This window comes from Saccostrea echinata, unplaced genomic scaffold (genome assembly GCF_033153115.1).
Source record: "Saccostrea echinata isolate AGI-Se365-2 ecotype Australia unplaced genomic scaffold, CSIRO_AGI_Sech_v1 ptg000046l, whole genome shotgun sequence".
Taxonomy (NCBI): Eukaryota; Metazoa; Mollusca; class Bivalvia; order Ostreida; family Ostreidae; genus Saccostrea; species Saccostrea echinata.
The window spans coordinates 1,561,299-1,633,387 of NW_026889795.1; the positions used below are offsets into that span (position 1 = coordinate 1,561,299).

Below are 72,089 nucleotides of genomic sequence, written 5' to 3' on the forward strand. Positions count from 1 at the left end.
AACAGAAGCAACCGAAAAAGACCCAAAAATAGGCGTTAAGTGCAGTCATCCTTTAATAAGTGCATTTTCATTTCATTGCCAATTTTGTGTCGCCATGAAGTCTTTCAAAGTTAATTCCGCCTGATGGACACAATATCGAAGCGGAAAAAAATTGTATGAGTATAGGAACGAAAAAGGCAATTTCAACTGAGGAGGGGGGGGGGCATACATGTACATGTATCTATCAAGTAGATCATTAAAAAAAATCAATGAAAGTCAACAGCTGCTATCATAGTTTGTCTTTGTGCGTGCCGGGGATTGGGGGGGGGGGGGGGGGTAAACTAGTCTGGCATTTTTAAGCATATACTGATAAGTGTCTGGAAACGAATTATGTACTCAGTTTGAAGGGTCTCTGAAAAATGGCTACACAGTTTTAATGATCCTGATGATATCAACGTCTTTTGTATTTTAGTATTTTAGATTAGGGGAGGGGGGTGGGTAACTGTTATGCCATGTAATGGTATATGTAAACGACAGAATGAATCAATGAAATATCATGATATTAAGAGAGGGAGAGAGAGAGAGAGAGCGATAAATGTCTTGTAACAAATATGCACAAATTAACAATATTATCAAAACAAATACAAATTGATTTAGTTTCTTTTTTCTATTTTTTTAATGTTCCCATGAAATAATAGGGGTTAACAGCAACTTAATATATATTCTATTAGAAAAATTATTATACGCTATTCCCAGTTAAATGAATGGGGCTGCTTTAAAACAAATAACGATGAAAATTTTATTAGATAGTTCAGACGTTGGGATCGAGATGCCCCTCATACCTCGATACAGTCCCTGAAACGTTCTACTTTCCCACTTGAACGGTGAGCGAACGCTGAACGAATGCAGAGCGAACGGTGAGCGAACGATGTGTGAACGCTGAACGCAACTTGGTGAACGGTAGGTGAACGCTGAACGGTGAGCGAACGCAGAACGCGAACGGAGCGCGAACGCGAGCTCAAACTGAACGCTGAACGCAAGATGAACGATTTATTCGGAATGCCTCTGATCTTTTCCATGCATTGTATCTATTCTATTGTATTCTAATGTCAGGCGGAAAATAAATATTCAAAAATTTTCCTAAGAAAGTTGAAACATGCACATTTAGTAAAACTTTTAAGTTTCTTACAATATTTTCTGCACATATACATGATTTTTAAATTCAGTTGTTTAATCACACGATTTTTATCGCTGTAAAACATTGTCATTGTTACCGAATGATTTAGTTTAAAAGATAAAATTATTCTAGTTGTAAAATAGATATGCTTATTCTTTTTTGATATATAAAACCATTACAAATAATGATTTTCGAAGAGTACATTACTGACTTATAGTATGAATTACAACTGTTGTAGCAAACATACATGTATTTCCGTGCCAAGGTAATTCCGTGTAAAATAATGACAAAAAAATAAATTTTTAGTCTGTGGACGTATTGCATGTATACACTCGAATTTAAAAAAATTAATGCAATGATATATTTATGTGTCTTTTCATTTTTTAATGATGATTTATTCAACAGACTTCTACATGTATCTATAAACAAATCCCCGTGATTACTCGGACAAGGTGATATACAAAGAAGCATTCCTATTATTTGTTATAGATTAAAATTTCAGAACTTGGTATTTAAGTAATACGTGTCATAGTTTTGATTGAACGGACAAATGAGAGAGAGAGAGAGAGAGAGAGAGAGAGAGAGAGAGAGAGAGAGAGAGTTTCTTTTCAGCCCCCCTTTCCACAAATGCATGTATGTACCTGTATAAACAAAAATTCTTAATTTTTATCTTAATATATCAGGCAGTGAAAGTAACCTTTTTATTTATCAGTAAATTCACTTTGTTTGACAGTCATAATCGGTTTTTATTTTCCTGCTTCAAGTTCACACGAAGTCCACGTGCTTGTCCATTCGACACTGTGCGGGAGTGAAAGTTTCGTCCCACCAAAGGCGAAGTGCTACACTGTACATAGTATTTCCAAGGAGTTATACATGTTTTATCATTTCTAGATCTGATTCCAATTTTTCCAGTAAATAAATGAATGAAATATATTGGGCATTAACACTTCGAATGAATTTGAAACATACTCCCTTGCCAATTTAAAATACCACCGTCGGCGCTTGTATATTTTGAACTACTATTGTTTACAATCTAATTAAAATTAGATGTTCCGAATCCGCTACCAATTAAAATTAGATGTTCCGAATCCGCTACCGCTTCTCAAACATCGATGTTTGAGAAGCGGTAGCGGATTCGGAACATCTAATTTTAATTAGATTGTATTGTTTAATGACTTTTTTAGATGCATGTTTGTTCCGAGACTGAAATTTTTGTGCTACAAAACGCGTTAACTTCTTTTTAAATATTGACTTAAAATATATTTGAAATGCTGACTAATTGACCGATCTACGTGGAAAAAAAGGGGGGGGGGGTCTTTATCATATTGAATGGCAAACATATAAAGTTATTGTGAAGAAAGGAATTTTTTCTCTCTAAAAGTAGAATTTATGTATGAATCGTAGTATATTACATTTAAATAAATATTTTTTAACCACATGTACACTATCAATTTAATTTGCTCCAAAGATATTTAATTAACTGGATATCCGCAGTACTAATTATAATTCTCAGAACTAGTTCTAATAATGTATTTCTATAATAATTGGGGAAAAAAACGTGTTAGTAATAAATACTTTCTAATTTTCCTGCAGTTGCTAAATTAATTGACATGGATTATTATCTCTCCATTAATTACGACTTGTCGTCTTTAACATAACAGCAAAATGTTGCAGTGCTTGAAGTACCTCTATATTGTCCGTATTTAAATTTGATTTTTCAGCATCGTTCTGCATAGGTACATACTTATAACAACATTTATTTTCCAGAGTAATTTAAATAATAACCTAACAGCTAAGTTAGAATAATAATAATAAAACATATTGTAGATAATTTATTCCAATAAAATAATGATCCTTTAAACACGATATGTGAATTCTTAAATTTCAAATCCCGTAAATCCTTACTTACAAAAAAGATAAGTCCTTTCACTTCGTAGTTCCGAATGACAGTGAAGACTGAACGATAAGTGAACGCTGAACGCAAGGTGAACGCTTTGTGAACGAACGGAGAGCGAACGGTGAACGCTTTGTGAACGGTGAACGCGAGCGCACGGTGAACGCAGAACGCAAAATTGTGAACGGAGAGCGAACGGTGAACGCACGCTGAACGAACGGTGAACGCACGCTGAACGAACGGTGAGAGAACGGAAAAATGGGAAAGTAGAACGTTTCAGGGACTGTACGTATACGGATTAGTCTCGATCATCCAGACGCTTGTCTTTATAACACAAACTTCGCGATAGAGTCGAAGCGTCTTGATGATCAAGACTATATACGGATACGTATACTTATACGGATACGTGAAAAAGAACGATCTCTAATAGAACATTCCAAGGAAAAGGCGCGAAGATTTACTCGTGATATTTGGCACGAAGTGATCCTAAAAGATAAATGGACTGATTCAATAGTATAGAAACGCAGAAAAAATGTTACACGGACAGTTCCGTAAAGGGAATTGCATGAATAAAGAGTCGCATGCAAAAAAAAAAAAAAAAAAAAAAAAAAAAAAAAAAAAAATTAAGGGAAGTAAATACATCAATATTCTGCATCAGTAATATGATTATTTCTTCTGTTAACTGTTGTGTTAAAACTAAGATAGGAAATTCCGATATAAGTCAGCCTGCACAAAATTTAGCTGGCTAGCTGTCAACCTTTAGTTTCGCATCATGGAAGAATTGATCCTTAACCTGCATGACGCTCGTGGCGTCAGCCAATAATAGACCCACAGGAACCCAGGACTCAGAGGGGAGGAGTGCACGAGGGCGTGGTCCCAATATTCCAATATATACATTATATTTTACGATTAAAAAAAAGCTATTTTACAGTTGTGTCCCTCAATAATATTGTGATGACCTTAACCTATACCGGTACATTGTATATACCTGGCATGCATTTTCGTTAACTACGTCATCGTTTTCACTCGTTCTTTGGCTTCTACGTATAGCTAAAGCTATGGTGGTCGATCACCAACGACATTTTCATTAAATTGTTTTCCATTTTTCTGATAAAATCTGGTTTTTAGATTTTAACTTTTGAGAATCAGTACCTGAATGCAAAGTAATTTTCTAAGTCCTCACAAAGTAATGGGTCATGTATCACTTTAAAGCAGAGATGCTTTCCCTATGGACCCTGAAGTTACATATGAAAGACACGGGGAAAAAACTAATTCTATGTTTTATTAAAAATGTAAAATTTGTGTAAGATTCAATTATTTTCTTCATAAATAAAAATAAATAGGTAGATAAACAAATAGAAGAATAAAGTATTTCCGTTTGATTTGTTCAAATAGCCATTTGATTTGCACCTTAAAGTAATCTTCAGTGACATGCTTGTATTTAAACTATGTGTGCGATTGCAGTGAAGTGACCTTCAAGTAAACTTAAAATTAGGGATGTCAATCTCACTTGGATTGCCTAGTCGAATAATCAGGGGCTTCAATTAGTCGAGCTACAGTCGGGTATTCGTTAAGATAATTTTTCTCATGTCAGTCGATTTTATGCAATTTTGTTCAAACAAAATGTTTAATCATGAAAATAATTTATTTTAAACATCATCAGAAATATCAAAGTACATAGACATTTACGTTCCCCATTGCATGATAATTCAGAGAAAAATAAATAATAATTTGATTTAAAATATCAGTGGAGGGTCTAAGCTTTATCACCGATAGATCATCTGAAGAAAAAAAATTCTCAATTAATTCATTATTCTGGATTTAGAATGTGTACTAAATAGCACGATTTTAGCGAGTAACCGAGTTCCAAAGAACAAGGTACGGTTTCAATACAAATCTTGCCCTATGTTTTTCTTAAAAATAAAAGTGATGTAAAAAATCAAAACTCATGCTTTTTGAATTATTGAAATTCCATGCAGAAAGATCATACAAATCTTTTTTCTCACATGACCTTCCAAATGCTAATTGTGACGTCATAAACTTGTGCATTTTCCCGTATTTTCTCAAAAAGTTGCAGAAGACATCAATTTTCAATGAAATTTTCTTTCAGATAATATTGTCCACAGGCATCGCCCACAAAGATTTTGAGATATGTGATTTTTCAAAGAATTTTACAAAACATATCTAAAAATTAACGTGGGCGACGGCTGTGGACACTATTTTCTTAAGGATAATAACCCTTGAAATGTGTCATTTTGAGGCTTTTTCTGTTTAAAATAGAGAAATGCATCAAATTAATGACGTCATATATCCAGAATGGTATTCCATCATGCTATATTTTTTCCTAATTTATTACAGTCATATACTCAACTAATATATAAGCCAGTTTCCAAACTTTTTGAAAACATTAAATTTTTAGGGCACAATAAAGCTAAAACCATACCTTCTTCTTTAATCGATACTTGGTATGAACAAGCGATAGTCGAGTACTGGAATATTCGATTACATCACTACCTAATACATGTATAAATCAGTCAAATTATTATGACAATCGTTTCTCTTTTCTTAAAGCAATATGAGCTGCAACTTCGATATCAGAAATATTTGTTGCAAAATTGTAATTAACTATTTCAATGACAGAAAAGAAGAACGTTTATAAACTTCTGTTGTTCATATTTGCGATGGAAAAACTATTTATAAGCTTTCATTGAAGCAAAATTACATTATTGTCGCCCTGAACAATATTGATTTCTTATATAATACTATATTTTATTGTACAGAACCCTTTGTTCTGAAAACAATTGATACTTTATTTCTGTCTAATTGACCAAAAAGGTAACAAGAAGTATGTACTAATTTCTAAAATAATGAATTAATGTTATAGTTTGTTGAATAATTTTTGCAATGTATGTCTTGTTGATTGGGGGCATCATGAATATACTCTCTGTCGCAACTGTAACCACATTTCTATGACTGACATGCAGCTTAGAAAAAGAAAAAAGAGTACCTTTTTGGTTTGAAATTGGCCATTTATTCTTTACAACTTTTTGGAGCAATTTAGATATTTCTTTCATTACAAAAGTCGAGGTCATGGTATAATTTCATTCATGAGCTCAAAATGCTAAAGTTTGAACCCGTTCCAATAAAGATTTCAGAACACAAAAATCATCATAAACATAAAGCTAGCATTTTACAACACATATCTATTATTTTAAACAGACGGTCATTGAGCCACATTAAAAGGATAAGGTCCATAATTAATCTAGGCGCATTAAAGGCAAGATATCTGCGATTTTATGTTTGAATGACGCCTTTATCCGTATAACTTTATGGGTTTTTTATTATTAATTTTTATAATTATTTTTATAAATATCATCATTTGAACAAGATATCCGCGATTTTATGTTTGCATAACGTCTTTATTCACGTAATTTTGGTTTTTGATTTTTTTAAATTATTATTTTTATCATCATTTGGCAATATAGTGATATGTGCTTGATTTAAATAAATTTATAAACAATGTTTTAATACTTTTCTTATATTAAAAAAAATTTTAAAAAATTCACTTAGATCTATCTACATTTCAATTTTCCATTAAATTGCAAAATTTCTCATATCTGGATGAATGTAACAATTTGTCTGTTTGCAGAGATTCAAAAGTTAGCAAGTTATACTTGCACAATAATTGTGGTGGCTACATAATCATGACCTTGATAACTTTATATTACGAAAAAGAAACAAAGCGTAGAATATTTCCGTGATAGTTCGACACAAACAACGCTAGACCAATCCACTACAAGAAGGACAAGGAAATGTATCGCCATTGCATATAAAGCACAAACAATCTAGTCTAGAAAAACTAGTCTATTCAAAATGAGGAAAAAAACCAAGGCAAAGCAGGTATGCTGTCCCAAAAAGTCGAGGACACGACAGCTAGCAAACTTAATTTATTCTCTAGGAATAAACCGTAGATGCTATAACAAAATATAAACAATACAATGTAGCACATGCAAAAACGTATCATAGGTCAGAGAGTACATTACCGATAAATAATTAATTCATTCATGACCAAAATATTTAAATGCATAAATTAAATAAATCATAGATATTGAAAGAAATGCACTATTTATCACTTATATAATGGTGAAAATGAAATAACAAAAATAATACACTGTGGGGTCTGTAAAACACCATCGATAAAATTCATAACATGAAAAGCTCGTGGAGCGGAAGAGGTATATTGAACATAAACACCAAAACCAAATACCTAAAAATTTTCCGGAACGGAACACTCCCTGCCTAATATTGGTATTATTATAACAATATTACTACATAATCATATTAAATTTAACAAACACATTTCGATTCATACATTACAGTACAAAATATAAGAAAATATGGTGCAGTGACCAGGATCCTACACATAAGGTTCATTGCACTACACAAAATAATTTTCAAGGTCAAAATTAGAATAAAATTTAACAGTTAATAACTCACTTCAAACTGGCAGTTTAACTGACATAAAACTGTTAATCTATGAGTCGAATAAGTTCACTTATTGGTCTTGTATATGTACACGGTTTTCCATTAATCATAACACGCACAGAAGCCTTCCGCACGAGTCCATCTGCACTGGGGAAAACTTCTTCCACAAGTCCAATAGACCACTGACATCTTGCAGACTCACGATCCTTGATGACTACTACATCTCCAACCTTCATGTTTGTTCTTTCAGATGTCCACTTGCGACGGGATTGTAAGTTCTGAAGGTAATAGGTTTTCCACTGTTGCCAGAATAAGTCAGATAAGACTTGTACTTGCTTCCACTGTTCTTTGTATATATCACGTATGTCAACATCCATACACATAGAATAGTGACCGGATATCTTCTGATTCAAAAGCATTGCTGGACTCAACACAAATGGTACCTCAGGATCGTTAGATATAGTAGTAATTGGTCTTGAATTAATTATGGCTGTCACTTCGGCCATCAATGTACTAAGTACCTCGTGAGTGACATTTTTTCCTTTAGGTCCTAAGAGTAGTGTATCCAATACTCGACGTGTTAATCCAATCATTCTCTCCCACACTCCTCCCATGTGGGAAGAGTGGGGAGCATTGAATGTCCACACAATCTTCGACTTATCAAGGAAGTTTTTCACTGGTCCTTTTGTTACGTCAATCCCAAGATCTTCTGTAGCTCCGATAAAGTTAGTACCTCTGTCTGATCGAAATAAAGACACATTCCCACGAAGTGCGATAAATCTACGTAACGCATTGATGAAAGATGAGCTGGACATTGACTCCACTAACTCAATATGAATTGCTCTAGTTGTCAAACATGTAAACATAATGGCCCACCGTTTACTTTCAGCTTGTCCTCCACGTGTTTTACGTGTGACGATGGTCCAGGGTCCGAACGTATCTACTCCAACTGCACTGAATGGAGGTCCTGGAGTAATTCTGTCTGGTGGTAAATCTGCCATCCTCTGACTTTCAAATTTCCCTCGTAATCTTCTGCATATAATACACTTATGAATCACAGACGAAATTAATTTCTTTGCACCAATAATCCAGTAGGCTTTGTTTCTAATCGCACCCTCGGTGATGTGTCTGCCCTGATGAGCTGACTTCTCATGAAAATGCTGTACAATTAATTTCGCCACATGAGATTTCTTAGGAATAATGATTGGATTCTTCAGTTCCTCAGGAAGTACGCTAAGATTCAATCTCCCACCAACCTTCATAATCCCATCATCACTCAGGTAAGGACACAATTTAAGCACAGAACTGTCTCGTTGTAGAGGTTTCTTATGCTGTAAACAATAAATATCATCCAAGAAAAAGGTTTTCTGAGTTTCTTTGATGATGACTGATTCACTGTCTCGTCTGATTGTAACAGGATCTGACACAATTTGTTTTTTCTTTCTAATGAAAGTCTTGAGCACTGCAAGTGCACAAACTAAAGAGTCCCAGCTGGAAAAATTTTCAAAGTTCTTGGTTAGGTTAAAGTCCTTAACCACTGTCCTTTCCGCACTGACACGAATTTCTTTGTCGTGTTCCAGGTTAATGAGAGGAAAGGATTCGTTGACAGTTTCTGTATTGAAATGGAGGAATTCTGGTCCTCTCAACCACTCCTGGTACAAATTTTGAGCTGAGTTTAATCCTCTTGTTCCTAGATCTGCTGGGTTCTCTGCAGATTTCACATAATTCCACTGAGAGGGATTTGATGTTCGTAGAATACGCTCAACACGATTGGCCACATAATTGTAGAAACGTCTAGTTTGGTTGTTGATGTAGCCAAGTACAATCATACTGTCAGAATAAAACTTTGTGGTTATAAATTTGATACTCAGATGTATATTGACAATTTCTGCTACATCTACTGCTAGTAAGGCTGCACAAAGTTCAAGTCGTGGCATGGTATGTCCATGAAGGGGCGCTAATTTTACTTTGCCGAAGACAAAAGATACTTCTATTCCCATCTCAGTTGAAATTCTCATGTAGGAAACTGCCGAGGCAGCCTGTTCCGAAGCATCACAAAACACATGAAGTTCAACCATTTCACTCTGGCTCAAAGATTTGGTAAAATACATGCGAGGAACGGTCACTTGCTGTAGTGATGTAAAAGAATCTTTCCATGATTCCCAACGACAAACATATGAGGGGTCAATCTCATCATCCCAGTCATACAGTGCTGTAATTTCACGAAGAATAATCTTTCCTTGGATCACAAGGGGTCCAGTGAAACCCAAAGGATCATAAATGCTGTGAAGCATGGACAAGTAACCACGTCTTGTGTTAGGTTTCTTGGCAAAATCCACATGAAACACAAAACTATCTGTAGATAAATCCCATGACAAACCTAAGCTCTGATGTATAGGTAACGAATCCTTTTCTAAATCTAGCAGTTTTATTTCTTTGCTTAGGTCATCCTTGGAGAAAGCCGACATCACATTTTTATGGTTTGATGCAATTTTGTGTAACTTAATATTGCCATTGTTCTTAAGTACAGTCTGAGTTCTTTTCAACAAATCGACTGCTTGTGAAGCAGTTGGTAAAGACGTCAATGCATCGTCTACATAGAAATCATTTTTCACAAATTCTACAATGTCTTCATCAGAATTTCTGGTGCTCTTGAGTAAGCCAAATATTGCTACAGATGGCGATGGAGAGTTCCCAAACACGTGGGCACACATGCGATACTCTATGAGTTCCTTGTTAGGATCATTATCCCTATACCACAGAAATCGCAAGTAGTCCCTGTGGTCGTCGTTAACAAGAAATGAGTAGAACATCTGTTCAATATCTGCTGATACTGCCACAGCGTCTTTCCTGAATCGAAGGAGAACACCCACTAAATTGTTTGTCAAATTAGGTCCTGTGAGGAGAACACTGTTAAGAGACACTCCTTGGAATGCAGCAGAAGAGTCAAAGACTCCACGTATCTGATCCTTTTTCTTGGGGTGGTATACTCCGAACAATGGAAGATACCACACCTCTTGTCCATCCTTTAAGTCTGGCGCAATCTCTGCTGCACTGCTACGTATTACTTTGTCCATAGATGGCATAGGTTGGGGTGGGTATGTCGGCTGCATAGGATATCTAGGATAAGCTGCCAGTATGGGTTGTGGTGGATTTATAGCTGGTCGCACTTGTTGTGGATTACATGTATAAGGTTGTTGTAAAGTTTCTGGAACACATGTTGTTGACACGGAAGGCAGAGTATTATCTGACTGTGGAACAAACTTTTCTGCTTGAGGATTAAGAGGTAAGTTCTTTATGAAAGTTTTAGATTTCTCAAACCCTCCTACTTTCGGTAATCCTAGATCAACGTGACTCCTTTCTTCATCACCCATTTCGAACTTCACTCTTGTTTCTGCTATCTGAACTTCCTCTTGATGTTTTAGCAATTCTAGTTCCATGTCTAAACATTCCTGCTCTTGTTTCAATTTTGCAGCATTTAATTGTTCTTCAAATTGTAATTTTGATTTCTGACGTCTTAGCTCGGCAACCTTCTCTGCAGTCTTTAGCCTCGTTTTAGCTTCTTCTACTCTCTGTTGTGATTTGGTACTTGAAGACACTCTACCACTAAGAGTGTTTGCCTCCTCTTCCATAGATCTTATACATGTTATAGTCTCACTGAGTTTTGTCAGACACGATTCTGTATCTTCACTAATTAGTCTACAGCTATTGTCTATCAATATTCGTTCACTATCACTATAAGTATGTCTGTTCATAAATTCCTGACTATCATTATATACTTGTTTATAAACCTGAAAGTTTCTCTCAATCTTATCGCGGATTGAGGTCAGTATTGTTAATTCTTTTGAACATGTAGTAGATTCTTCAATATCTGATGAAACTAGATTGAGATGAAACCTTTTTAGGGTTAATAGGCATGATGCGTAGCTGTGCGGAACGAAAGTCATTTTGCGCGCAAATGCATGTGCATGCTCGCGGATGCGATGAGTGAAATGACTGATATACTTGATACAGCCATAACTTTTAATATTTCTTGATGGATTGCTTTGAAACTCAGAACATAAAGATACATTAGTACATGTAGTCAATACAAGATGACATGGTCAAATTAGCATGAACCCATGCGCATGCACATGCGCTTCATTTTGATTGGCTGATGCAAAAATCTGAATAACTTCATACAAAAATACATGTACTTTGAGATTTAAAATATAATTTTTTCATTATAAGGTTCTACAACATGTTATATGGGAAATTTCTTGAAAACACGCGCATGTATGTGCGCTGCAATCTGATTGGCTGAAACTTAAAATGGCTACATCTCCCTTGGTTTTCTACAAAAAGAATATACATTATAATATCGATTGGCACATTGGGCTTTTACATTATGATACTATCAAAATTGAATGCAAAATCGCACGTGTCTTGAATTCTGATATGCTAATACTTAAATGGCTATATATCCTTTATTTTTAAATGTAATTCTTTGACATTTAAAACAAAGTATATATTCTGCGACTCTATAAGAAAATTTATGTGAAAAATGTAGAAAACCAGTGCAAGCACATGCGCCGAAATTTGATTGGCTAATACCCATATGGCTATATCGGAGTAGTTTTCCGATAAAACACCCTGAAAATAAAGTCTCTATCTATATTACAAAAGTATTGCTTAATTCAATAAAGATTGTAGGGAATGGGGCATCATAAGGGATTGGATATCCGTTTTGGAAACATCTGTATCGGTTCACTTTAAATTAGCACTATTTCCTGTTATATTTTTGTTAAGAAATTTATGTCTTCTTGAATCTTGAGCAATCTCATAAAGTCAAAGATAAGTTAGTTTCAAAGGGCAACCAAGTAAAGTGAATTCGATTGCTTTGCTACGATATAAACAAGCTATCTGATACTAGCGAAAATGACTAAATAAATTGTATCCTCTATGTTTCGTTTCGAGTTTAAAAAAAATTAAAAGCTCTAGAGGGTCCCCGTCATATCAGTTTACCTATATATCTTTTGGAATTGATTAAAATCTGAATTTTTTAGGCAAATATGAAAGACCTAGTCACGTCAGGTACATGTAATATAAAGGATATCGATTTTTTTAGGTTTTTAAATTCTGTTGAAAACTTTACCTCCAATATCTTATTCAGAGTGCATTATTTATTATTTATTATAAGTGAATGCACCGAGTGGGATTTTTAAGTCAACAAACATCTACAAGCATGAACTGTTGGGCTGGTATCTAAGACACATTGATTCAAAAGACAAGGTACATTGAAAGTTAGACTTAGGATTCTGTATTCTGCGTAGTTTCCGTCTTTGACCAAATAGAATGTGATTAGACAGTGTACATCTATACTTATACGGACAGAATGGCATCAGCTTCACAGGAACCTGAAGTTAACTGCAGTGATTTCACAAAATGCGCAATATGTTTTGAACAATTTAAAACACCAAGGTATCTTCCCTGTTCACACTCCTTTTGTCACGAATGTTTATCAACCCACATCGTATCTACGTGTAATTCTAAAGAAGATCCTGTTGGATTCCGTTGCCCATTGTGTCGAAACTTCATCCCAGTTGAAAATTTTTTAAATGGACCAATCAACTGGGCAAGAGAATTTCCTGTAAATGAAATTCTGAGCGAAGTATCTAAAAATCAAGAAAAAGAAAATCATTGCAATACCTGCAAACGAGATGATGAAGAGCAAGAGGCCAGTAGATATTGTTTGATATGCAAAGAAAAGCTTTGTGATATGTGTGCAAAATACCACAGGCGAATTTTGTTGACCAAAGACCACGAAGTTATATCTTTAGAAGACTTAAAGTTGTCACCTGTGGAAATCAAAAACAAAGAACATTGCTTTAAACATGCAGAGAGAAAAATAGAATTCCTTTGTAAAGATCATTTTGTACCGTGTTGCACAATGTGCATTTGTGTAGAACATAGGAAATGTAGCAAAATAGGAACTATCAAGGAGGCTGCGGAGAAAGTAAGAAATGGGGAGTTTGACAATCTCGTAAAAGAAGTTATAAAACTGGAAGACGAATTAAAGGGCATAAAAAGTAAACAAGAGGAAAACATTACACAACTAGAAGCCAACACCGAAGAGGTGTTTAAACTCACTGAATCTTTGTTTTCCAAAGTCCAAAATCACATCGAACGGTTGAAAAATGATTACCTTAACAATCTGTCGTCAAAAGCTAAAGAACATAAAGAGGCATTAAGAAGAAATGCAGAATCTAACAGCGAGAGAATTACGTATCTGAAAGAGGTTGTAAACTCACTTGAAAGCCTGAAAGACGAGTTGAATGAAGCTACGTATGTTGCAGAATTTCATAAAAGTAGTCAGAAATACAAAAAATTAAAAGAGAATCAGACTAAAAACAGAGCTATGCTATTTAAGTTGGCATCTTCTTTTGAAAGTAAGATAATAGAGATTGAAAAAGTCAAAATATTTGGTGACTTTTACTTTACCGCGGACTATATTCATGCTCAAAAAAATATCAAGACAACGAAACCTGCAACATGTGACTGGACGGGTCTTCCGAAAAAACCTCCCCCAAAAACTCCACAGATGAAAAAAGTTTACGGATCTTGTGGATCTTTATCATAAAAATAAAATTCCGAAATTCACGTGAATTGTAAAGTCAAAGAACTACTGTTATATACATATACAAGGATATAGTTGTTGCATTTATGCTTTTTTGCATTTAATGACGAAACATTATTACATTGCTTTTAAATATACGAGGGGCCATCAAAGAGTAAGTTTCACGAATGCCATAAAAATTTAAACCGCTTAGGGTATGAATATTTGCATATTTATTTAACATCATCTTCTCTGTATACATAAAATAAAAATCATGCATTTTATCTTTGAATGAATTGCCATTGTTTTCCTATGCGACGCTATGACCAAAAGGTGCAATTTCAAAATACGACTTATTTCTACCGATAGTCTCGCGCATTCAAATCTTTTGATATGAGCATTTGTCATCCAATAATACGTAAATACACTCATGTAATGTGACACAATTGTTCCATAATTGTTTTCAGTCTTTATCTCATTCTGTCAATTTTGTAATTTTTTTTTCTTAAATTCAATATAGAATTCTTTAATGAATTAGGGTAAAAAATGAGGTGGGATGAATGGAGGGTGCATTTGCCCCGCTATCTCTAAAGGTTCAATTTGGAAAAACCTGGCAAAGACCAAGGAGAATGTTAAAAAGGTCAAAGAGAGAGAAACACTGTCAAATTACCTGTTAAGAAAAAGGTGAAGATAGCGATCAGAGATTGATCTAAAAAAACAACTTTGTGAACATGGCATAAAACACGCAACCGGAAATTCCAGAGGTAGGATCAGGTGCCTAAGAGAAGAAAGCACCCCCTGTCGACCGGTCACACCTGCCGTGAGAATTATGTATTTATCATGTAGACGGAATATTTTGTAGTCAAATTTAGTATAAAAACAAACGCCTAACGATTGCTATGAAATATATCAGTCAAAATACTCAATATTAGGTTATATTTCATTACAAGGTCATTATAATGACCATAAATTTTACTAAATGCTGAATTTAACGAGGTTGTTGAAATCCGTGTAAAATTAACTTATCTGTCAGTATCTGTCAGTAGCATGCATTTAAGTATCGAATACGTTGGAAAACATTAACACCATATGCAGCTGATAGGGGAATATTACTATATAAATAAGGAAAGCTGAGGATGAAAAAGCTGAAATCATCTCGTTTGTCAAACAATTTAGTTGTTAGACCCTTATCGGCAACGCTATAGTGAGTATTTAACATCCAAATATGAAACAGATGTGACAGACTTTGAGGTGACTAAGTTCGACTTCACCGATATATTGACGTACATTTAAGCAATATGAGCTGCAACTTTGATGTCGGAAATTTTTGTTGCAAATTTGTTATTAAATATGTCAATGACAAAAAAGGAACATTTATAAACTTCTGAGGTTTATATTTGCGACGGAAAAACTATTTATAAGCTTTGATAGAAGCAAAATTTCATTATTGTCGTCCAGTACAATACCGATTTCTTATAAAATACTATACATGTACATTCTTCAAAAATCTTTCGTCTGAAACAATTTAATACTTTATTTTAGTGTAATTGATCATAAAGGTGTAAGTTACATACAGATTTTTCATAACAGCACATTTTAACAGCAAATTATCAACTTATCAAACTAAAATTGTCAAAACTGCTTTGTTGTTCTACGACCCTTATGAATTTGTAAGTACAAACTACATAGTATTAATTTCATTAAACTCGTCATCTAACTACTAGTATTTCATAATACGTCGTTTTTACATGAAGCCAATAGGGAAATTTTAAAAGGGCCAACAATGTAACAAATTATAAATATATTTTCTGTAAGTTATTGCAGTAAAATATTGTCGATGTCATAGCAAATCTTCAGAGACAGAAATAAATGAGTCTCGTTGAATCTTTGTTTCGATAACTCCTTTATTATAAACTTAATGTGGTTGTCGATAAGTGGTGAAATAAATTGACTGGTATATTTTCCATAAGTGTTTGTCATAAATGTTTTGCATGTTTAGCTTAACTGAGCCACAAGTTCAAGTGAGTTTTCTGTTCAAAGTTTGTCAGGCATGGCCTCCCTGTGCGTCTGTGTATTTGTCGAACCAGAATTTTTATTTGTATGTCAAGCGTAAAGCATAAATTTGCTTATCCAGAATTACTGAACCCATTTCAACCAAACTTGTCGCATCGCAAAGTATCCAAGGTCGGAGTGGATACACCATTTTAAAAATGAAGGGCAATGCACTTCATCAAAAAAAATATGGTTGAGTCACTTAAAAATCTTCACAAGAACTTTAGTGCAAGAAAAGAAGATATTTATCTGAAAGCATCGTTGGATACCGTGGAATTTAATCTGCTCCTGCTTCTACATGAAATATATGGAGATAACGAACATAATTCAAGCTCAAAAGTCCATTAAACAATACAAATTTTGGAGCAGAGCAAACACGGACCTCTAAATCATCAGAGGTGTGATGAGGTGCCATGGAGGAGTGAGCATCCCCTGCCGACCGGTCACACCCGCCGAGTGCTCCTTGTCAAGATCGGGAAATAAGGGATATACGTTGACAATTCAGAGTGTAAATAATGGCCTAACAATTATTATAAAAAATATAAGTCAGCATTTGACTTAATGATAAATTGTATTTGCTGACAAGGTCATTGTATCGACCATAGAACTTACATGTACAATATGTACATGTAGCCGTGGCTGCATTAGACAATATTCGCGTTTTCGCGATCATGAATACAAAAACAGGTCTGCTACACCCTTTGACCTTATTTAAATTCAATTCTTTAATAATTTGTCATTCTTCCTGAATTTAAACAGACATGCATAACTAGGTCATTTTTATTTCTAAATGTAGATTATTATCTATGTGTTTATAAGTTTGAAAATCGAACACTAGTACATGTACATATTAATGACCTACATTTGTACTGTCTTAATGTAAACAAAGAAAATAACATTTAAACAAATTATTTTTGTTCCAATGATCATTTAGGTACCACGCCAAAAAGACAATGGTAATATTTTGCAAAAGTAAACATGACAATAGCACAATGCAGTCCAGAATGCCATTTTATGATAAATTCAATCTTCTTAATCAATGAATGTCAGTGAGAAAACAAAACGAGACAAAGTTTTTTTCTACATGTACGTGCCATGTCCTTTTTAAACCTTGTATATCTCCAATATCTTATTTGGCATGTTTAATACGCAGCATTAACTGACACGGGTTAACTTTAAATCAGGACGCTGTGAATGCACCTGGATTTTTAAAATAATAAACGTTTATGTAATGGATATATGCCGAATACTGTTCTATATGTAAAATTATCAGACTGTTTAAGGCCCGTTAGGGCCGAAAACAGTCTGATAATTTTACATATAGAATTGTATGAGGCATATATCTTACTTGAAACATTGCCATTTAAATGTCCAAAAGTTACCTGAAGGAGTCCGATAACAACACAATGGGAGTTTAGGCATCTATAGTTTTCTATCTGAAACCATTAAAAGAGAAAGCGGGGTTTTTTTTTTCTTTAGACAGTAAAAACAGTGAGTGAACTCTTTTGTTTCATTCATTCATTCGTTTAGTGTAGAGGAACTATCGAGTGTTTCGGTGACGAAGGAATTTTTTATGATTCGGAATATTTTTTTATTAAGTGCGTTTGACATTGATGCAGACACAGTGTTGGATGATATCATCATGATGCATGGAAAGTAAAAATATGGGGGTTTATTTAAAGTTTTTAGTTGGGTGCTGTTATGAAAATCTCGGGTTTAAAAGTGCGGCCATCGGCGAACAAACCTCGTTAAATGACGAGATTCAAAGATTCTTTATAAGAAATGGATTAAAATTCGCTTATTTACAGTACTGTTTCGAAAACGCTTAACAAAAAACCCAATGGAAAGTGTTACTTTTAAGGAGGGTTAAAACTCGATTTTCCTCTTCATGGATTTGCATGGTATTTTGTAGCAACTTAATTTCCTTGCGTTTGCTTTCCCTGAATTTGTTTTTTCTCCAAACTTTTTTTCTGGACATAATAAACCTTGATTTCACTCTACATGTTGTTTTTTAAATACTGTCCGATTTTGTTATCACTGCCGTCCGATAATATATTATTGGACTGGTAATTATTATTATCGGACGGCTACAGGTAATTTTTTTAGATTGCAAGAACCCAAAAGGGTTACATTATTGATAATATATATTACATATTAGAATTCAAACATAAGAAAAAGGTGATTCGACCCCAGATTTAAAAAGAAAAAATGGAAGGGGGCATTTTTATGTATCAGTCGAAAACGATATATTTAAAAACAGCTTATAGAGACAAAAGGGTTACATTATTGATGACATATAGTACATATTAGAATTCAAAAATAGGAAAAGGGTGACTCGACCCCAGATTTGAAAAGAAAAAAAATGGAAGGGGGGGGGGCGGTTAATTCCCCGAGTGCCTGTGTAAGTAACGGTTTACAATGCTGTTATCTTCAGATTTTATTCGCTACTTTGCTTTCCATGTCCAACCAGTCGAATTAATGTTATATACATTGAGCGTCTTTTGACCCCCCCCCCCCCCAAAAAAAAAAAAGAAAGATTTGCCTGTTGATTACGTCATGATCAGATAAAATTAATTTTTAGATTCTCGTCCAATTTACCCCTTTAAAAAATGTCTCGTTCGTTTGGGGTTTTTTTTCTATTCTTATACGTAAAATCATAAAATCAAGTTCAGATTTTTTTTTTTAGTTATCCCCTGTCTGTATGTAAAAATAAATAAAAACATTTTTTTAATATATACTGAAAATACAATGTATTTAGCCGGGACGATATTTGGCTGAAATTCATTCATTAAGAAGTTATCGTAGCTATGAGCGCATTAAATATTGCTGAAAATTCTAAATAAAAACATTTCATATGTATACTTGAATAAGAGGATAACCGTTTTCCGCCAGCACGCTGAAAAAATGCACAGCCAAATGTAGGATACTTATCTACGAAAAAGAAAACAAAACAAAAAGAAAAGAAACGGTAAGAAAACAACACATAAAGAAAATACATTGAAAGAAAGAAACTAAAGGACTGATTGTCGTTTTACGTCCCTTGAGATAATTTTCACTAATATGAGACGTACAAAGAATATTAGAAGAGACACCTGTCTAATAATCATTTCATTGCTATTGAATTATTATGAAACGATTCGTGGGTCATATGAAAGCAGATAGACGTGAATTATAAATATTTTAATTCGTTTTTCTGCTCTGTATACCGGATCGATATTCACGACGTCAAGCTTGACGTCGCGATATTTTATGACGTAGTTCTTAAAAATGTTAAATTTTGCGATATAGAAGCAATTATCCACATTTAAATTACGAGAAAACAAACCCGAAGACATATTAATTTTTTCACATAGATTTATTTCAAATCAATTCTATTTTAAGATACCAAAGGGGGAACAATTTCGTCTGCACCATTTAAAAGTTAATGATATTTTTTGAGAAAAAATCTTGCCTGAAAACGAGCCGAAATCGACGTTTTTCCTATATAATTCAATACAATAACGTTGAAAAAGTTACTACAACAATGGCATCTTTGGGATTTAATTACATAAAAACGATGCAGACGAATTTTATAAAATTTTCAGAGAATGTTAAACAAAGGTAGAGGAATCATATAACTTTTTTTCATGGTATGTTTACGGACACTTTGAAAAGGCCTGCAAACCCGCGACCTACGTTAAATCTGATGGATCGATATATTTTAAATGCATAACTTTAACGCGTTCATTGTAGGCGTAGACAACTTACAAGTATTACTTTTTTGTGGTATTTTCCGTCTTAAATTAAAACAAATTTATACGATCAGGTGGACAGGTGTAAATCTCTTCGTGGTCGACTGGTATGGCATCATCATCTAAGGTACTTACATGTAATATATACTGCAGTGATTTTACAAAATGCTCGATATGCTTTGAACAAAACACCGAGGTATCTCCCTTGTTCACACTCATTTTGTCATGAATGTTTGTCAACCCATATTGTGTCTTCATGCAGTTCTAAATATAATCTTGTTGGATTCCGTTGCTGACTGTGTCGAGACTTTGTCCTTTTTCGAACGAACCAGTTAACTGGGCTAGCGAATTCCCGATCAACGAAATTCTCAGTGGAGTTTCCATAAGTCAAGAAATAGAAAAAAAATTGTGATAAACATGTACCTGCAAACGATCGAGTTGAGGAAGAGCAGGAAGCCAGTAAATATCGTTTGATGTGCAAAGAGAGGCTTTGTGATTTATGTGCTAAATATCATAGGAAAATTTTGTTGACAAAGGACCACAAAGTTATATAGCTAAAAGAGTTTAAAATGTCTCCTGTGAAATTCAGCTACATTAAAAAATGTTTCAAGCATGCAGAGAGAAAAACAGAATTTCTTTGTAGTGATCATTCGGTACCATGCTGTACAATGTGCATCTTTGGCGAACATCGGAAATGTGACAGAACTAAAACCGTAGAAGTATTAAGCTGCTGACAGGATACGTACATGTAAGAAGGAGTTTGTCAATATCTTAGAAGAAATAAAGAATTTGGAACAAGAGTTGTTGGGCATAAAAAAAGAAGAAGAGGAAAGCATTTCAGAACTAGAGACAAATTTGGAAAAAATATTTGAGCTCACTGAATCTTTGTATACAAGTATTCAAAATCATATCGAACAGCTAAAAAATGATTATCTTAACAATCTGTCGGCAAAAACTAAAGAACATAAAGAGGTTTTAAGAAGGAATGCAGAATCCAACGGCGATAGAATAACGTATCTGAAACAGGTTACAGAATCACTTGAAAGCCTGAAGGACGAGATGGATGATGCTACATATGTTGCAGAATTCTACAAGTGTAAGAAAAAGTACCAAAACATGAAAAAGAATAAAAACAAAACTGTAGTATTTAAATTGATATCTTCTTTTGAGACTAAGATACAAGAATTTAAAAATGTTACAAAATTTGGCCATTTTAAATTTACAGCAAACTTTAAGAATTTTAAAAACTTTCATTTGGTGTAAAAATATAGAGACAGAAAAACTAATGTTTCAGGAATATATGATTCCATATAAATATACAGATACAGATATATGATCCTAAAAAGGAAAAAGGTTCTTAAGTAGACATACTACTGGGATGCGAGAAATCTTGAAGCACTTTACCATTACATGACGTATGATATATACGTGTATTAATGCTTGTATGTAATTTGGACTTGCAGCAATTTATCATCATGATGTATAAACAGTATAAAGATCAATAAAGTTGGCTGTCAATTTATTAATTTATTATATAATAATTATTATTTTTTAACGGAAAGGTCATTGGGCAAATTAATGAAAGTGCCACAATTATATTCTAAGATCATAAACTTGGACGATGTTTCTTAATTATATAAAACAAAACTACATGTACTCTATTAAATATGAAAATTCTGTAAAGATTGTAAATAAAGCATAATTTACTTCGACAAATCTTAGCCTTCTAGCTCAGAACAGGACAACATAGGCTGGCCAAGTTGTCAAGTAGGGAAACGTATAACACATCGTTTAAGTAAGGGATGCAAGACGAGGATGGTCTAATATGTCACATACGGGACGAGGTGAAATAATAGACTATCTGAGTTTTGTATCATACATAAATCATTTTTTATCTATGCACCCTTTACATTGGTTATTGTCAAAAGACGATACTGGTGACGGCGACCAAACCAGATGGATGGGGCCCTTAGTGATCTAAGATATTTCTTTTAGAGGAGTGAATAGATTTTGAATAAAAAAAACCTTATTAAACCCTAATCATGTTGTATTTATTGTGGCACTCTATACGCATGCATTAAAAAGAGCTGAGCAACTTCATGGCATTAAGCGATTCTGAGAGTATTCTGAAGGACTCTTTTTGCAGATGAAGATTATAAGTGACCAGTAGGCAAATATTCCAGGAAAGCATCCTTTTTTGTCCCTTTTATACCGAAAGAACCACATCTTTAGGTAAATTAATTTGGAAAGATATATTTAAATTAAATATTACGGAAAAAAATCAAAGTAGTATGGCCTGTATTTACAGATCGAGTTTAAACATGTCTCCATTTCTCTTTTTCTTTCCCCGAATGCAAACATTCTTGAGTGATACACTTTATGTGGATTTATTTCGATGTGTTTTCGGAAAAGACATAGATTCAATATTGAGTGTTAACTCGACAATAAATAATGTGCTTCCATACCGGTCGTTTCACAATCAGTGACCCGATTGTAAATTATAAGGATTTCTGGGATATACTTGCTTTCGGAGTTTCTTTGCTTGAATTGATTTCGAGTTGTTGATTTCTGTATATTTTGAATTGGATTCAATTTAGCTTGAATTGGATTACGAGATGTTGATTTCTAGTCTGCTTGAATTGGATTACGAGATGTTGATTTCTATTCTGCTTGAATTGGATTACGAGATGTTGATTTCCATTTTGCTTGAACTGGATTACGAGATGTTGATTTCTATTTTGCTTGAACTGGATTACGAGATGTTGATATCTATATAAAAGCATATTTTTGTCTCTCTGTGGCATTATTCATTCGTTGTATAAAAAGCTATGTGTGAAGTCACACAGTCCAGTATTATTTTGGAGTACAGTATTCGTTACAATACTGTACTCCTGAAGATAATATTGGACTTGGCCAGTACATTCTTTGAAATATTAGACTGTAAAAACAAAAGAATGACGTCACAAAAAAGTTTTTACTTTGTTTATATCAATAACAACGAAGTCCAAATTTATTTTACCCTTGAGAATGTAGTTCTAAATGTGGGTTGTGTACCCATTTCAATTCATCATTGACACTGAATAGAAAAAAATATTGAGAATTCTATTTAAGAATAGATTATTCATAACAATTATTAAGTTGTTTATTTTTTTTTTAAATATTCATATAAAAATATCTAAGGGCAAAGGTTGACAAACCGATGTAAAATAATCAAAATTAACAGATTTTGTGGCATTTCTTAATTACTAGCGTTCCTTTCTTTATCCTTCAGTCCATCGATGGTGTTATTAATTAAAAAGTATCAGATGAGAATGTCCAGAATATCTTGTTATGCATGCACACTTTTAATACTAGCTCCCCTTTTCATTTGTCTTCCGGCGGAAAATGCCGCACTGGAAGCATTGAGATGAATCATGATATAATGCTTAATAGAAATTTTATTTTTAATCACTATGGTGATGCCTTAGCACTATTTTCCCAAATTGTAAGACCTGTAAAAATAAAAAAAGGTTGCACATTAAGGTGTTAAATGTTAGATATGTATCTTAATTAAAGAAAACTTAAAAATGGACAAAATCGTTATATTTTGCGAGGTAAGAAATACTTATACCAAATCGTTGTTATTTTTGTTAATTTGTTAATGCATAGGTAAATGAATGTGTGTGCAAGTAGTAGTGATATTTTGAAATACGTTTTTTATAATTAACAATTAATAATTTACTTGATCTGTAGAGGGACTGCAGAATACACCATGATACAGAAAGCTGTGTTACTACCCCCGGGTTTTTCATTGTAAAGGATTCCACAATACCGCCCAGGTTCTACCAGAAAAGTAGGAGCGAGATAGTCCCACTCCCATCCTTCAATGGATCCGTCCCTGCATCGCACAGTGTGATCCCAGTGATCATATAACCACTGGGTTTCCTTTGGTATTAATTCTTCCGGTCCTACCTGAAAGTTAAAATTTGTACGGTATGTTAATGCATGTATTTTCTTTATTATTCTAAACAAGATTTTAACAAGGAATTCAACATAAAAGGATTGGACAGTTGATTGATTGATTGTATATTGTTTAACGTCCGATTCGAGAATATTTCACTTATGTGAGACGTCACCGTATGCCGATGAAGGACTTCAAATTAAGACCTATACTCGGCACTCAGGAGCCATTTGAGCAGTGAGGTTTCTTTAATGTGCTACGCCTACCGTGACACGGGTCCCTGGTTTTTAAGGCCTCATCCGAAAGACCCGTGACTTTCACTTCTAGCGCCGGACGCTTGGCGAAGGAACAGTCACTATCTATGTTTACGTCTTAGGTTTGACGCAGCGCGGCGAACGAGGATCAAACCCGGGCCTCCCGATCACGAAGCGAACGCCCTACCAGTAGGCTACCGTGATCGGTTAGGATTGGACAGAAGGCACTACCTATATACATGTAAATCCTCTCCATAATAATTTAAATTAATTTATATTAAAAGTAAATGCACCTTAAAATTGTTGAATCTTGCAGAGGTGTTGAATATACTTGGGAATTTGTCAGGTTCATGATTGATTATGATTGTTTCTTTATTATTCTAGAATATTTTCCTATGACCGGTTTTGAAAGTTTTTTTGAAAGGGGGGGGGGGGGTATCAGGTTAAAGACTTAGTGGAGTTATTGTCTGAATTCTGTGTAAGGTATACATACCAGAATCAAAGAGAATTCTGGGTAATTAAGGTATATATACCAGAATCAAAGAGAATTCTGGGTAATTAAGGTATACATACCAGAATCAAAGAGAATTCTGGGTAAGGTATACATACTTACCAGATATAATCGAAATCCTATACAAGCTCAATACATAGCCAAAATTCTGGGCAAGATGTACCATACCAAGAATTATCTAAGTCCTTAACAAAACCTTAATCATACCAGAATCCTATAAAACGCTTACCATTCCCCCAATAATTTAAATCCTAGACAAGAATTATCATACCCAAAATAATCTTTATTCTACACGAACTCCAAACCTACCCGAAATAACCTAAATCCTAGACAGGCATCGTCAGAATTCCAGTCTTTAAGCACTTTGAAACGAATCACTTGTTTGAGTTCATCTGAAAGTATAAAATTCAACATACAAAACTTGGAGACCTTTAATTAGTATTACTGAACAATCTACATCTGATGACCAAAAAATGCTGCAGTTCTCCATACCTCCTTCTGGCACCGAGATGTCAACCTGGGGATTCAGATCAAAGTCTCTGTCGTAGATGAACCCTCCCTGGAGACCCTCTGACCAACGCCCCCAAATCTCTTCACAGCAGTCTATTGAAAGTCAAATTAACAATTTTTTGATCAAATAATTCAAGAGTCTAATAAGCTAAGCCAGGTTGTGGTGGGCAAAATTTTGGCTTAAAGCAATATGAGCTGCATTTTTGAGAATTTTATTTTGCTGTTAAAATGTGCTGTTATGATAAATCTGTATGTAACTTAAACATTTATGATCAATTAGACTAAAATAATGTATTAAATTGTTTCAGAAGAAAGGTTTCTGTACAATGGAATGTACTGTATTATATGAGAAATCAATATTGGGCGACAATATTGTAATTTTGCTTCAATCAAAGCTTATAAATACCGGTAGTTCTTCCAATATGAACAAGAGACGTTTCTAAACGTTTTTTTTTCTGTCAATGAAATAGTTGATTACAATTTTGCCTAAAAAATTTCCAACATCAAAGTTGCAGCTCATTTTGCTTTAACGTCTCTTCGTGAAAATCTCACTCAGTTGGAATGAGGACGTTTCATGCCTGGTTAGTATTAAGACTTGGAATGAGGAAGTTTCATGCCTGGTTAGTATTAAGACTTAGAATGAGGAAGTTTCATGCCTGGTTAGTATTAAGACTTGGAAGGAGGAAGTTTCATGCCTGGTTAGTATTAAGACTTGGAATGAGGAAGTTTCATGCCTGGTTAGTATTAAGACTTGGAAGGAGGAAGTTTCATGCCTGGTTAGTATTAAGACTTGGAATGAGGAAGTTTCATGCCTGGTTAGTATTAAGACTTGTGTATCAGATACCAAGCAATCATGATCGATCAAATATACTTTTTTTATGAATACTGTTGCTTGGTTTGGATTGTCTACTTGAATCAAATGTATATTTTTTTAACAGAAATATGTCAATATAATCTCACCAAGTGTACATTTCAGATCTTTAAGATTTAAGGGTTTGTCCTCTTTCAGAAGTAGCAACGGTTCAGTTGAAGGAACCCATCTATAATGTCAGAAGTACACTCAAAAGCTTATACAAAAAGGTAAAAAAAATCATTTTTCTTTACATGTACTTGAATTATTTTCAATTAAAAAAATGTTTTGGGAGAAATATGCATCATCTCAAACCACAGGTTTTTAATCATCTCCCACTCTTAGAAACCAATTACAATATCTGTATTCTGCCAATATGTACCTCCAACGACCTATCAGAAAAATAACATGATAGCAGAATTATGGTCATATACAATCATAAAATACATACTGAATATACTTCAACGGAAATGTGGTATAAATCCTCAGTAGAAAGTGCCTCTCTGTTTTCATTTTGGCTGTGTGAGGGAGGATCATGTATTTTCCCGGTTTTAGTTTGAATGTCCTCAGAATCTGCTGGAACCCTTGCTCAAACGTTTCCCCTATCTCCTCAATCAACATCCCCTGCTTCTGTTGTCTAGCCTGTTGTACAGCATAAGGGATTAGTTTGACGAGGAGCTATCTGTGTGTATCCGACTAAATACTGTAAATTCACACTTTCGTGGGGTCAAAATTTTGCGACTTGTGGTAAAATAGTAATTCGAAGAGATTTAGTTTCATGGTTAGAATATAAACATGACACGGGCACTTGTTTCTGTAATAATTCTTTTTTACCCATAGCATAATAATAACCACGGTATCTAACTCCGAATTACATGGAGTATCTCCTCCCTAGAATCGCAATCATTTACACTTTCAGAGGAGATCACAATGACAAACTATTTACACCCATTCTCTTCTACGATAATCTATCTACACAACCATTTATGACATGCTTGTCTTTATTTTCTTTTATCTCCGTACACAGCGTCAAATCTCTGCTCGCCGACGGAAAAATTCGTCTCACACCATGAAGTGGTATGTACTAATCTCGGTTAGAGAGCTGATTTATAAAATTTGGGGTATAAAAATTCAATTCCAATGTTTAAATATGGCACTGAATAAATAAAATTTGTTTACATTTTATTTTCCATATAAACATTACGATATTTTTCTGATGTAATTTTAGAAACAGATTTTTTAGTCAATCAAAATCCCTGATAGTATTCCGCCAGCTAGCAGAGATTAGTACATACTGCAAGACATGATTATTCTGTACTAATGTGTTTTGTTTTTTTTTTTCATTTTTCGTGGAGAACATGAATGGATGGGTCTCTTCATACAACCAAAACAGCGATAAACAAACCCTCGAAAATAAGTGATTTCACAAACGGTGTGTTCATTTTCATTACTACTGTAGATACTATGAGAACATTCATGTATAACGAAGTATTATAATACAGTGTAGTACCTTAAATACCCTTAGTGTGATGGGGATTCTGTCTTCTAGTCTGTCTTTACAGAGCTGGAGGAGGGAGATTCCTACCACCATCGGTGTCTGCTCCTTACTGAATCCTGTCAAAGGAGAATTCTCTTTGTTTTAATTTTTTGAAGGAGAGATTTTGCTACAGGGTTTGAAGATTAGACTTGCTACAGGGTTTGAAGATTAGACTTGCTACAAGGTTTGAAGATGGGACTTTACTAGAAGATGTCACATGTTCATGATTTCGTGCAAAGGTTTGAATGAGACTCTATGATAAAACTTGAAATAAATCTTGGAGAGAACGATTATAGGCATCATGCCTGCTGTTCAGTCAATCTCATGTAGCAATGAATTAAACATTTTCAAAACGAAAAAAGATTAAAGTTGAAGACTGGATGCATTCTTTCTAATGCAAAAAAAATAATAAAATCATTGAAGCATCAACATCATTGATATCTTACCCCGACTTGGAATGGTAAAACAAAATTTCGGATTATCCAGAATTTTCTTACTGCCAGCAGCCGTTACCCCGTACCATTCCCCAAACACATGTGTACAATATTCTACAATTCCAAATTTTACTCCGATACACTGCATAGGTAAATTATGAACTAATTGTTTTAATTGCTTTCATTGTTTAAATGGAAAATTGAGAATGATCAAAATAATATGGTTATTTAATAAACCTTAAGTTGAGAAAAGTTACATGCATTTGCTGTGGCATATAGCAAACAACAGAAATAAAGAGATTGTCTTAAATTCGAATATCCCCCTGCATCAGTACATACTGTCCTGTACAAACTTGTACATGATCCTACCTACGGATACCTTAGCGTTCCTTCATATTTTTTTAAATACAGATAATAATTTTTTATAGCTTTGCACATACGTCTTATATGAAACTTATCAAACGATAATTATTAGAGATTGACAAGAAATTTGACGAATGTTTATTTTTTTTTCTTTGCTTTGACTTACTAAGGCGTATAAATTGGTTTATATCTTGGTCGACCACTGGAGTTATAGAACACACACAGACACACTCCATGTACGCAATGAAGTCCCGGAACGCCATGATGAACTCGTTATCACAAATTGCCCTCTGCATGATGTCACTTTCTGGGGGTAACGAAGCCCACTCACTTCCGCTAATGGAATATATAAAGAAGTAAATGAATAATGGCAAGAATAAGCACTAAAGAATGGATAGAGTTAGATTGATTGATTGATTGTATGCTGTTTAACGTCCCATTCGAGAATTTTTCACTCATATAGAGACGTCACCATATACCGGTGAAGGGCTTCAAATTTTTACCTTTACTCGGCACTCAGGGCCATTGAGCAGTGAGGGATCTTTATCGTGCCAACGCCTGCTGTGACACGGGGCCTCGGTTTTTAAGGTCTCATCCGAAGGACCCGCAACTTTCACTTCAAAGTGCCGAGCGCAAGGCGAAGGAACAGTTGCTACCAATTTTTTATCGACTTAGATCAGTCGCAGCCGAGTTTCGAACTCACGACCTCCCGATCACGGAGCGAGCGCTCTACCGACTGAGCTACCGTGAACGGTGGATCGAGTTAGAAGAAAAAAATATTGGTGCAATAGTGCACCATGTTCTGGAGATTGGGGCTTTGAAAATAAGCATTGCCAACAAAATATGTATAAATTTGTTCTACAAACACGGTAGCATCAAATGCTGATATTACGTTTAAGAAATTTTTAGCAAGTAATATTGAATATATATTATATCTGCCATTATAAGATTGCAAAAGACGTCTTACTTTTCATTCCATGGACCTTTCCAGAGCGTATATCCCAAAGGATCACGCATGCGTAGAAGATGAATTTCTTTGCCTTTTTGCGTATGAACCTTCAAAATGTAATATTTCTGAATTCAGTATGAATGAAATAATGACCAGGTTTGCCAATAAAAATCCTAACTTAAAAGCAAAATTTAATGCCCATGTGCTGATTAAAGAAAAATCTTTCCTTTAAAATGTAACTTTGAAATAAAATTAATCATTTTACGGTCTCTTTAGCTTTCAATAGCAACTAATGTCTGTACATAGGACGTACATACTTGATAAGTTTCCACGATAGTGAACGTATCACCAGCGGTTAACCCATAAACCCCGTCATGCTTTCTCTGAAAAGTAGGGAAAAATCTAAAGCCACAATTTTATCATAGTATCATAAATGCTTCAATTAATATAGTAGATCATGCATCTGTTTTTTGTTAACTAAATAAATGTCTAACATCACATGCATACAATGTCATGTAGCTTACATGAATCTAAAATATCATCCTTGATTTATACTCTATCGTTTCAACACACTAATCCCCGTAATTTCAACACCCCTACATGTATATTTAACTATTATATGTCAATTTAAAAGCTTTTATTCAAAATGTAATTTTGTCCCCCTTGTAGAGTACAATTTTGATAATTTATAACAATTGTAATAAAAATTTTATAATCAAAGTAGATGTAATGTATACTTATTAACTGTATAATTATGAAATTTTAAGACGAGATACATTTTTTTTTCCAGATCCTTACATAAAAAATTCCACTTTTATGTAATTTTACTCGACATTGTTATCGACAAAGTAGTCAGGATATCAATTTATGGAGACAGCATCCAACAGCCCCCCCCCCCCCTTCATCTGGAGGATGCACACAAGGATCTCTACTTAGACGGAACATACACCATATGACAAAACATCCAACATACATGTCCCTGGTCCATACCCCTTCAGGATCTCTACGTACAGACACAGAACAACCAATATGTGCCCCCCCCCGGAGGGCCATACCCCTTCAGGATCTCTACTTACAGACACAGAACATCCAACATGTGCCCCTTGGGCGATGCCCCGCCGGATCTTGTAGTAGATGTCCCCGGGCTTTAGTCGAGTTTTCTCCAGATTGATTGCATCATACACTCCTCCTGTCAGACTTAGGTAGGTGTCATGTATATACCCGTATTCAATACTCGTGTAGCCACCCCAGAATCTACAGAAAAAATCTCATGCACTTTATTTCTAATTTTATTCATTTTATCAGGAATTACAAATCAATCATAAATTTTAAATATATTTCTTGATTAAGAAATGAACGTTTTAATTTTGTGTATTTCTAAAATTTAAGGTAACAAATTCAATATTAAGGACAGACGATACGTTCCTCAATAATATATAATTTTTTCTAAGATTTTGTCATTGGAGCATTGCTACTTTAACACGTTTACTCGCAAAAATTGAGGTACCTTACCAGGCATTTGTGGAAGATACCAGAGGATGATGTTTCCTATAAAATCCTTTTGGAAAAAAAAAAACTTCATATGCCAATATCACATTTTTAATGTTTCAATTTTTTTTTTAAGACAATTAGAAACCAGTTAAGAAATCAGAAGGTAATTAAAATTCTGAATATTTTAATCAATACGAAGATACTAAGTTTACAAAACACCTATTTGATGAACGTATCTTCTGACCTTAACGTAAAAATCAAAACAATAGAATAATGTCAAGATTGCGATCTCGGAAATGATATGTTTAATTATTTTTTAATGACCTTCTATTTCGTATTAATATTATACTAGCTAATACAACATCAATACCTCATAATTAAACATACCTTGCCCATGCCTTTTCTAGGAACGTCAACCACAGTTCATCCTTGTCGTGGCAATAGGATAGGAGACGTATACCCCCGCTGTTGGAGACACAGGGGACCGAATCGTCAACGTAAATGTCAACCCAGCGTCCGAACCTCCATACTCTGCAGTGGACAACGCCCACATAGATTTCCTCCTTTTTGTAAATCACTCGGGTTTTATCGTTGGGTATCAGCTGTTGGTTAAACATTTACAATCCCGATGAAGTATACAAGCAAAAACTGATGACACAATAGAATTATTAAAGTGCCCTCAAATCAATATTTTTTTTATATACCTGTAGCTTTAAAATCATCAATCACTACATAGCAAAATGCTTGATATTCCTATGACAAAATGCATTTAATACAATGTACCAGGATATACCATCCAATTCAGATCGTATTTTGGGTGAAGCTACCCTCTTTTTTGTATACTTGTCACCTCACCCCCTCTTTTTTTTTAACAATAAAACTTTGGGTAAACTTGATTTGGTTTATATCAGCTAGTAAGACTAAAATACAATAGCATAAATCATATGGTAATCTATAGAAATGCTATAAAACTTAATATAACAGAAGCCTTATACGTGTTTGATGATATCTGTCCGTGGCGTCAGTTTTTCGATGACATTGAGGAAGTAGGTAGTATCAAGTTCCCCTTGATTTAAATCCGGGCTTTCAGGATCCCGACAGAGTAGCATTGAGTGAACTCCTTTTATCTATAGAAAAGAATAGGGAAAAGGGGGAAAAAATCGACCAATTCAACTTTCAGATTTTCAAATTTGAAAATTAAGGTTTAAAAAATAATCTATAGGATCACTAATTCTGTAAAAAAAAAAATACCAGCAATTAAAATATAACAATGTTTATTCTGAAAATTATAGGGAATTACAAAAATGTGTTTCCGAATTACAAATAAACTCACACTCAACGAAAACGTGTGATGACAGCTACAAATTCACTACATGTTTACCTCAGCCCGAAAAGATTGACAATCTTTGGGAGGGGGGAGATTTGTGTCCGTCCATAACTGGGTGCATTTGGGAGGGATCTGGCCATGAAAACGATCTGATGTTTCACGGAAATCCCAGAAGCTTTCGTAAACCCCTAAGAAGTTAAGGGTGTAGGGGTCGGCAACGCGGACAAAAAGGGCGCCATCATCCTTGCTTCCTCCGCATCCCATTATTAATAGTCATTGTCTCCTATGTGATTTTGTCTGTGGATTAAATAAAAAAAATAGCATTATTCAATACTAATACACAGAGAGAGAGAGAGAGAGAGAGAGAGAGAGAGAGAGATTATCCGTATTTACACCTGACTGGATTAGTCAAGAGCTAGAGTAAAGTCTACAAATGTCTCTTATTAAACACAATGCGAGAGAGAGAGGGGGGGAGGGATTGGAGAGGGAATGAAAAAGACGAACAGTTCATTTTACTTTTAATTTATTTCACAAAATCTGGCTGGATTAGTCGATTGACAGCTAGCGAGATATACATGTATATAGGTACGTATCCTCTCCACACAGACATCGCTAAATGTATAGGAGAGAGAGAGAGAGAGAGAGTTTAGGCTTTTAGTGAATTACTTAATATATTGGAGCAGAGAGTGTATCTAATATAATTTCTAACAGAAATATTTACACCTGAAGACTAACCTGAATGCATTTTCCTTCGGTTTAAATTCACACATAACATTATTTCCATAGAGTGACCAAAGATTTAAGATCAAGAAGGCGGATTATAACCCGCAGTACAACGGATTTAGTATTTAACAGAAAAACCTGGGACGGAATAACGTAAATATTTTGCGCACATGTTCTATCGGTGCAGTATTGGGGCTTTAAAAAAATCACAAACACCCATTGTAAACTTGATCACAGTTATGCGCTTGTTGAAGTAGGCGTTCCTTTCCCAAACACTCGGCAACTTAGCTTTGTTACGTACTTCAGAAAAAGATTGAAAATTCGTTGATAGTATGTACTTTCACGAGGTGGTGACATGCTTTTACTCTCGTCTCCCCAAACAGTTAAACAGTAAAACCAAAGTGTATCAAAGATAAGTTGTTTGTAAGAACAACGCGAAGATTATCTATGGAAATGTCCTAGAGTTTTCGCGCATTATTCTGCCATGTCTGTGTCTATACTATTCGCAGAAGGATAAAACGTAGGCTCATCTAGGACCTAAGACCACCCTATTCCTGATGATGCTTATTAAATCCAGGCCCGTGTACGTAGCAACCCTAGGGATGCCTCCACCCCCACCTCAATAATTTTGCATATATGTTTTTGCAATATGTTTGATGATCTTTTTTATGTCGGAAATTTAAGTTGGGTAGGTTGTGCCCCTTTCTTAACCGATATTGCTTCCTCATCATCTGAAATCTCATGTTCATGATAAATCACACCTTATTTCCTTTCTACACCCCCTTTCTCCAAGGATAATGATACAATGACCCCCCCCCCCCCGGCCAACTGGACGATTTTGATCAAAATATTAAATTGGTGCCATAATTTTCTATTAAAATATATAATCAATTCAGACAAAAACCTCGGGAAGGAATGCCTATAAAGAATATTTCAATAACATGTATATTGAAATTATAACTAAATAAAAAGCAAATGTAAATGTTTTAACTTTTAATTTGTCATCATAAAAATGATTTAGTACTGTAAAATGTTCATAAATTTTTAGTTTAACGTACAGGTGAGATACCTGAAAAGCATTTTCACTTAAAAATATTTTTCAATATAAAATTGTCAATAAATACAAGATAAAATTTTTAAACTTACATTTTGTATATTGATCTTTAATGAACTTGTATAATGTTTTTTTTTCTTTTACTTTGTAAGTTGCAACATATCATGAAAAAAAGATACAGGTTCTACTGTATATGATACATGATATGATACATATACAATGATGCTACTTAGATTAGGCCCTTACACACATGCTTTTGATGAATGTGTATCTCATACATACAAGAGGCCCACGGGCCTTAACAGTCACCTGAGTATAATACCACACTGTAACGATCAATGAATGGCAATGTAATAATTAAATAAGAACACAAATTTAACTAATTGATAATTATGTTGCTCAAATACAAGTATTATAAGGGGTCAGCAATCTAGTTAGTTGGGTAATCAGCAACAACCCAGAGAGTAGATTTATTTACTTGCCTGTATGTGCCAGTGCTAGCTGTCATAATCACCAAACTTAAACATGGTAAATCCAGCACACTCCCTGCACCATTGGCCTCTCTTAGTCTTTAAAAACCATTTAATGTACGGATATACAGTATTTTTATCTCATTTCTATTCTCTCAAACTAAAGTTTAAAATAGTCCTACGTTCCATAGAGCCTTGCTGAACAAAAAATCTCTGACCCATGCAGGGGTCAAGAATTTCACAGATCAGGTAAAACGACCCTTGCTCATTACAACTTTGTACTCTTTTTGCTTTCTAGATGCTCACATGGAACCATTAATTTCAATTCCAATACCTGTATATGATCAATAAAATCCTGCCTTAATACTGGAACCCCTGGTCAAGGGGACCATGAATTTCACAATTTTGGAAGAGACACCCTTACTCATTATATGCATGTAATTGTGCACTTTGTTTGTCTGCTAAAAACCCTGGAGCAGAGAAGATTTCAAAGAATTAATGCATTTTTCACTAAATGGTGAATACAGTCCTTCTTTAACACAGGAACCTCTGATCCAGCGGTCAGGAATTTAATTATTTTGAGAGAGGCACCATTACTCATCATAACCATGCACTTAGTTTGTCTGCTGAATATTACATGTAATGCACCTTCACCATATGTTCAGTAGAGTCCCACCTTAACACCAGAATCCCTGTTTCTGGGGCAATGAATTTCAAAATTTTGGAAAAGGCATCCTTACTTATAGGTATAAAGTTTTGCTGCTAAATATACTGTGGGAGAGAAGAGGATTTTCAAAGAAGCACATGCTTTTTTCAATATGAGATCAATAGAGCCCCACCTTAACACTAGAACCCCTCACCTTGAGGACAAGAAATTCACAATTTTGGTAAAAGACTCATTGCTTATTATCATCATGCCAACAGGTTGACTGCTTGATGTCCAGGAGTAAAGAAGATTTTTGAGGATTGCATTAACTTTGATGGTTTTGGCCCAACCCCTCAGGCACCAGAAAGGCAAATACCATGAAATTCATAATTTTTGTTTCCCTTTTTCCATAAAAGCTACACACCAAAATTGATTGAAATTGGTTCAGTGGTTCAAAAGAAGAAGTTGTAAAGTTCAAATGACAATGGACGATGACGGGTGAAAACAGATAGCGATAAGTCACCTGAGTGACAGGTGACTTGAAAAATATGACATTGTGTGTTATCAAGATATCAGTCTTTCAAAACAAAAAACACAAATAAACAAACACACGGTATACAAGTAAAATATTTTACATATCATTCACAGGATAACCAGATGGCACATGTATACATACACTTTTTTGTATATGTAATCTACTGTTAAATCTTGGGGGGGGGGTTCTGAAAAAAAAAATTAATAATAGGAAAGAAAAAACATTATTTGGAACTAAATGTTTGCTAGAACTAACAAGAAGTCTGTGAGCCAATGCTCACTAATAATACCCCCGTTCTGATGTGAATACACAAGTTCAGTTACGGACAAACACAGTGATAATCAGGAAATTGACATTGGATTAGTAAAAAATGAATCCCAACATATGGCATGCCTAAACAAACATTGTGTTAAGATTTCAAGCACCTGCGATAAGTAGTTGCTGAGAAAACTGCAACCAAAATTTGTTATGTATGGTACAGACAGATGCAGGGATAAACAGGAAGTTGACATCAGATTTGTACCAAAATGAATCCCATTTTATGGCATGCCTAAACAAGAATGTGCTAAAATTGCAAGCATCTGCAATGAGTAGTTGCAGAGAAAACTTCGACCAAAATTTGTTATGTATGGTATGGACAGACGCACGGATAAACAGGAAGTTTACATCCGATTTGTACAAAAAATGAATCCCACCATATGGCATGGCATGCCTAAACAAAGATTGTGCTAAAATTTCAAGCATCTACGATGAGTAGTTGCTAAGAAAACTACACAAAAATTTGTTATATATGATACAGACAGACACACGAATAAACAGGAAGTTGACATCGGATTTGTACAAAAATGATGAATCCCAACATATGGCATGCCTAAACAAAGAGTGTGTTAAAATGTCAAGCACTTGGGGTGAGTAGTTGCTGAGAAAACTGCGACCAAAGTTTGTTATGTATGGTACGGTTAGACACACAAATAAACAGGAAATTGACAACGGATTAGTACAAAAATGAATCCCACCATATGGCATGCCTAAACAAAGAGTGTGTTAAAATTTCAAGCATCTGCGATGAGTAGTTGCTGAGAAAACTGCGACCAAAGTTTGCTATGTATGGTAGGGACAGACGCACGGATAAACAGGAAGTTGACATCAGATTTGTACAAAAATGAATCCCACCATATGGCATGCCTAAACAAAGATTGTCCTAGAATTTCAAGCATCTGCGATGAGTACTTGTTGAGAAAACTACGACCAAAATTTGTTATGTATGATACGGACAGACGCACGGAAAAACAGGAAGTTGACATCGAATTCGTACAAAAATGAATCCCACCATATGGCATGCCTAGACAAACATTGTGCTAAAATTTCAAGCATTTGCAATGAGTAGTTGCTGAGAAAACTGCGACCAAAATTTGTTACGGACAGACAGACAGACGGACAGACAGACAGACAAACAAGGGTAAAACAGTATACCCCCCTCTCCTTCGGAGCGGGGGTATAATGACATATAAAGTCAAATTTAAAAAAAAAAATCACAGCACAGCTATTAACATAATGGCTTCACAGCCATACAAAAAAAAAATCACAGCACAGCTATTAACATAATGGCTTCACAGCCATACAAAAAAAAATCACAGCACTGCTACTTACATAACCGCTTGAGGGACATAAAAAAAATCATACACTTAAAACAACTTATAAAAAGCTTAACATCTAACATTTCTACACATTGTGCACAGGATTAATAAAACTGAACAAAAAAGGAAGAGCTGCCAAAAGTGTGAAATATACTACACAACTGGTACTTTGAGTGACTAATAGCTTTGTTAATTAATTATATCATTTACAATCATTTTAAATTTATTTGTCATAATACTCCAAGGACAGCTAGTATCACTTTGTCATATTAATATTTGTAATTCATTACATTGCATTTGTAATTCATTACATTGAAATGTATTTGTCATTCATTATATCCAATAAATATTTCACACATTTTCAAAATACTTCTTACAAAATGTGACCACATGTGAATTATATACATGCATTTATTACATGCCTGTTTAATATAAACATATTTTATTGTAGGCATATAATATGAAAGATGTTTTTCTAACCATTGTTTATCTAAATTAAAAATACAAGTTAAAAAGACTAAAAAATTGAACTAAAGGTACTGTAAGCGAGCTCATGAAATAATACCCCCTACAGAAGTTTTTATAAAGTGCCTAGTCAAATTTGTAAATGTGACCTGAACTTACCAAAAAGACCTAGGCTTGGTTAAGAAAAAAGACAAATCCTCTGTTCATGGCTAATCTTTTAGTGAAATATGGACATCCAATGATTCTCCATTAGAAAATTATTGACCTGTCATAAATTTTACACTTTTTATACCAGTGACCTTGAACGTGCTGAAATTACTTTGCATCAATGTCATGACACACCCTCAGGTCATCAATAATCTTTGTACCAAGTATGAGCTTCCAATGATCCTCCATTGCTAAGTTATAGCCCCTTCAAGAATTTTATTTTTTCAGAGACCGTTAACTTGCCAAAAAGTTCTTTGATCAAGGTCTTGACAAACCCTCAGGACATAAACAATCTCTGCACCGAGTTTGATCTTCCAAAGATTCTCAATTACTAGGTTATAGCCTGGACAAAATTTTTTAAACTTTTTCCAACAGTGACCTTGAACTTGCCAGAATGACCTTGGGTCAGAGTTACAACACATCCTGGGGTCATATGCAATCTCTGTACCAAGGAGGAGCTTCCAACAATTCTCCATTACAAAGTTTTAGCCCAGAGGATTGCACGGACAGGAGTACAAGGGGATTCATATAAAAATGTTCAAATCATTACATATCACAGCTGTCATATAAATAATCTTGATCTTTGCCTTTGACAAAATGACTCCAAAATACATATATTTGCATGGTTTTTTTTCTATTGCATCCATCACTATGTACATGCAGTATATATTATATCTTAATTTAGACTAACTGATAGGTACTCAAGCTATTACATCACATATAAAATGTTCACAGATTAACATTGTGAAATACAAGTCATGTAACAGGGTATATCCATATCATGATGCAGGGTGCAAAAAAAATCTGAAGTCTGTATATCTTAAAATCAGTATGGCACAATATTTTCTTATCACTATATCACAAGAATTAATATTTTCAAAGTTAAAATACAGTCCATTAACTTTAAAATGTGTTATCTCAAAGTTGATGGGACTGAGAAAAAAACTACCTGAAGGTTTCGGTTATTGCATGAGGGTTAAGTTCATAAAGAGAATGTAGATGGTACTTCTAACTTCAACAAATATGTATCTTTGGTATTTGAGAAATCGATGTTTGAGATACCAAATTTTATATACATTTACTAATTCCTATTGACCCCAACCTTTAAACTTGCATATTCCCTTTGGATATATTGGGTTTGATGATTAGCTGGTGAAAAATAAATGAAGGATTCTACCACAGTGATAAAATAGAGAGTTAAAAACCAGATATTTTAAAAATATCAAACAAATATAAATTAACATAAAACAAACATCTAATGTATATAAATTCACTAGGTGAATAAATGATAAAAAGATGTGAGAGAACTATGTGTATATCATCAATCGATCAGCATACATTTTGATGTTATTGTACACACACATGTAACTTTGTCCAAAATACAGAGAAGTATGAATCAAAGCTCCACATAATCTGGCAGGATAAATCTAAGGAAAAATGGTTTATAAATGTCGCTACTGTTCAGGATAATAATCCTCAGGATCCATTAATTTCTTTTTGTTGATCGAGTCATACAAGAATTCCTCCGAAACTATCGGAATCTGAAAACGATGAAACCAATTCAGTAGATTTAAGCTTAGTATGATCAACACATTATGGCGCCAATGAGTCTGGGGCACTTATAAATTAGTAAATATATATAATATTTAATACGGGGGTATATACATCTTAACAATAAATAACCTTGAAATATAAAACAACTTACATTTTTGTCCATTGCCTTCATGAATTTGTTGGTAGTACCCTCCACAGATCCCAGCGATGCAACACAGAGGTTGAAATTACCCAGTGTCCCTATGAATAAATCAATGCATACCATTATTACAGTATATTATGCAACTTGGCATTTATGTTTCAAGTGAAATTCATCTTACAAACTACAGTAAATTGCAAGAAAAAAAGGGTACTGCATCTAAACTAACTCATTCATTGCATATATGTAACAGGCTAGCCTCTATTTTATATTTTAGTAAACACAAATATGACCTAGACATTCTTAACTTTAAAACAGACATTATTTACAAACAGGAAGATTTGGTTACACTTTTTATTCAAATAAGATAGCAAAACAAAAAATGTTCAGGAGTTATCCTTCTTTGCCAATTCATCAACCTTCAACAATGGTGAAACAACATTGAATACCAATTTTGAACTGATATTTTTTGTTAAAATGAAATAAAAACATGTTTTATTAACCCAGAAAGACAGAAAGTGGGGGTATGGTAAAAAAAAAAAAAAAACAGAGTGGCATACCTTTCTCACTCATTATGTATTAGTGAGATCTTTTTTCTATGGAACTTATATATTAACTGAATATTCTAGGATTAAACATGGGAAAAAAAAGGAAATTTGTGATGGGCCGGAGTACCGTAACAACAGAGAAAAACTTAAAAAGCTAGATTCCTTCAAAGGCGGAGTCATCAATTCACATGAACCTGCAAATTCTTGCTGGGCCCTGATAAAATATGAACCTACTAAAACATGTAAAATATGAAACTTGTTAAATATTTAATATCTACCTGTTGTGGCTCCATGCTTCACAACAAGCTCTGTGATTTCTTTCTGGGTCAAACAAAAGGCTCCAGTGAACAAAATTTTCTGGTCCTTCAATACTCTGCCAATGCAAAAAAGGGGTGAAAGAAAAAATTATATAAACCATCTGCAGTGAGCAAAAATAGAAGCATTCTATTTTATTTTCTTTTTTTACTTCTTGTTTGTTTTTAGAAATTATTTTCTATCTTGGCTGTTTAAAATTTCAAAATTCACTTTCAGTTGACTTTTTGGCTGTTTTGAGAACTTACTTTCTATTTTGGCTGATTTTCAGAACTTACTTAGACTTTTTGGCAGTTTGAGCTTTTATACATTTTTCATGCACACTTTCATCATCATCATCATCATCGTCATCATCTCCTGATTTCTTTGCTGAAGTAGCCTTACTCCCAGTACCAGTTTTCTGTATAAGAAAACAAAACATACACACATATTGTATATTGCATATACTGTATTGTATATCCACATATTTTACATTTTTATATAGTAACAAAAAGTATGTGTAGTGCCACCTTAATATAAATTTGCTACTGTAGACCACCATATTTTCACCACACCCTATCTTCCTGAGATAGTATTATAACTGTATAAGTAAAACAAAATTTCACATGTTGTGATTTACATATACAATCTTAAATTAAAAAAATTATACACAATATTTCCATTTCGATCTGTTTTCTCTGTGATAGCTCTTTGAAAGTTAGGAGAGTTGATTTCTTGATCATTCCACTCGAATGCAAATTTCGCCAAGCGAAAGGTCAGGAGCCACGAAGGCCTAATATGCATGTAATTCTCATGCGGCTGTCTTTGTGTCTGACTCTAAGAAGGCCTAATATGCACGTAAATCTCGTGCGGCTGTCTTTGTGTTTGACGTCAGTGGACGGGGACTATTGAAATTGACATGTGAGGCCTCATGTAATTTAAATCTATTAATCTACATTTTTAAAATCTAAATTTACAATTTTATTTCACAATGAAATGGAAATATAAGGAATCACTGTCTAGTTAGTAGAGTATGCCAGGGATATCAACGATAGTTGGAAACGTGGGATAATTTATGCATAACGGGCTTCGCCCGTTATGCAAATTATCCCACGTTTCCAACCATCGTTGATGCCCTGGCATACTCTACTAACTAGACAGTGATTCCTTAAATAATTAAATTTTCGTGAGCAGAGATTCTTGTATAATTACGTGAAAATAAGGTTCTTGCAAATAAAAAGTGATTTACCGTAATGATAAAGACACTAAGTCTTGTTGTAGTAAATATTCTGCAATTAATTATAATTTCAGAGTAGTCATCAATCTGACACAATTGATGGTTGGGCTTGATTTGACCCTCTGTCAAATTCACATCACTTTATATATAATAAGTACAGCCGAGCCCAGGAAATCTGAAAACCAATAATCTTGATGCTTCACCTTCTGGATGAAACATGTTGGAAACACAATTGCATTTATATCTTCCAATAGTAAAAGGTGCATTTCAGTTATCTGGTCAATAAGTTTGGAGACACAAGTGTACAGATTGATGAGGCTTAACTGTCTTTACACAGGTCTACAATGCCTTAGTTTGAATTGACACTAGAAGTTTAAACCTTTGATTTATCCATATTCCATTATTTCTTATTCATACATGTTATTCCTCAAATATTTTTTTTCAGTAATGTGTAAAAAAAAAAAAAACAAAAAAAAACATTGGAATCATGTACATTGTTCCAGTCTATGCGAAAGACATCGGACCGTCAGACCTGACCGATGTGCAGTGCCTCTGTCCGACGCGTCATTTTTTACCCGGGACCAGAATGTCTGATGTCTCAGCGTCCGATTTTGAGCTTTACTATTTTGATGCAGAGTCATTCAAATGTTTGTTATAAGTAAAAAAATATCGCACAAATCCAAATACGTAAATGAATTGATTAAAACCGCATGGACCGTCTACAGTAATAAGATTTCCTTGGTTCTGCATTTTCACGTATTTCACTTTTTTACATTAGATTTTTCGGTCTGACAAAATTTGGTTCGGTCCTGTGTGTTCATTGATTACATAGGACCGAATGTCCTGTGTGGTCCAAAAAACTTTCACATAGACAGTTGTTCGTGTATTTACTCAATCTGCACTGCTTATAAAGATACTTTTTTAATATATAATTATTACTTGACAATGACTGAATGATTTTTTTTTTCACTTACACCATATACAAACTCCCCAGATGCCATCTTATAATGAACGATATAGCAGGGCAGAATATGATAAGGGTTAAAGATGACCAGTTCTTTTTTATCGGGTGAAGTGTGAGAGTCGTGTCCCTTGGTCAGCGCCGCCCCGTGGATCAGCTTACTGCAGTGAAACACTTTCCCCGGGAGAACTTGACAGAGGAGGAGCTTCTCTGCCCCCTGGATGTACCCCATACAGTAGTCCGGGTACTCACTGAAGTAAACCCCCTTCCCGTACCAGCCTGTGTCTGTTCTGTGTTTGAAACCTTTATCACCTACAAAAACAATGTACAATATTGTTATGTTAATAGCTAACGTAGCTATATATGTACATGTTTCTAACCATGCAGTTCCTGAGTGGATTTTTTATCAACTTTCTAATCTTGACCTTTTTGCCTTGACCTTCTAACAAAAAAATGCCTAAAAATCTGTGTGTTTTATTTAATTGTGTAGTGTATATGACGTCTGCCTGCTGAAATGTACTCAATGTTTTGTCCAGCATGAAAGTGTGCATGGTTGCAGGAAAATAAACAATTCAGAGCTTTACTGATGAACTCAAACTCTATACAGGTCTACCTTTAAACATTATTCACATATTGAGTAAATTTAAATGAATTTCCTTTGAAAAAAAAAAACAAACAAACAAACAAGAGTTTCCCTCAGTTATGTATCCCAGGACCATCAAACTCTCTAATTTGGGTCCAATAAATGTACCCTTCCCAAATGGGAAAACACCCCAAATTCCCAATTTACGTATCTAGAAATTCCCAATATCATAAACTACGCAGTTTGTGTATAAAAAAAATAAAATTGCGTTAGTTTAAAACCTAATTGAACTTTGTTGTTTTTGTCTTTTAATACCTTAGAATAATCAATTCATGTTATAATAGTTTTAATAAAATTCCCAATTTGACCCAAAACGTTCAACTTGATAATATTCTCAATCTACAATCTAGTGGGACCCAGACCCTGTACCAAAAAGGACTGTATCCGTACATAACATTCTAACTGATGCTCATTAAGCAGCTCATGAGAAACACATGAGAATCTGGTAAGAAAATTCATGCAAATTAAGTAGAATTTGATTTTGCTCATGTGCTCATTGTTAGTCTCTGTTATGGAGGAAAATACTAACAAAAATGCACATGTGCAAAATTATGCTCACTTGGATGCTCATGTACAAAAGTCTATTCAAATATATGTAAATAAATCCATGCATTAAGTCAAAGATACATGTATTTACCAGGAACCCTAAATCCTGTTTCACAGATTTTGGTGATATTTTCTACTTTTGTTCCATGAAATGCTAACACAGGATAGGATAGATCCTCCCCTCTCTGTTTCTTCAGCTCATCTTTTGCATGTCTGAAATTTAAATGTCATTTTAAAATCCAATGTTTGTAATCCGGCAAAGAGCAACAAATTCTTTAATCCACCCACCCTTAATCAATATAAATATTATATGCCTAATCTCAATTGACTTAAACTGTTACAAAGTGACCATGCATGGAATGTTCATGTCAATTTTTACTCAACCCTAATATAGAAACATGAAAAGTGTTGTACCATGTGTGTATGTACAGTATTTCAAATGAATATCCATAAATTTCATGCAAAATTGTTTCCAATATTGGGACATGTTCAAAGCAACTAAAAGAAGAGAGAATATACACTGCCAGTCATGTAATCCTTTAGGAAGCCTCAACACTATGTTATTACATTTAAATTAAGTTCATTATAAACATTTCTTACTTAAATTTGGTCCTCAGCTCTGGATTAACAACATACTCCACTTTTTTAATGGTATAACTGAAAAACACATCATGTCCTTCTGTTATTACAATGGTGACACAACTGAAAACTCTGTGCTCTGAATGATAACCAGTTCCATTTAACTTACATGTACCTGAACTTGTCTAATCAGGACACCATAGGTTCCATAGAAACTGGCCAGATTAGACAAACATTTGAACCATATTAGACAAATTTTAAAAAATTGAATTCACTATCTAAAAAAAGACTAAAATATTTCATCATAATAGGCAAGATTTAGAGTACACAATATTCAGATTAGACAAGTTTTACTATTCATTCACAGCATTAAATGTTGTCCTCTGATCATTCAGAAAGAATTACATATGGTACAGTTGAACTTCGGTATCTTGAACACTGATATCTTGAATACCATGGATATGTCAAAATAATTTAGAAGTCCTAACCCCTTTCAGTATTTTACCCTGGATATCTTGAAGTTTTTTCTTAGTCCCTTTGATTTCAAGATAACAATGTTTGACTGTATATGCATACTTCCCCCAAATAAAAATCGAAAAGATAAAGGGGATTAAGTTGGAGCAGACATGGCGACTTTTAATTAAAATATCAATATATAAATATTACATGTAGTTGAGTGTAACATTAAAAATTTTCACCCCAAGGCAGCCGAGGTTGACAACGGTTTTCCAGGGGTGAAAATTTTCAATGTTACACTCAACTACATGCAATATTTATTATATTATACTTAATGTTTTATACAATTACATATAACAGTGAACCGTGCACGCATAAATTCTGCGCAGTCACTATTTTTTTTAATATCACCTGTCGTCAAGCAATGTTGACTGTTGCTATACTGGAGGGCATGGCTTCATCATTCAGCGGGCAATAGTGTTTTTTAAAAAAAGTTTCTCGACGAATCAGATTCAACTAATTTACATGAAAGTATAATATCATAAAATATACTCTTTTTTCCTCTAAAAATTATAGAAATTTATGTCATTTTCTTGATGTTCTATCTAACATATAGCATCATGTTAAGTTTTATGTCTGCATATATTCCCTTGGTTTAAAACATTTTTCTATCGAAGTTTGAATTTGGAGGTAAATATTGGTCATTACAAAATATAGTCTTTTATACTATATATTTGTGTGTAAACCTTGATGTTTTGTCTATATACTGCAGATGAAACAAATCATTGAGAGAATCAATAGCAAACTGTAAACCAACTCTTTATATATCTTTACCAGCAAACATTTCCTGCTGCAAGCCAATTGTGAAATTCTATACTTTATATATGCAAAATGTTTCCTCAGTCACAAAAAATAATAATCTTAGTAGAATCTCAACCCTAAGAATCACAAACAAAACTTCTTGCGGGTTTACAGCATTATGTAAAAATTTTTCTTACAGTGTAGGTGTCTTGCCTACCTATTGTCCGTGCCACTTAGGAGGCGGTAAAACTGTGACTCGGCGAGTCTGAAATGAGTCTGCTCAGCCGATCCCTCCTTATGGTTTCTCTCAGCCATAAGTGAAAAGTACACGGTGTCTGTCCCCTCTAAAGCAGCCTTCTCCCCTTCCACAAATAACAGGCCAGAGGACACCTATAGGCACCACAAACACATACAGGTCAACAAATTAGGTCAATGCACTTTGAGTTACTTTCAAAGGTTTTCTTGACTTTTTCAAAGTGGGTTCAGAGGCCATAGACTTGAAAATTGTGATGCTTCAAATGTTCAGATTGTGAAATTTTGAAATTAGGACTAATGGGTACCTGCCTTGATTTTCTTTCACGGTAAGTACTTTGGACTAAAACTTGAATGAATAGGTAAAGAAGATCAAAAATTAAGAAAATGTAGTTGATTTTTTAATGGAATGTGTCCAATATTAAAATGGACTAAAAATAGTTGCTTCTTTGTAATATTTATGGCCCCAATAATGATAATCCAGCCTTCTATGAAAACATACAAACTTGTATAGATGATTTTAATTGTGAAAGTGTTATTATGTGTGGTGACTTCAACCTTGTTTTGAACCCAGACATTGACTATTAAAATTACAAACATATAAATAATCCAAACGCAAGGCAAAAGGTTCTTGATTTTATTGAAGATGGTGGTTATATTGATATATACAGACAATTTCATCCAGACACCCAAAGATATACATGGAGGAAAAAAAATCCACTAAAACAAAGCAGGCTTGATTTCTTTCTGATCTCAGAAAATATATTGCCAAGTGCAATAGAATGTACAATTGAAACAAGTTATAGGTCTGATCATTCTATGATTAGTTTATCTTTATCTTTTAATGATTTTAAGAAAGGTAAAGGTCTTTGGAAATTTAATAATTCCCTTTTGAGTGATGAAAATTTTCTTTATACTATAAATGAAGTCATCAAGAATGTTAAAAAACAGTATGCTGTACCTGTATATTTAATGGAAAACTTGCAACAAGTTAACGATGAAGAACTAACTTTTACAATAAATGACCAATTGTTTTTGGAAACCCTTCTCATGGAAATAAGAGGAAAATGTATTTCCTACTCTTCATACAAAAAGAAACTAACAAAACTAAAAGAAGAAAAACTTGTAGAAGAAATAAAACGCCTTGAAGAAACAATACATACTACTGCTGACAATGTTGAAATTTTAGAGGAAAAAAATAAGGAATTAGAAGATATAAGAAAACAAAAGATGAGGGGTGTTTTAATAAGATCTAGGGCAAGATGGGTAGAACAAGGGGAAAAACCATCACATTATTTTTGCAACTTAGAGAATAGAAATTTTACAAGCAAGATCATTCCAAAAGTAGAAACAGAAAATGGTACAATTATTTATAAGCAGGCCGAAATACTGAATGAAGCCAAAAAATATTATGAATACTTATATAGAGATATAGATAATTCTTTAAATGACATCAATCTTGATGATGAATTAAACTTTCCAAATATTGTTAAACTTTCAAAAGTTGAGTCCTTGGAGACAGAAGGTAAAATAACATTAAAAGAAGCTTCAGAAACACTCCATAATATGAAATCAAACAAATCTCCAGGTTCAGATGGGTTTACATCAGAGTTTTTTAAGGTATTTTGGAAATCCGTTGGAATTTTTGTTGTAAGGTCCATTAACTATGCTTATGAAAACAATACTTTAAGTATCACGCAAAGACATGGTATTATTACTTGTATACCGAAAGGTGATAAACCCAGACAACTTTTAAAAAACTGGAGACCCATCTCTTTACTAAATACTATTTATAAAATCGCATCCGGCTCAATTGCTAATAGAATGAAAAAATATCTTGATAAAATTGTTCATCGAGATCAAACTGGATTTATACAAGGAAGAAATATTTCTGAAAATATAAGACTGATATATGATATCATGCAATTTACAGAGGAAGAACATATACCAGGACTTTTACTCCTGGTAGATTTTGAAAAAGCTTTTGATTCCTTGTCTTGGTCTTTTATACAGAAATCCCTCAAATTTTTTAATTTTAGTAATTCGTTTAGAAAATGGGTTGATATTTTTTATACAAATATTACAGCTGCTGTTAATCAAGGAGGAAATCTATCACAGTCTTTTAACTTACACAGAGGCTGCCGTCAAGGAGATCCTTTGTCTCCATATTTATTCCTCATTTGTGCAGAAATCCTTGCAATCAGCATAAGAAACAATAAAGATATAAAAGGGATTCAGTTTATGAATACTGAAAAAAAGTTAACTATGTTGGCAGATGATACTTCTCTAATATTAGATGGAAGTGAAAAATCACTTCAGTCTAGTCTTGTTACTCTTAAAAAATTTGCGGACATATCAGGTTTGCACATAAATTATAGTAAAACTCAAGTAGTTTGGATTGGGTCAAAAAAAGGTAGCAATGATACTCTATGTACAGATAATATATTAGAGTGGGGAAAAGCAACTTTTAAATTATTAGGCATTGAATTTGATACAAATCTTCAAAATATACTTATGCTTAATTATGCATCTAAAATTGGTAATATAAAAAAATTAATACAACACTGGAACAAGAGAAATTTAACTCCTCTTGGTCGCTTGACAGTTTTAAAAACCCTTTTACTGCCGACCTTAAATCATATTTTTGCATCTCTCCCAAATCCCTCTGAAATACAAATAAAAGAATTAGAGAAGATTTTCTATACATTTGTAATGGGTAGTAATAATTCAAGACTGAAAAGGAAAATTTGCATAATGAATTATAAGGAAGGGGGCTTCAAGATGATCAGTGTAAGAGAGTTCATTATGTCCTTAAAACTAGTATGGATGAAAAAATTGTTACTACAGGACAATGGGTTGGATTCTTTTTTAGATGTTGACATTAAAAAAGTTGTATACTGTGGGCAAGAGTATGTTGTCAAAAAAATGAATGATTTAAAAAATATATTTTGGAGGGATGTGTTGCAAGCATGGTTAAACTTTAGTGAAAAATCCTTACAAAATGACACACTTCTTTCTTTAGAACCATTATTTCTAAACAAAAATTTAATTATTAATAAAAAGCCATTTTTCTATGGAAGATGGTTTTCAGGTAATATTTCATGTATTAGTGACATACTTTATGAAGATGGGTCATTTATGAGTTTGAATGACCTGCACGCGAAATACGGGATAAAAACACATTTTCTTGAATATAATGGCATTAAAGCAGCAATATTAGAATGGCTGAGAAAGATAAACAGAGATCCTAATTATTTATTAAAGGTAACTTATCCATATATTCCAGAGAAGGTTAATTCTCTACTGAATGCTAAAAAATCCCATGATTTCTATGAAATATTAATCAAACAAATAATTGAACCTTTGGGTAAAATCTCTTGGAATAGAGTCTTTGACTTGAGCAATGGTGAATGGGAGAAAATCTTTTTACTCCCATTCAAAATTACAAAAAACACAAAACTTCAGTGGTTCCAATTTAGAATAAATCATAAAATACTAGCAACAAATTCCTTCCTGCATAAAATTAAAAAAATTGACAGTAATGTATGTACTCTTTGTAAAACAGAAACTGAAACAATTGAACACTTGTTGTGGGAATGTGAACATGTTCAGACTCTTTTAGAGAATTTTGCAGAGTACTGCTTTGATAGAATCCACTCTACTATAACCTTCTCAAAAAAGGAATTTTTACTAGGCTCTGTGAAGAAAACTGACAAGCTTAAAAATATTATTGCTCTACAAATCAAATATTACATTTATCTGTACAAATGTACAAACAGAAACATTTCCTTAGGTGGGTTGATATCCTCTATTAAGACAATGTATGAATTACAAAAATATATATCTTATAAAAATAATGAAAGAGAATCTTTTGATGAAAGCTGGAGACTTTTGAATGACTTATTTTCATAATTCTCTCTCTCTCTCTCTCTCTCCCCCCTCTCTCTCTCCTCTCTTTCTCTCTCTCTCAATTTTTTTTGTAAAAAGAAACCATTGAAAATACAATAAATTATAAAAAAAAAAAATAGGTCAGGAAAATCCCTGACTTTCCATGTTTTTATGTAGTTGAAGACTTACTCAAAATCAATGTTGCATTCTTGTTACTACACTCAACAAAGATTTATCAACCTTTTGCTGCATTTTCTCCAATTCCTTTTCCTTCTCTTTAACTTTGTCTTTCGTTTCCTTTAATTCTTCCTGTAGTTTCTGCTTGGCTTCAAACGCTTGTTTGATCAGCTCCTTTCTTTCATCTTCTGTCATCTGTGAGTACTTCTTAACCAGAGACATGCCTCTTTTCAAGATGTCTGCAGACTTGACTTTTGACTTTTTCTTTAAAATATATTGTGCAATAATTGATTTGTTGGAAAACAGGAAAAACTACGATTAAGAATAAAAATTGTCAGTTTTGTAATGAAGCACCAGGGACAAACAATTTTGATTCGTTATAAACGTAATTCATTATATCCAGTTAATTTTCACTGCATTTTAAAACCACGGGGAAAGAAAATCACATTGGGGTAAGCGTGAATTCATTATAAGTGTGTTAGTTATAACCATGTTTTACCGTATTTTGCAGATTATAAATATTATAACAGGATGGGACAAAATGTGTCAAATCAAACATGGATAACTCAGGACCCCTGACCTTTAGACAGGTATCATATGAGCTATCTTGCCATTGATGAACAAACCCAATGCCTGAATGACAACCATAATTATGTCTCCCTCCTCAAATATCTTTATCCCAGAGGACACCAACCCAAACTCATCCTCTAATGTCTACCATCTTTCACTTTCATGATCACAACATGATCACAACACCAAATTTAACTGGAAGGGGGGATGATGGGCCAGTCCAGGATTCAAACGCATGCCCCCCGTACTCTAGACAGGTGCTTTATCAACTGAGTTATCTGGTCATTGTCTAACCAGACTAACAGCATTACAGGTACCCCAATGATCTTAAATATCTATTTTCTAGGGGTTTTTTTAATATTTGTTGTGCCAGGTTCTCCGCGTCTATCTGGTTGGAAGTGTAATTTAAACTTGCATTACTCAGGGTCACAATAACAGTATTACATGTTTAAAAAAAATCACTATCTAGTTCTAATATCATACTATTCCTTTTGTAACTGGCCAGGACAAAAATGCACAAGACCAGACCAGGATTTGAACCTGTAAATGGATACCAGGGATTAAACCTGCCTGACTGCCACATTCTTTCCTCCTCAAAGGTCTCACTTTGCCCCTGAAAACCAACCAAGATACTGACTTACACCTCCAAGTCCAGAGGTAGTGAACATCGCCAAATGTAACCAGTGAGGAGAAAAATGTGAGGGACCAGACAAGGATTCCAACCTGAGCCCCCCTGAATCACTAGTCAGGTGCTGTGCTATCTGGCCACCTGCGATTGATCATTGTCATTTACTACAATAATACACCAGATTGTGGTACAGTACTGTATGCTAATTATAGGAAGAAGAACCCGCCTGATCACCATGTTTAATTCTTCTGGGAATGCAATAAATCACGTATACTTAGCATGTGATTTCAACAGCCATGGGATAATGACAAACGACAAAATAATCTGACAGTATCAGCTGAGTGTCTTACCTTATCCTCTTCATCTGATTCTATAGGATCCGTGTCACTCCCACTGTCCTTGCCTTTTATCACAGTGGGATGAGAATACTCAGCAAAGTGAAGAAGATTCTTCCTGTAACAACTAGCACCATATTTACAGGGTGGAAGGTTGCTGTCATTGACACTGGCCTTGGTATCGCTGTTCGTGCCGTTGTCACTTGCAGAAGCGTCAGTCTTCTTCGAGGGATGTGTAAATTCTTTAAAATGCTCAGGATTTTTTCTGTAACATCGTGCTCCATATGGGCACACTGGTAGTGCCGAGGTTTTCGGTTTCTTTGCAGGACTTGCCATCGATCGGGGTTTTTATATGCAGTGAAAATATTTAGTACATGATAATTCTCAGCAAGTTTCGTTTTAGGACTTTGTTTGGGCAACAATGGTCGTACGTTAACTTCTTCGATATAGACAATGTATCATTTCATTTGTACATTATATATCCAATGATTTTTTTATTCAATAAGTATATCCAAGTTTAAAGATCAACATCCAATAAGCGGCATGTACCAGTTTTCAAGACAGAAATAAAATTTAGACGAATCTTTAACTGTACGCTTTACCTTGATTTGACGATTTACTTCAATCTAGGGTGGCAGAGGATAGTTTTTTTTAATGCCAAACATGTGCCGAGGGGGTACACATATACATGCGATCCATAAAAACATGTACATGGGGACAGTTTTCCAGGGGCTAATTAATTACGCTTCATATGCCCATGGCTCACAAATTATGTCAACAAATTACATGTAATCTGCGTATTAGAGTGCACATGTACCAAAAATGCACCTGGGGACTCCCCAAATTTTGGCTTGTTTTTCCAAGATTTGGGCCTCATTCATACCCATACAACCCACCCCCAGGCCCGAGCGAGCAGGATAAAACACCCAGTAGTCTGTAAATCAATGCAAGCCCTAATAAAAATTCACCAATTGATATGGGGTCATTCACCTTCCCTCTGAGATACACACCTTCTTCTAAGGCCTACTGCTTTTCAGCTGAATTTCCTCTGCAACTGACCACGTGTCTTAGTTTCGCATTTACAACTCTGTATATGATAAGCGTCATAGTGACACCTACATGTTGCACATCATTTTTTTCAGCAAGCACTCTGCTACTCTGCAAATGTGTCCCATAATTATTCTAATCATTTTTCTACATAAAATATCACATCAAACAGGGGATATCTCATTTTTTTAAGAAATTTGACCGGGTCTTTAGTACGAAACTATCCCCTGCCACCTTTAACTTTCAAAGTTTGCTTTTCAATTAAAATAACTTTCCATATTTAGAAAGTGCAATCAATTCTGAGTAAAAATATACTAAATATGTCTTATTTCAATGAAAAATAAAAAAGTTAGAGGCAAATAAGTGACCCCACCAACTGTCGGTCAACCACCTTAACCCCATATTCTTTGTGTTACTTCAAAAATGACCAACTCCTACAATCCAAAAGAAACTATTTCTTATCAAAACAGTGTTAAATGGTAACTTTGATCAATTTCAAATGCAGCCACATATAAAAAACTCAATAAGAATTGCATGCCTTGATGAAATGTACTCACATGTAACACATACTCTCCTATTTTGGATGTTTTGAGAAATCCCATTTTACCTCTTAATTGCTTGAATTTATACATCTACAGCTTGTTTGCAAAAAGAAAACCTAATCTATTTTTCAGGATATTTATTGTAATATACAAAAACCCCTCTTGCATCAAAGGTTCAAGAAGAAGTGCCCTGGAAATTGCAGTTATCTACCCTTCCCCTCCAACCATTACCTGATTCTATTGAAATATACTGTGGAAATCTGATTTTCCTGACTGTCCTTTTTCTGAGTATATTTCATTCAATTTCAACATATCTGAATGATCAAATACATGCATTTGATTCCCCTGAATATTTAAAGTGATCATCCTGTCCTTACTTGGCATTTGTGAGTAAATTTCAGGTGCTTTAAGTAGAATCCAATAATTACATGAAAATGTACATATTTTTGATATTTTGTTCATTAAATATGTAAAAAGATCATCTGTTTTGTTCTAATTTAAAGAAAAATATATAATCTATATGAAAATAATGAAAAGTTTAAGTTTTATCACATAATAGAAGACAAATGAGGGGGAAAATGAAGGGGAGGGGGGTATTTTTTTATGTAATCATCAATAGTAAAATGGGTCTAATTTGAAAAAAAAATTAAAGCACAGCAATTCTTTGAATAAATGTGGTTCTGTGAACTGATATTTTTGCATACTGACTCATTCTTTTTTCAAAATAATGATATTTAGTGAAATACATGTAAAAAAGAGTAAATTTATGTAATTTCAGTGATATCGCAATAATTAAGCCCCTTTACTTTTAATTAATACTAAGTAATTGCATCAAAATTTGATAAAATATATGTGACAGTGCCCAAACTATTATTTTTAAGCAGATAAATTTTTCTCAGAAAAAAATTGCCTTACTCTGTTAAGATTTGTTATGCTGATGCTTCAAACTCTTTGAAAATGTGAACTGGGAAAGGTTTACCCCCCTTGTGTTTAGGTCTCTCTACCTAAATGAATAAGAGTCAAATGAAAGAAATGTGGTGAGTTTTGAAAATGGCATACATCAATAAACTTATTTAGAGAAGAATTAGACTAAATTACATATTTCTGAAAATTGGTGTTTTCTTGAAGGTGGCAGAGGATAGTTTTTTTTAATGCCAAACATGTGCCGAGGGGGTACACATATACATGCGATCCATAAAAACATGTACATGGGGACAGTTTTCCAGGGGCTAATTAATTACGCTTCATATGCCCATGGCTCACAAATTATGTCAACAAATTACATGTAATCTGCGTATTAGAGTGCACATGTACCAAAAATGCACCTGGGGACTCCCCAAATTTTGGCTTGTTTTTCCAAGATTTGGGCCTCATTCATACCCATACAACCCACCCCCAGGCCCGAGCGAGCAGGATAAAACACCCAGTAGTCTGTAAATCAATGCAAGCCCTAATAAAAATTCACCAATTGATATGGGGTCATTCACCTTCCCTCTGAGATACACACCTTCTTCTAAGGCCTACTGCTTTTCAGCTGAATTTCCTCTGCAACTGACCACGTGTCTTAGTTTCGCATTTACAACTCTGTATATGATAAGCGTCATAGTGACACCTACATGTTGCACATCATTTTTTTCAGCAAGCACTCTGCTACTCTGCAAATGTGTCCCATAATTATTCTAATCATTTTTCTACATAAAATATCACATCAAACAGGGGATATCTCATTTTTTTAAGAAATTTGACCGGGTCTTTAGTACGAAACTATCCCCTGCCACCTAGACTGGCTTGCCTGTCTGATATGCGCGATAGAGACAGGCAATACCAGTCTAACTTCAATCTCACCAGAGGGCGTATTAGCTACAGGGACGTACTGAAGACCTAACATTAAATTCATTAAAAATCTTCATTTGTTATAAATATGAAAACTTTTGGGGTATATTCTTGTTTATGATGTACCATACTTTGTATTTAAGACTGTCAGAAACACTCGATACATATACAATATTATAACATCATGCTAATGCACGAAAAATTTTCAGATATTTTCTCACAGGCACTTGTTTCTGTAATTACGAAAGCCTATTAGGATCAAACTACGGTTAAAAAAAATTAAAAGGCGTTATAATGCGTTATAACGCGAAAAAAGGCATAATTACGCCTTTTGAAAAGGCGTTATTACGCCTTTCTAAAAGGCGTTATTACGCCTTTCAAAAAGGCGTTATTACGCCTTTCCAAAAGGCATTATTACGCCTTTTAAAAATGTGTTATTACGCCTTTCCAAAAGGCGTTATTACGCCTTTTCAAAAGGCGTCATTACGCCTTTTCAAAAGGCGTTATTACACCTTTTCAAAAGACGTTATTACGCCTTTTTAAAAGGCGTTATTATGCCTTTTGAAGGGCCATTATTATGTCTTTGACAGGTCCGTGCTTTTGAAGGGGGGGGGGGCAGCCTCCCACAAAATTGACAAGCAAGAAAAAAAAACAAGAAACAACCCCACCCCACCCCCCACCCCCCAAAAAATAAACTGCCTAAACTTGAGGGATTCTTTTTCTAACTTTTCGGTAAAACTTTTTTTAAATGCAATGACTTGCCCGAGTTTAACCATACTGCAACAAAATGTTAAGGTACCAAGCAATCAAATGATTTTTTTTATATTTAAAATTTCGCATTCGTACTACCGGCCTGTTTGAAAAGGAGTTATATCAAAAAATGGAAAGGCGTTATTTTAAAATAATAAATATATGAAACATTGAACTAAAGCCATCTTTATTTATGCAATATTTAGATCATAGTTTTAATATTATAAATTATATTATAAATTAAAGTTTGTTCTATATTCCTGCACATCTCGCAGACAGCTGTTTGCATGCGTATTAAGAGAAGTCAACACTCTCAAATTTGAAATATTTTTCTCTCTTCTTGGAAAAAAAAAACAGGCAAACTATTTGCATAGGTATAATGAGCAATTAGCCTTCAACCATTAAATTTGTGAAATCCATGCACCTAGTCACCTTGGTAGAGGTGTCTGGCATCAGAGAAGGACTAAGTTGGTTTAACACTGAAAATATTTTACACATTTAAAAATTTTTTTTCCTGGAAATCTAAATATAATTAGCCCGCAGGGTGGGCTAAGTAAGTCAAGTATTGAAAAATAAAAGGCGTAGTAACGCCTTTTGGAAAGGCGTAATAACGCTAAAAGGCGTTATTACGCCTTTTTTTCGCGTTATAACGCCTTTTGAAAAGGCGTTATAACGCCTTTTATCTTTTTTACCGAGTTTGATCCTAATAGGCTATCGTATGTAATAAATTTTTGACCCATAGTGTAATAATGTTATTATTATACTATGGGTCAAAAATTTATTACAGAAACAAGTGCCTGTGTATTTTCTCTTTTTTATTGACCAGTTTTTTTTTCTTTCTTATACATGTACACCGTGTCTAACCGTTACTTTGGGGGAGTAAAAAAAAAAAACAAAACCCCGAGAGAGTCGTTTTAACTCTTGGGGGGGGTATTCCTTCGTTACATTAGGGGGGTCAAAAAAACGCTTGGGGGGATTCCTTCGATTCTAAATCGACCAAAGGAAGTAAGGTCATGCATGGTTTTTTTCTTGTGGCATTTGTAACTTATTTTATTTTGCACAAATTCTATACCGCACGAAACATTATACTATAACTAATTAGGGTACATGTACATCAGAAGCTTGCCAGGCTTAACCATCAAGTATGCTCTAATACTTCGGATCTATTGGTAGAATTAAAAAAATCGCTACGTTAATTGGTAACAAAAAAATACATTGAAGAATATTTTCGCAGTATATGTACTAGTATATATTACTGGATAGTAAGTAATCCAAATGTGGTTATTTTTAGACGATCTTTACTGTTTGACAACCAGGAAGTGGAGAATATATATATAGCCTATAAGGTATCCCTCGTACGAACTGGGACGATTTCTTGTTTCGACGGGGGGGGGGGGGGAGGGAATATGGCGATTTCGGTAATTGTATATTGCAGGCCCATATATAGGTGTGCGTGTGTGTCGGGGAGGGGGGGGGCACAAAGGCCGAACCAAAATTCTTTGAGAAACAAGGGAAAAGTCAGTTACTTGTGTTTTTCTATGGGACACAGTAGATAGAAAACACAGGTAAGTGGCGTGCCCCCCCCCCCCCCAATAATTTTGCAAATTGTATAGTGTAGATTGGCAAAATTATTGGGTGTGGGGTACATGTAGGTGGGGGCATGCCACTCCGTATTTCGGTTCCTTCGGGCTTGGGTTGATTGAAGGATATGGGCGTGAACCTGCCCACTTATAATTTTATGCAGCTTCCGAAGGAAGCAGTGTATGCAGATAAGCCTGTAACTGACTCCACTGATTGACTGTCTATATGGATAGAACAAGAATTTCCATGTAACACTATTACTTTGAATATGAAAAAGTTTTGTGTCGTGTCCAGTTCTTTAGTGAATGTTAAAATGTCCCCCTAAAGATTTGTTTAGTTTTTACTCAGGATTGCAATAGTTCAATTTATTCACCCAAACCAAAATATCTGCACAATATCACTCATAATGTAAATGATCTGTCCTTACTTTTTAAATCATGAGTCATCATGACTCTTACAATAAGAGTTTCAACATATATATACCATCGACAAAAATGCGACGAGAACAGGAAAACGATACTTTATACATTTTGTCGCTAGTATAACAAATACTGCACTATCTTACTTCAGCCGAGCAACAGTAAACTGATTTTCAAACTTAATTGTGCAGTCGGTTTGTTATTTACTCTTGTGTGCTTTTGACTTAAATTGAAATTCACTTTTGTGTGTCGTCGATTTGAAATTTAATTTTGTGTGTCGTCGATTTGTTATTTATTTTTGTGTGTCGTCGATTTGATAATTACTTTTGTGCTTCATTTTTTTACTTTCGTGTGGTCAACATTGAAATTTACTTTTGTGTCCCCGGCTTGATATTTACCTTTTGTGTGTCCTCGATTTGATATTTACTTTTTGGTGCAGTCGACTTGATATTTATTCTTGTGTGCAGTCGACTTGATATTTACTTTTGTGTGCAGTCGACTTGATATTTACTTTTGTGTGTCATGGATTGAATATTTACTTTTGTGTGCAGTCGATTTGTTATTTACTTTTGTCTGCAGTCGACTTGATATTTACTTTTGTGTGTCATGGATTGAATATTTACTTTTGTGTGGAGTCGATTGGATATTTACTTTTGTCTGCAGTCGACTTGATATTTACTTTTGTGTGCAGTCGACTTGATATTTACTTCTGTGTGTCGTGGATTTGATATTTACTTTTGTGTGGAGTCGATTTGATATTTATTTTTGTCTGTAGTCGACTTGATATTTACTTTTGTGTGTCATGGATTGAATATTTACTTTTGTGTGGAGTCAACTTGATATTTACTTTTGTCTGTAGTCGACTTGATATTTACTTTTGTGTGCAGTCGACTTGATATTTACTATTGTCTGCAGTCCACTTGACATTTACCGTTGTCTGCAATCGACTTGATATTTTCTGTTGCGTGCAGTCGACTTGATATTTACTTTTGTCGTCGCTTTCATATTTACTTTTGGGTGCACTTGACATGGTTTTTACTTAGATATGCCATTGAATTAATATTGAAATTTATGGCCAATCCATTTGCGACTTATGATTTCAAATGTACTTTGTTTACCATTCGCCGACTTAATTAATATCTACAATTTTCAAAAGATACAGGTGACTTCTTAGCAGGTAAGATAATTTCTTTACCTTATTTTTATGCATGCAGGAATGTAACAATGTAGTAGAGAAATCATTCATTATAAAATTTGATGACATTTTGCTCCTACCCCACCCCCACGTACCTGGTTCCGTTCTATAAATAAACGGGGTTTTCTACAAAAAAATGGAACACTTTCCTAGCCCCTATATGTAAAGTACATGTAAATGTACATGTATACATGTACATGTATGTGCACAGGAAGAAGAAAGCAACCTTGAAATAATGCCTGATCATGATTGATATTTAAAACATTGATTTAATTTTGATACAAATTGTTAAATAATAATTTGAAGCAAATTTCATTATTAAAAAATACAAAAAAAAAACCAAACAAAAAACAAACAAACAAACAAAACAAAACAAAACCAAACAAACAAACAAAAAGAAGGCTACTTGTACATGTATAAGGAGGAGAATAAAATAGCTTTTTGGTCCGTAAACATTTCATATCAAATTAAAACGTATACAACTTGAAATCAAAAACATTACCAAATGACGATGGTGTGTATCAAATGAGATTTTTTTCCCCATTTTTTTAATTGCTCATGCACTAGGCCTATTTGCTGCTGAATGTGATTATTGAAAATAGCTTTCTTTAAACAAGGTGCTCTTTCAGAACAAGAATGCTACCGGATGGTTTATTTATTTTTTTTTAATTCACAAAATTGATTTAAAAAGTGATAATTTTTGAAATTAAAAATGATAATGCAATACCCTTATTGTTTTCCAAATTAAGGAATCTATTTTATTTATTTATTTTTATCAAAATAAGAGTTGCACTTTCTTTATTCTAATGATTGTTTTATAAAAGTGCAAACAGCCGGTATAACTTCAAGTGTTGGACTAAGTATATATTCAAGTTTCTGTATGGGTAATTTGAGATAGAATGAGGAACACTTATCTAGCATGGTTTTTATAAGAATATTCCTTGCTTGTAAATTACAATTATACATTGTAAAAAGAAATGAAATTCATTATCAATATAGCATTACATAAAGTGCATATAATTCTTAGTTGCCGAGGTAATAAATAAATGAATAAATAAATGTAGATGAATAAATAAATAAATATGAATAAAGTATTATGAATAAAAAATAAATATGCATAAATAAATCATTCAATTAATAAATTAATTGTTTAATATGAACAAAATATTATAAATAAATAAAATGAAGCCAAGGAACACAGTACTTTAATGTGAAGCTGCATTTGATTGTTTTAATTCATTTGATTGATTTGATACATATTTTGAGATAAGAAAATAAATACAGAATAAGATTTGGGTGTGACCGGTCGGCAGGGGATGCTCACTCCTCCACGGCACCTGATCCCACCTCTGATGTTTTTGGAGGTCCGTGTTTGCTCTGCTCCCGATATGTATTGTTTTAATGACTCTGAGCTTAATTACTGTTCGTTATCTCCATTTTGTATCGAAAAGTATATGCCCCCTTCCCTGCCTTCTAGTATATTAGTAATCATCAGCTTCCCTGCCTTCTAGTATATTAGTAATCATCAGCTAGGTAAAATGATATAAAATGGAATTCTTCGTCTTCTTTTCCCTTTAAAGAGTGGGGCCCATGGGCCACCAGTGGCGGATCCAGGAATTTCATAACGGGGGGGGGGGGGGGCGCAGTAGAAGGCTGGGGGTTGCATTGAAGCCCCCAGTGGGTCCAGTGCAAAGCCCTGGTGGGGGTGCGGGGGCGAAGCCCCCAGAAGCCGATGAATTCTTACAAATAAGAGGTGTTTTTCCCTTGATTTTATTGTTATTATAATAATGATATTTTTCCTTGATTTTATGATGATAAATGATTTGATGATAAAAAATGACATATAAGTTGTACATACATGTAAAAAAAAAAAAAAAAAAAAAAAAAAAAAAAATTCAAACTGCGGCGCTGGATCTGCCTTTGGCCACATCACTCATCTATGACCTGTGCAGGAGAAGGGCATGATTTGAAACAAACTTGAATTTACACTAATTGAGGATGCCTCCACATTTATATGACTAATGGATTTTAAGGATTTTTACAGATTTTCTCATTTATATTCATATGTAAAAGTTGGATCTTCTATTGTGACCTCGCCCTATCCGCAGGGGTCTTGCATGGTTTGTACACTACCTAAGGATGCTTGCCTTCCATATTAATATGACTAATCATGGCTTAACTGTTCTTACAAAGGTTTTAAAAGATTTTTTCATATAAATTCCTATGTATATCGCTTTTTGTACCTGGTTCCGTTCTATATATAAACGAGGTTTTCTACAAAAATATGGAACACTTTCCTAGCCCCTATACACATATATAACATACATGTAAATGTACATGTGCCGAGGAAGAAGAAAGCAACCTTGAAATAACGCCTGATCATGATTGATATTTAAAACATTGATTTAATTTTGATACAAATTTGTTAAATAATAATTCGAAATTTTATTAATTAATTAAAAACAAAAGAAAACAAAAAAGCAAACAAACACCCCCCACCCCCCACCCCCAAAAAAATTACTACTTATATACATGTATAAGGAGTAGAACGACAACTCTGCGAGGGAGAATTGCGGAAATCACTCTCTCTGAGTGTAGGATAATGATTGGTTTAAAGTGGGTAACACGTGACCTGTGAGTATGCATCGAGTCAAGTAACATGATAAACTGTATGTCCTTCCTTGTTTAAAGGAAAATCCCACCAAAAAAAAAAAAACAAAAAAAAAAAAACAAACAAACTCAAATCCTTGTAATATATACATGCAGGAAATCTTGTGTACAAATGTATATAAAACACTCAATCTGATTAAAATACAGATCTCTTCATAGCGCAAAGCGCTCTCTGCGGTTTGCGCTATGAAGAGATCTGTATTTTAATCAGATTGATAAAACACTTTATCTATATTAAAAAAAGTGTAGTGATGAAAATTTATTTTAATGAAAGTCACGAAATAAAAAGTGAAAGTTTGTATTTCGAGAAATAAATTATGAAAAGTCACATAAAACGAAGGCAACTTCAGAATGTTCACAAGCGGACACATACACAAACGTTTGGGTAACTCGTAATAGTCCGCAGTATAAACTCTACAATTTCTTGATGACGGAATGTCCAGTACATCTAATATTTACGCCCAGGATTGTCCACGGTGGTTCTTATAAACTGACCCTCTCACACAACGTACAACATTCACTCAAATTTCAATTAAAGGCAGAGATTTTTTACCGGGTGGTAAATTCCAGATGAGGGAGGGGCTTATTTTGTACAGGTGTGAATGCCTTGAGGGCTAGCAAACTACCTGTGGTCGTCTGTCTCCTAATCCCTATACACAGGAAGTGATTTAATACACAGTGGAGTACCTAAGAAGTCAAACCTTACCTATGTTGGGATTTTGAGATGATTTTAAGTTAGAAATAAAAAGTTGTAAATAAAGTTTAATCTAAATATTTTTTATTAATTGTAATTGAATGTGTGTCAAAGCATCCCCACTCATTAAAAAAAATTTAATTATCATAATATTTGTTGAGCTTTGAAAAAAAAAAGTTATATCAAATTTTGATATATATTATCATAAAGAATATCATAATTATTCTAAATACTAAAGGTGTGTATATATATTATCAAGCTAAAAATTCCATAGTAATACAGCTTCTCTGAATTGTTTATACCATGTGTGGTAAATATTAAAGGATCAAATGTTAATTTGAAGGTCACCACGAGTGCCAAACAATGTGTACAGGGTATACACAGGGACGAGTAAGTAAATGTCAATCAAGTTCTAGCACCCAATGATGTACCTTAATGGACTTGATTGACAGGGGTACACAGACCAGGTATTTTGGAAGGCGGTGCTTAAAATCTCTGCCTTTAACATAAATACGCCATTATATGACACATACGAGTTGAACACTCTTTGAGGGAAGAATGACGTAATTCCTTAAATAAATATTTGAGTGACAAATTCCTTTTTACTATCTAAACATTTAATTGATAGATAAATAATTTATAGCATATGTCAAAAATAAGAAATTAAAATAAAAATACTAATTAATATTAAAAATAAATTCAAGTTTCAAGTTTCTTTATTTCCTTAAGCCAACTGGCTCATCAGAATAATAATACAAATAGTATTCCAATTACATTGTAAATCAATTTTATCAAACTAACTATGTGGCAATACTGCTAATGAGGAAATTATAAACTTTGAATAAAATACAAAAAAAATAAAAAATAAAATCAAGTTTCAAGTTTCTTTATTTCCTTAAGCCAACTGGCTCATCAGAATAATAATACAAATAGTATTCCAATTACATTGTAAATCAATTTTATCAAACTAACTATGTGGCAACACTGCTAATGAGGAAATTATAAACTTTGAATAAAATACAAAAAAAAAAAAAAAAAAAAAAAAAAGAGAGGATGAAACACTATGCTTTCTCGACAAAAACGCGTAAAAAAATAACCAGTTTTGACCAAAGTCATATGAAAAGATATGCTTTTAAAGCAAACTTGCTGTCACGCTTTTATTTCAACCCCATGCTTTTCTGTGACTACTACAAGAAAATTATAATCGCGGAATAGCGGTTATAATTTGTCGCGGAAATTATGAGGCGCTCTTGTTTGCGTTATTCCATTGCTAAAGTTAACTGTCGAATTAATTGTAAACATATTTTCTTCCTTGTAAAAGACGATAAAAACTCTTCAACGGAAATCTCATCTTCTCTGTGTCTTGCTGTTGAACAGATCTACGAGTTAGAGTTATCTGTTTGTGAAAGAAAGATAAGTGCAGCTTATTTTGTTTAATTGCGTGCGTGTTTCAAGACACCCCCCCCCCCCAAAGAAAAAAAACAAACAAACACCAAAAAAAAAAAAAAAAAACAAACAAACAAACAAAGCAAAACCAAAAAACAAAAAAAAAAAAACACAAAAAAAAAAAAACACAAAACAAAACAAAAACAACACACACCCCCACACCCACCCACCCACCCACACACACACACACACAAGAAATTAAGAGACTTAAATGTAGTATGTCAAAAGTATATTATCTGGGGATGAGACAAAAAGAAATAAATACTCCTAAAAAATTGATTAATACATAGTGTAAAAAACTTGTGCTATCATTGGAAGACATCATGGATCACTTCTATACTTTCATATTATGCTAATAAACATTTGTACCTAAGGCTAGATTAAAGGATATTCTATTTCTCTAAGAATTTGTATATTTTTGTACTTTTATCGGGTACAAATGTTAACTTTTTACATGACCGTTTCTAAGACTTCAAAGAACTTTGAATCATATTGAGATGCATGAAAGGAAAATTATTACACGAAAACATTTCATTTCCAATCCTCATTTTGAGATTATCTTAATTTTTAGAGTTATCGCTCCTGACTGAGGAGCGGATATCCTTAAATACTTTTGACTGAGTTTTAATCGGTATTGCTCTAGATCTTTGGCTGTGTTTGTGTATAAAACGCATTGTGTTTGAGAAGCTCTTTTGTGCTCATCGGGAGATACTAAAAGAGGACTTATTTAGTATTTCCCAGAGATGGTGTATGTATTACGGAGCAGGATGCTATAATTTCGTTGTATTGGAACAGTCCCGAATCAAACACAAATAAAAGCTTAGTGTGGGACCTTAATAGGCGATCAAAGTCTTACATATGGGAAAAAATCAGCTGATGAAAAAATCCCGGCCTGGTGAGCGTTGTGGCCCTTGTGCTTCTTGTTTAACAAATGAATTGAATCCTGAGTCTTATGATGATCTAAAATATATACAAAATATTTCTGTACTATAAAAACTGATCTGATCAAAAGTGAATTTTACACGCTTCAGATTGTTTCAAGACTTAAATAAAAAAAAAATCAAACACTTTATAAAAGGAATCAGATTTGTAAATAATATTATCGAATCAAAACTTTCAGCGGAATTAATATACATGTATAGTATACATTACGTATCATAATGGCATATTACTGCATATGAAAATTCGACAATTAGTTAAATCTCATATACTGCACATGGCTTGGCATAAAAAATATTACTCCCTACTGTTTCCTGCTCCAAAAAAAAATTGAACACTAGCACTTAAATTTTGTATCTGACATATCGTGCTTTAATAAGTGTCTCGACTTGGTAGTCAATTTTCAATGTGTGAAATAAAGATTTCTGTAAGATAGCAGAGTTTAACTTCATAAATTATATCTTTTTCCTTGATTAAGGAAAACTCCCACAAAAATCCTACATAAAAATTAAACCTTTTTCTTAAACATAATGCAGAAATCGAATATTCTACAATCATATTGAGGAATTACTCTCAAATTATGATAAATGTATGTTGTCAAATGCACGTTCAGCTAGACGGACAAACATGCAGAAAATTTAATGCAGACAGACAACATTATAAACTCAGTGGATTCACATGGCGTTTCTTCATATTCATGTTTGATTTCTTTCATCCATTTTTGTTTGACAGGTATAACTGACTGTTATCCAAAGTTAGGAAGTAAAGTTAATGTACGAAATGAAGGTTGGTAAACAAACATTTTGCAATTCTATATAGCTACAAAATCCCAGGATCAAAACAATACTAATGCTTGAGCATGAGTATAGAATAAAAAAAACCCCATTTTTGTTATTTAAGGATGTTTGTCCCTTAGCTAGGAGCAATAACTCTTGAAATTGTCTTTGATATGCATACAACTGTAAGTATCAAAATGAAACCTGAAATTAAAATATTAAAATATAGGACAGTATGAACAACTTTATACAGTGTATTGTGCTACTTAAAGCATTCTTTTTCAATTAAGTCTTGGACCACAATATATATGTCTACAGTCCCCTGTCCTTTTCCATTTTTTTTCCGTAGTAGAACTGTATAGAAGTGTGAAGCAAGAAAAGAATTGTTTTCTATCATCTAAATTATAAAAATGGATTCTATTTAATTTAAACATATTTTCTTCCCTGTTAGAGAGGATTGACAACGGAAATTCATCTTCTCCGTGTTTTGTTAGATCTAGAATTTCCTGTTCGTTATATACATTATAGAGATTTTTCAAAATACATTGTACATGTTGCACGTAGTTAAGTATGTTTCAAGTTGATTTTTGCGTTTCCGCCCCTGTTTCAAGGAAAAACCCATAAGTATTTTAAAGGAATATATCTAAAACATCAGCATGGTTTTTATACGTCTAGATGACATACAAATATATGATACATATCAGTCAAATAAATTCTTAGAACTGAACTTAATCTTTATCTGGGTTATGTTAAACGGGTCAATCTGTTCAAAATATTTACTTGAGGGGATGGATCGAAGAATCGTAGAAAATAGATGTATGAAGATAGAAAATAAATAATTCAGCTCTGTAAAAACATGAACAAGGAAAATGACGACAACCCATATTTTTCAGCCCATTTGAAAATCAGAATAGAAAGCTGTGTTTTTTTCCTTGGATAAAATAGTGAGAAATTCTATATAAAACAAACGAAAGATATCTCAGGGGAGAGGATAAAAAATTCTTACCTTTATACGTGTTATAAATCGACTGAAATTTTCTCTGTAGCCCATAAACAGATGAAGTGTACGAGTTATATGTATACATGTCTTTTATCCATGCTACTTCTCTGAAGTGAAGCCTATTATACAATCCAAAAATATAATGAGGTTGGGTGGTCAACAAATTCGCCAAAAAATATGAAATATGATGTTTTTTAGCTATAAATTATTGTTTGTTAAAAAAAAGGGGGGGCTCGTTCCACTGAGAAAAATTACTGTTTACAATGATTAATGTGACAAAGTGTATAGAATTACCTACAACAGACGAACAGTACAATAAAGTATAATCTTTAAGTGATTCTGTATCAAATACCGAAACAATAATTTGTGTACAAGGTTTACTTAAAGACTGGTATAATAATCATGTGAGCACTGCAGCGATATTTAGGCCTAATCGTGAGCGAACGAGCGACCTTTGTTGCACATTGATTGAGGGACAGGAAACAGATGGTACACCCCTGCCCAAAAATCCTGTACCAATCAGATTAGTTAGGATAACGATAGAACGTTCTATCTACAATCGGATCACCTCGCTCTATTCTGTCCCAAGCTTAATAGAAAAAAGTTAAGGATGTTGTGACAGAAAAGGGCGAGGTGATGCGATTGGTCCCATACTGTTACAACACTAAACAGACGACAGGTTTTTTTTGGCGAAGGACATGATGAGCCTGTACATATCACCAGTTTTTATCAATATATGTTTGAAAGTTGAAACTACAAGCATGATATGTACAAACGACTTCTACTAGAATAACGATTCTGAACAACAGCTGAAGGAGGAGAACCAATTACCAGTCTGGTCGAACCCCCGAACGGGGGTAAACGGAAATGGGAAATCCATACCCCCAAACGGGGGTACGAGCATGCGCAGATGCTTAAAAATGTGCGTATTTCACGCAAAAAGTAGGGGTTTACAAAAATCGCCGGTGCAAAGTAACGGATTATTTGGCAAATGTAAAACCACTCGGAAATGATAGATTAAAGGTGTTTTTAGAGTTTGTATTTTACAAAAATACAACTTTATTGTACAAATCGGGATTTATTCACTGGCAAAGTTGGCGATCTTTTGCTCCTTGACATGCAGGTATTTAAGATAAAACATTCGATAAACAGACATAAGCAACTAATGCTAAATTGAAATTATATAAAAAAAAAATGTATTATTCTACATTATATCTTTTATTTTCATAATAAAATGCAAGAAAAAATGGTGCTAATATCGAATTGTTTATGATCGTGGGTTTCAGTCCGCGTTTCCTCTGACTAGCAATCAACGGTCTTTACGATAATCATGCCCAGGAAGTGTAACAAAAATACATATAAAAATAAAATTCAAATGAAATCTATCGTATTTATTGTCTTTTATATCTTATAAGAATTAAATAAAATGTTTGGCAACATATTGTAGTTTTTTTTAATATTAATAAATATGATTGTTTGAGAAAACACGATTGTATTTTATTTTATTTAAATCTAGGTTCTAAATTAATATTTTCCTCATTCTTAGAATATTTTTCCTTGTGTTTTAAATTCCACAATCTTAATTGAGACGTTCTACAAAATAATAAATAATTTCATGAAATGACGGAAAATATTTCGTTATTCCTACAGTATAAATTCAAACTATGGAAAACTTAACCTGTTAATTTTTTTTCTGTTGAAATTTTACCAATTTCATAGCAGAAATAACATTATTATCGATCTTTTTCCTTAGATAAATGATATATAGGCAAGTTTGTTTATATTGGATACGGCAAGAGTTACTGTTCTTGCGCATTGCATGACGGGACGGAAAAACCCTCGTTTGGGGGTATACCCCCGTTCGGGGGTTCGACTAGACTGATTACGAAGTATCCTTCAATCTTTGGTAAATCACCGAGAATCGAAATGATCCATTCATGCTTTTTCGGTATTTGTATTTTCTTACCATGTTTACTAACTGTCAGAATGTGTACACGATAAGTAAAATTTATTTACATACAGTGCAGTTTGATGGTGGCGAAAAAGTAAGATGTCTGATAGATCTCTAGTGGGTCTCCGTAAGGTCGCAAGAAGGGCCAGCTAGTGCATGTATGCACACATCGGCCTAGTAAAATTGTTGGGTTCATTGACTGATTTAGGCCTATATAAGTCATTTATTACCCGCCAATTATGGTAAATGTATCAGAGTGTAGACTCTTAGATTTTACTGGAAATGCAGTGTAGTTAAAAACCACTAGGCCTAATTTGCGCTAGAAAATATGAAAATAAATAATCTGTCATCAATTGGCTAGAAAATACATAATCTGCCTTGACTGGGTCCACCCCCCTTCCCCGGGCCGACATAAGAGTCAGCAGTCTCCTGGCCGGGGGGGGGGGGGGGGGGAGTAGAATATGATTAGCAATTTTTCTTCTCCTGTACACTACACAGTACTAAAACAGATGTTTTTTCTTCATGAGAACAAATGGTCGTCTGCATATACAGTCCTTTGAAACTAGTCCCTTACATCCAGCTATAATAGCGTAGTGAGCGGCAGCCTGTACATTACTAATAGTGAGACTGTTTGTAATGGTCACCATCTCATCAGTGATATCTACTTTTTTAAAAATTTCTACTTTCAGATGGATAAATACAAGACAGGATGGTAAGCCAACCTGAACAACAAAAAGTAAATGGATAAAGTGGTATCATATTGTTTTGACAAATTTCATTTAAATATGGTGTCAATTAATATTAAATATTTTACTACATTAAAACTAAGCTCTAATTCACTCTCCATATTGACATCAGTTGAATGTACCTGAATGTACGACTAACCCCTTACCTTTGGGATCGAGGTATTTTTTTAAGTTTATCTGAGCTAAAAGCTAAATGTCCATCGTCCGTCTGTAAATTTTTCACATTTTTGAAATCTTTTCAAGTACCACAGTGGGCCAATTTCAACCAAACTAATACCACAAAGCATCCTACATATAGGATAAAGGAAATGCAAGTTTGTTAAAATAAAGGGTCACACCCTCTTCCAAGGGCGGATAATTAAGAATAATTAACCAATGTGAAAGCTTCATTACAAAGTCAGATTCAAGTTTGATCAAAGCTTGATCCACGGGGATAGGGTTGTGCCAAAATAGGCAGTCAATGTGACAAAGTTTACATAGGAATATGTACGAAAAAGTCTTTTTAAAAACCCCTCTTCTCATGAACAAAAACTGCAATGGTATGATATGTCAAATTAATATGGAAGCATCCTCAGATAGCTAGTGTACAAATTATAATCCAGGGTAGGTTGGGCCACAATGGGCAATCAATATCTTATATATAAATATATATGAAAAATCTTCTCAAGAACTGAAAATTAAAGCCATGAGTATTCATTGTATTTATATGGAAGCATTCACAAAAAGCTATAGTGTAGATTAAATTAAAGTTTGTTAAAATTATGGCCCTAGGGTAGGGTGTGGCCACAATAGAATATCAAAGTTTTGCATGGGAATATTTTAGAAAAAAAAACTGCTGATGAAGAACAGCAGGGCCATAGTGACTCAGGTGAGTGTTGTGGGTGGGCATGGGCCTCTTGTTTTGAATTACAAACATATCTTGAATGTTTAATCTTTGTATTTATCAATCATTTATAATTCTTCTACAGCAGTATGCATTACACCTACAGTTATGTTTTAACCGTTGTCCTCATTCAAGATTTATAAAGCTTAGTAAATCATCTTTAGAAGAAGACTGTTAAATGAGCTTTATTGTGTCTATTGTCAAATTTATTTAAACATTTTTTTTTACTGGAAATGAAATATAATAATATTAAAAATAAATAAATGATTTTTTTTACAGATTCCCAAACTTGTGCTGTATAACTGTAAAGAATGAAGACGTCATCATTACACAGGTTTTTATCTTTCATTTTGTACATATTGGTTAATTAATGAGGACCTGAAATTAAAATCCATTTGTGACGTCAATAGTTTGTTTGAGCACTCCACTACTTTTCAGGAATGGAGAGTTTCAATTTACATTAAAAAACAGTGTTTGTCATGTACAGATTCTCCTTTAATTCTACATGTACCTTTACCTGCTCAAGAACTTAGAAAATTTTATAAAATTATTAAGGAAAAGTGTTGCACTTTTGGGAGTTGAACACGGTTCATGTACCTTTTTTCTTTCATAGTCGAACACTTTTTGAAATTTTTTTTATTATTTGATAGTCGAACACTCATCTCACTATGCTATCGTAGCTGTTGAAGGAGTGGGGATTAAAAAACCTACATACCACTTTCTACGCCGTTCTCTTTCTATACATAAATTCAATGCTACTTACTGTACTTATTCTAAGGCCAAATAAAAAAATATGTATGGTTCCGGTTACCCGACCGTCCCTATTTTAAACCCCCAACCCTAAACTTTTTTTTCGGCAATTTTCATATTTTTTCCAGAATTTTATTTGTGTCTTTATTATTTTTGATTTAAAAAAATTGTTTGATATTCATAACTAGGGTGCTCCCTACCAATGTTGACTAGTATATTATCACACCACATCTAAATGCCATTTGCAAAGCAGTGATAGGTATTATGTAGAAAAATTTTGAAAATCATTTTGTAAAAAAAAAAAAAATCCCTACCTACCTACCCTAAATCTTTTGGAGGTGTAACCGGAACCACACATATTTTTTTGTTTGGACTAATACCTTAAATGTATATTAAAATTGTATCTTATTAAAATATGTTTTAATTTTATATTGACAAACAATAATTAGAAGCATTTAAAACAGTGGATTTTAAGTAGGTCAATATACTTATAGCGCTCCATTCCTAAAAATCAACGAGCCTCGCCCCTCCCAGGCCTCAGTTCCATTACTTAAGAATGGAGCACTACTTGTACATTAACCCTTACTGAAAATGTGGGTGCGCTGTGCCATCAAAGTTTCTCACTATCTCAATATTTGTCTATGTGTCCATTATGTCCCCTTCACTGTTTGCCTGTCTAACTTCCAAAAAAATCTTTTATTGCAATGACTTCAATTCAAATTTTAAAATGTTGTTACTATAATGATCCAAATCTTGATTTGGATTCAAGGTCAGATCTTAAAGGTCAAGTTTAGTGTGTGATGAACTTTGAAATCTAATATTCAAGACATGCAATAATTGTGCAAGCTGACTGGAAATAATTCAAAATTTTGAACATGTTTGACAATTGCTTATGTTGAAGGAGTTTCATGATTTGGTGTCATTTCTTTCAGACTAATAACATAGTTTGTAAATGAGATGTTGAAATCTTGTACAGACAATACATGTATCTTGAAACCCTTGATCAAATTAATGGTTTCAAAATTTAGCATGTTACTGCCCATGACTTGAACTTTGTGACTGTAAGTGTGTGTCATTCTGATAATCTTGAATATTTTCATCCACTAAATACTTTAAATTATCCTTTACTTCATAATTATAAAAAAAAATTATTCCCATTAATTAATCAATTAACTTTAAACAGAGATAGAGTTAGAACTGTTTTAGTTTTTAAAGCTTTCAATTTGTTAAGAAGTGACCTAGGTCTTTAATTAGTGTAACATAAGGGATCAATACATTGTTGTAATACCATAGTTTACATACTTACACCCTGGAACCAATATGAATAATCTATTTAGATATGATACATGAATATATAAACAGTAAAATGTTTTTCTTTGTTTGTTAATATACACAACCATGATTGCAAAATCCTTAAATATCTTGTCAGGATCAGGCCATGGTTAG

The 72,089-nt window shown here is 33.8% G+C and overlaps 3 protein-coding genes and 1 long non-coding RNA gene across 4 annotated transcripts; 1 reads left to right on the top strand and 3 right to left on the bottom strand.

Moving 5' to 3' along the window:
• Positions 1-7,579: 7,579 nt before the first annotated feature.
• LOC133201933 (uncharacterized) lies at positions 7,580-11,167 on the bottom strand. Its single transcript, XM_061337722.1, has one exon. The coding sequence runs from the start codon at positions 11,165-11,167 to the stop codon at positions 7,580-7,582; it is 3,588 nt and encodes a 1,195-aa protein (XP_061193706.1).
• A 12,089-nt stretch (positions 11,168-23,256) lies between these two features.
• Positions 23,257-32,367, bottom strand: LOC133202105 (calpain-A-like). Its single transcript, XM_061337888.1, has 15 exons — positions 32,134-32,367; positions 31,748-31,879; positions 31,140-31,354; positions 30,338-30,515; positions 29,579-29,644; positions 29,280-29,368; positions 28,479-28,648; positions 27,962-28,063; positions 27,489-27,592; positions 26,430-26,620; positions 26,089-26,168; positions 25,111-25,221; positions 24,924-25,010; positions 23,635-23,860; positions 23,257-23,404 (listed from the first exon to the last, which is right to left on the bottom strand). Exons 1-15 carry the CDS (start codon positions 32,341-32,343, stop codon positions 23,383-23,385), a joined length of 1,983 nt encoding a protein of 660 aa, XP_061193872.1. The 5' UTR covers positions 32,344-32,367; the 3' UTR covers positions 23,257-23,382.
• LOC133202106 (uncharacterized) lies at positions 30,117-31,648 on the top strand. Its single transcript, XR_009723191.1, has 2 exons — positions 30,117-30,463; positions 31,160-31,648. It is a non-coding gene; the product is annotated as an uncharacterized LOC133202106 (long non-coding RNA).
• A 6,822-nt stretch (positions 32,368-39,189) lies between the features above and the next one.
• On the bottom strand, positions 39,190-51,817 carry LOC133202054 (uncharacterized). The gene is made up of 10 exons (XM_061337832.1): positions 51,437-51,817; positions 49,952-50,152; positions 45,789-45,961; positions 44,336-44,392; positions 43,827-43,948; positions 42,560-42,858; positions 40,648-40,769; positions 40,336-40,430; positions 39,522-39,610; positions 39,190-39,357 (listed from the first exon to the last, which is right to left on the bottom strand). Exons 1-10 carry the CDS (start codon positions 51,755-51,757, stop codon positions 39,271-39,273), a joined length of 1,566 nt encoding a protein of 521 aa, XP_061193816.1. The 5' UTR covers positions 51,758-51,817; the 3' UTR covers positions 39,190-39,270.
• Between the last annotated feature and the right edge of the window lie 20,272 nt (positions 51,818-72,089).

Bases quoted from the DNA above. Each gene is read 5' to 3' on its own strand.
- LOC133201933 (XM_061337722.1), bottom strand. From the start codon at position 11,167: ATGGAAGAGGAGGCAAACACTCTTAGTGGTAGAGTGTCTTCAAGTACC.
- LOC133202105 (XM_061337888.1), bottom strand. From the start codon at position 32,343: ATGGGATGCGGAGGAAGCAAGGATGATGGCGCCCTTTTTGTCCGCGTT. The intron at 26,621-27,488 runs GTACTACACTGT...GCTGTACAACAG, and splicing joins TCACACTAAGGGTATTTAAG to GCTAGACAACAGAAGCAGGG. The intron at 25,011-25,110 runs GTATGGAGAACT...TTATACTTTCAG, and splicing joins CATCTCGGTGCCAGAAGGAG to ATGAACTCAAACAAGTGATT.
- LOC133202054 (XM_061337832.1), bottom strand. From the start codon at position 51,757: ATGGCAAGTCCTGCAAAGAAACCGAAAACCTCGGCACTACCAGTGTGC. The intron at 45,962-49,951 runs GTTGATAAATCT...TGGTGCCTATAG, and splicing joins TGGAGAAAATGCAGCAAAAG to GTGTCCTCTGGCCTGTTATT. The intron at 39,611-40,335 runs GTAGATATTAAA...ATTTATTCATAG, and splicing joins GAAGCATGGAGCCACAACAG to GGACACTGGGTAATTTCAAC.